This window comes from Nothobranchius furzeri, chromosome 2, assembly GCF_043380555.1.
Source record: "Nothobranchius furzeri strain GRZ-AD chromosome 2, NfurGRZ-RIMD1, whole genome shotgun sequence".
In the NCBI taxonomy this organism is placed as follows: Eukaryota; Metazoa; Chordata; class Actinopteri; order Cyprinodontiformes; family Nothobranchiidae; genus Nothobranchius; species Nothobranchius furzeri.
Window position 1 is genome coordinate 17,548,532 of NC_091742.1, and position 70,928 is coordinate 17,619,459.

The 70,928-nt window shown below is 42.1% G+C and overlaps 4 protein-coding genes across 15 annotated transcripts in view; 3 read left to right on the plus strand and 1 right to left on the minus strand.

Annotated features, from left to right (window-relative positions):
* Positions 1-10,017: 10,017 nt before the first annotated feature.
* On the minus strand, positions 10,018-22,498 carry LOC129165380 (uncharacterized). 11 transcript variants are annotated; one of them, XM_070544800.1, is made up of 8 exons: positions 22,112-22,464; positions 16,530-16,636; positions 13,765-13,836; positions 12,722-12,786; positions 11,656-12,647; positions 11,413-11,574; positions 11,239-11,334; positions 10,018-11,075 (listed from the first exon to the last, which is right to left on the minus strand). In XM_070544800.1, exons 5-8 carry the CDS (start codon positions 11,815-11,817, stop codon positions 10,767-10,769), a joined length of 729 nt encoding a protein of 242 aa, XP_070400901.1. In that variant the 5' UTR covers positions 11,818-12,647; positions 12,722-12,786; positions 13,765-13,836; positions 16,530-16,636; positions 22,112-22,464; the 3' UTR covers positions 10,018-10,766. The 11 variants fall into 11 exon arrangements, 10 of the variants coding, with proteins under 10 accessions (XP_070400901.1, XP_070400891.1, XP_070400907.1 ...); XM_070544790.1 differs by having other exon boundaries at positions 16,563-16,636; positions 22,112-22,463; XM_070544806.1 differs by lacking the exon at positions 16,530-16,636 and having other exon boundaries at positions 22,112-22,463.
* On the plus strand, positions 17,004-21,003 carry LOC129165379 (uncharacterized). 2 transcript variants are annotated; one of them, XM_070544817.1, is made up of 6 exons: positions 17,004-18,365; positions 19,066-19,468; positions 19,554-19,643; positions 19,729-20,226; positions 20,377-20,621; positions 20,698-21,003. In XM_070544817.1, the coding sequence occupies exons 2-6, from the start codon at positions 19,374-19,376 to the stop codon at positions 20,730-20,732; spliced, it is 963 nt and encodes a 320-aa protein (XP_070400918.1). In that variant the 5' UTR covers positions 17,004-18,365; positions 19,066-19,373; the 3' UTR covers positions 20,733-21,003. The 2 variants fall into 2 exon arrangements, with proteins under 2 accessions (XP_070400918.1, XP_054604459.2); XM_054748484.2 differs by having other exon boundaries at positions 17,004-19,468.
* A 15,007-nt stretch (positions 22,499-37,505) lies between the features above and the next one.
* On the plus strand, positions 37,506-41,308 carry LOC107378189 (bifunctional protein GlmU). The gene is made up of 3 exons (XM_015948262.3): positions 37,506-37,565; positions 39,737-39,922; positions 40,682-41,308. Exons 1-3 carry the CDS (start codon positions 37,563-37,565, stop codon positions 40,937-40,939), a joined length of 447 nt encoding a protein of 148 aa, XP_015803748.1. The 5' UTR covers positions 37,506-37,562; the 3' UTR covers positions 40,940-41,308.
* A 10,146-nt stretch (positions 41,309-51,454) lies between these two features.
* The window catches only part of xrn2 (5'-3' exoribonuclease 2), a 64,106-nt gene continuing 44,632 nt past the window's right edge, over positions 51,455-70,928 (plus strand). Inside the window, exons 1-12 of the mRNA XM_070548852.1 lie at positions 51,455-51,486; positions 51,576-51,664; positions 55,965-56,092; positions 61,705-61,816; positions 62,184-62,295; positions 62,753-62,811; positions 62,929-63,018; positions 63,101-63,173; positions 63,250-63,300; positions 63,369-63,526; positions 63,880-63,954; positions 66,958-67,091. Coding sequence (XP_070404953.1) covers positions 51,590-51,664; positions 55,965-56,092; positions 61,705-61,816; positions 62,184-62,295; positions 62,753-62,811; positions 62,929-63,018; positions 63,101-63,173; positions 63,250-63,300; positions 63,369-63,526; positions 63,880-63,954; positions 66,958-67,091 — 1,067 coding nt within the window. The 5' untranslated portion in view covers positions 51,455-51,486; positions 51,576-51,589. The remainder of the gene's footprint in view (positions 51,487-51,575; positions 51,665-55,964; positions 56,093-61,704; positions 61,817-62,183; positions 62,296-62,752; positions 62,812-62,928; positions 63,019-63,100; positions 63,174-63,249; positions 63,301-63,368; positions 63,527-63,879; positions 63,955-66,957; positions 67,092-70,928) is intronic.

Sequence of the window (70,928 nt, forward strand, 5' to 3'; positions counted from 1 at the left end):
TTTTGCCAAATGTGAGGGGACTAGAAACATGAGACATGAAAACATGAGAGAAGTTTTCACTGTTTTGGTAGAGATATGGCATTTTGCTGCTGTTCCATGGTGCTTCGCTAAACCATATGGAGGATTTTGCCAAATACACCTTGAATTTTGAGAATGTCATCTCAGTTTCGAGAAATGAGCCAAACTAATTGAAAAAAAAACTGTAAATCAACTTAAACTTGTTCAAAAGTTGGGGATAAGTTGGTTCAAAATGACTGAGTGTAAGCTGCTCCTGAGAGTGTCTGCCCATCCCCCAGCTGCATTTTTTGCAGGGCCATCCTGAGCAACAGCTACAGAAATTTGCATGCAGTCTTTAGTGCTGTGGAGGATAAATAGGTGACTGCTTCACCTATTTTGTTGACAAGAAACAAAATGCAAAGGAGGCTAACCACTCAACAGGCATTGGAACTGATCGTGAGCAAGGCCAACCCTTGTGACTCAGATGGAGAAGACAACCAGATTCGGACTCTGAGCTGTCTTCAGGTTAGATTTCTCAAACTACCTATTTTCATTTCTTGCCTATCTCTTTTTATTTAGAACCAAACAAAAAGTTAATTTAAAATTGTTTATCTTGCAGATGAGGAGACGACTCTATCAAAAAAGAGAGCTCGGTTTGGAGTGAGCTGACAGAGACCTCAAAATATGGCACAGTGTGGTGTAAAAAACAAGTGGGGACATGTCTCCATATTACTCCAATAGAACCTTACGCCACAGCAGGAGAGCCAATAGCTGAGGCCATTGTGGATGTGATGGACCAAATGGTGCGGGAGTACAGCGTGCGTGCAGGAACACAGAGATGGCCAGTCGCCGTGTTCTACAACATGATTGACATGGCAGCACTGAATGCACATGTGCTTTATCAGGCATGCATTGAGGTGCAGGAGAGACGGGTGAACTTCCTGGTTGAGCTTGCAAATGAGTTGGGTGACGGTCATGTGAGTGAGAAGAAGGCACGCAAGGAGAAACTGCTTCAGCTAAAACCTTCCACACCCAGCCCTGGCAAAAGGGCAAAGTGTCAGGTCAACCATCGTTGCACAAACAATTGTGCAACTTTGAGAAGTGTTGACTGCTACAAATATACATGTGGCAAATGTACCAGAGTCATACCCTGGCAGTGCCAGGTATGTTCCGACAGTGCAGACTGATGCACTCACTCACTCACTCAAACGCACGCACGCACGCGCGCGCGCACACACACATGCAGCACCCCACTGCAGCTTAGTGTAAATATGTGTGAAATTGATTTATTCCTTGTACTTTTTGGATCATTTTTATGACAAAAATAAAAAGCATGGAAACTAATAACAGTTGTTCTTTTGTATATTTCTCATGCTGAAATTTAAGTCCTCTTGACTTGGACACAAACGCTTCTGGTCTTTGCTCACAGCTGGACCTGGAAAACCTTATTTACAAAACAAAAGTGGCTGTTCACAACTCATTATACAGTGTTAGCTAAAATCCTTCGGGTCACTCCACCCATCTCTGGGTTCCAAAGGTAGAAATGTTAAATGACCCTTCTCTGGGACTTCTAGTGCTAAATCCCTCTGCCAAGCATGCCTTAAGCCATCATAATTTCCATATAATACTTTAGCTGCCATCTTATAAAACATAGATGCTGACTGATACTTTTCTGCCAATTTTAAATAAGAGCTGTACAACATTGTCCTCTTCAGGCAGCTCCTTAACCAAACTGTCCAAGCTACTTCTTATTTGAAAATATCTTCATAAATTACCTATATTATCCACGTTAAATTGTAGCCTCAAGTCCTGATAAGATTTCACTGTTCTATTGTCAATTAGATCCTCTAATTTTCTCATGCCCCCACGTATTCCACCCTTATTGCTGGGTTATTGTCACGTTCTGCCCCTGCCCTCCTGTGTTCCTCTCCTGCCTTGATTACCCTTATTGTTCTCACCTGTCCCTCGTTAACCTGCCCATGTTTCCCTAATTAGCCCTCTGTATTTATACCACCTGTTTTGCCCCCGTCCTTGGTCAGATCATTGTTGTTGTTTGTTGGTGTTGTTCCTGTTCATCCCATCCTGCCATTAAACCATTTTTACTTAATCCGAAGCCTGCATTTTTACCTCCTGCTCAGCTCATCCACACATGGTCCGCCGTCTCCACCTCATTCAACGTGACAGTTATACCAAATTGAATATAATTGTTTATACTGGGATATCTTTAACCATTTGTGGAGTTTGATCCAGATATTTGGATTATTCTCTTTATACTCAGCTTCCTTCTTTTGTGCGCTTTTTATTTGTGACAAAGCTTCCAAAAGGGGGAAGTAAATTCTTTTTCTATAGCTACCCATCCTAAATAAGTGTCCTCTTTACCACCATGTTTTGATAATTTAGCCACTTCAAAGGCAATATTATACAGCTCCACATTTGGCAAAGCAAGACCCCATCCCTTCTTGTTACATAGTTTTTGTTGATTTATCCTTCACTTATTGAAATTGGAATCATCATTGACAAATTAAATTGAGGCACAATCACCATTTTAATGGTATTAATTTTTCCCCATAATGTTAAATTGAGTGCTTTCCATTTCTCCAGGCTGTACTTTATCTTAAGGAGAGGAGCCATATTAATGTGCATTATATCTGTTATATTAGCGCACAATTTAACCCCTAAATACGTCATCCCAGTTGAGAGCCATTTAAAATTCCCTGCAGTCACCATGGTAGAATAACAAGCTCTAGAAATGGCCATAGCCTCTGACTTATGCCAATTAACTTTAAAACCCAAAATTTGAGAGAATAAATCAACTTTGTCAAGAAGAGCCTGTGTAGAAGATGTCGGTTCTGAAATCAAAGAATATCATCTGCATAAAGAAATTGTTTGTTCTCTCCCACCTGCTTCCACCTCTTTAATCGCTCCCTCCTTTCATATTGCAATTGCTAATGGCTCCATAAACAATATAAACAACAACGGGGGCAAAGGGTCTCCTTGTTTTGTATGTTTATGTTTATGTGCTTAGCAGACGCTTTTACCCAAAGCGACTTACATTTTTTTTAACCTTTAGGGCATGTTGTGATCTGTGGGGGAAACCGGAGTACCCGGAGAAAACCCACGCACGCATGGGGAGAACGCGCAACTCCACGCAGAAATGCCGCAGCCGAGTTTCGAAACTACGACCTTCGTGTTGCGAGGCAACAGTGCTAACCACTGCGCCACCATGCACCCCTATACTGTCTAAAAAAGGGGGAAATAAAACCATTTGTAACTACAGCTGCCCTAGGCTTTACATAAATTGCCTTAACCCATGTAAGGAAACCGCTCCCAAATCCAACATTTTCCTAAATATTCCATAAACACTCCCATTCTACCCGATCGAATGCCTTCTCACTCAGCATCAAGGGGGAGCCTGCCTCGTGACTCTGCGTAGTGTCCTTGCCGTTCCGGAACACCGGCTAGCTTGTTGCTACTAGCGGCTACCATACTAGCCGCCTGTTTAGCCGACCTCGTTTTCGGATTCACAGAAGACATTTTGTCGCACTTTTCTCCTACACGCTCCAGGATCCTATCGTCAATGTTAGATTACTTTAACCTCTTAGAAAGTAAGGTCCCATTCAAGAAAATCCAGGGGAAAGTGGCTGACCCGTCAGGAGGCCTTGCCTTAGGCGGCCATCATGGTCTGCGGTCGCACGTGACTCAAAATAAACATCTAATCCGCTTGATTGATCGCTGCAGTTCATCTCCGTCCTCAGGCTCCATCAAAGTTATTAAAACGAAAAAAACGAGTTGAGTTTACGTCCTTGTCTCTTAGTGCAGCCAACCACGCAGCAAGCTAAAACCATTTTACTGTCAAATCAACTAAATAAAAGCGATAAAAGGCTATATACGAACTGGCTTGTTTTGACTACCTTCACTGGAGTTTCTATGGGTGTAAACGGTCTTTTTGCCGGCCATCACGGCGAAGGCAGTCACATGAGTGGCGTGACGTCACGTGCAAAGGGTCAATACATATCTATGATTCTGCCAGCATCTGCAGAACCTGAACTGCTCTGTGCAGCACGTCCCTCAATTACGCCCCGCCCCTATTTTGCATATTCTTTGTGACGTCATAACTCTTTGTGACGTAATCGCTCAGGAAAAATGAAACTTTTTACTGACTGGCTTAATAGACCCTTTTACTACCTACGTCATCAAAAGTTGCGCGCGCAGCCTGGCAACGAGAGTGAAGGCTTCCTCATTCACACTCGATACTAAAACAGCGTTTTAAACCCTTTGTTTTGAAGTTCTGAGCACATAAAAATGTCGGGTTGTTGCGTGTATGGATGCCGTGTAGGATTATCGTTGTAGGAGACTATTTTCATGATCTTTTCACAGTCGCGTCAGTTATACAAGATACGACTCATCAGTGATCTCTGATTTATAAATGGTTAACTAAACGTTTCAATTGCAGGTCAGCATCTACAAGCATTTCACTGTAAGCCTCCCGATTCTCACCCATCTGAAACCACGTATCGTTGCTTAACGTTCTGCAACAACGTTTCACTAGTAAATGTTTTAAGATTCACTTGAAGCCTTAAACAGCTGCACTTATTCAATAATTTCACTTTCTAACGGTCGTGTAAACTAGGATAAAAGCTCTGGCTCTGTTTAGGGTCAAGCTTGGCCGTAGCTGCGTACGTAGCCACGATGAATTATATCTGTTTAGCTCTCATCTGTCTTATGACAAGACCTCTAACTTTGTGTTAACTAACAAAGCCATGCTTCCTCAGAAGATAAATTAGAATATAAGATCTAAGTTGACTATGTCTAATACTACCGAATGTAAAGGAAGTTTGAGCCGCTCCTATTGTAAATGTTACAGTGATCTGGGTTAGGATCTGGTCCCCTAAAGGGTTTCTTTATGTACACATTGTGTCTAATGGTTTTGTTTATGGGGGGGAGTTTAACATATTCACCTTTGTATCGGAAAGGTGCAACGTCTGTGGGTCTGACGTCAAACTGCTTAGAAAATGTGGGCGTACCGGGAGTATTTAATTCAGTTTGTACCTTCCTTTGCCACATTTTAAGATCTGTTGATGGACATTGCGCCTTATTGTCATATACTTTCTGAGGTACGTTTCGTATTTCCGTAAGATACTTCTCACGCAACAAATTGTTAGTCTCCTTTTCTACTTTCAATTCTGTCTTGGTGTCACCTAATTCCTTTTCCAAGCCATCTATTGTTCTTTGTTTGTGATGAAGATCTTTAAACATACCTATTTTAACTTCATTCATTTCTTCTATCTGCCGTTGTAGTTGTTTAAAATCTTTATGTGACTTTTCACGCTCGTCCTGGGCTATTTTTAAGTCTCGACTGGTTTTCCACAGCTCATCATTCATAGCCTCACATTTCTTGGTCAGGTTTTGTATGGCCACGACTTTCTCCCTGTTGGCTACGGTGTCCTGTTGTTGCAAATCTGCATTTAGCTTTTGAAGACTATGGATTTCTTTTTTTGCATCCAATAAATCATTCTCAAATGATTGGTTCGATAACTTACAGTTTTCCAAATCAACCTTGAGTTTCTGTATCATCTTTTCTTTAACACATATTTGCCCTTTGAGACTGATTCTCTTTTTTTTAAGTGCACGAACGGTTTTATTTAAAGTCGATTTTTTTGATGTGAGCGTTTTGTTATTTTCCTTGATGGTCTGAATTCTATCTTGTAGGGTCCTTTGATCAAGAGTCATTTTGTTCAGTATTTTATCACATATTTTAAGAGATTTATTCTCCTGTTTGAGTTCTTTAATAGATTCCTCCTGTTGCGAGATCTTCTTTTTCAAACCAGCTATCTCTGCATTTGCTTTTTGAATTTTAAAGTCATTATCTAAAGCTTTTTGTTTCATATCTTTTTCATACTTCTCATTCGATTGTAATTTTTCAGTAGCTTGTTTCTCTTTCAGTAACAGAATTACTCGTTCATAATCCGTGACTTTTCGAGATAATTCATTTCTTTCTCTCTCCAGTTCCTTGTTGCGTTTAAATAATTCCACGTAAGAGGCAGGCATAGTTGATTTCTGACAATCCGATTTGCTATGTTCAGAGACGCGACTCCTCCGCTGTCCAAAGATGGTTTGATCTCATGACGGCTTTGGTGCTAAATAACATACAGCGTACAGACGTGCGCGCGCACGTACATACGTGCATGCGCGCACGTACAGGCGCACGTTCGGACGCACGCGCACACACAGACGCGCACGGGCGCACACACAGACGCCCACTAGTCATCATCATATATCTTGTACCACATAATCGTTAATCTGAAGCTACATCATAGAAACGCTTCCTCTTTACCTTCACTTGTCAGAGAAGAGTTTACTCAAAGCTTCATACTCCATCATGTGACTCACTACCTCCGCTCCGGTCGGGTTTTTTATTTTTTTAACTCCATCTCGTTCCCTCTCACCCTCTCTATCTCTCTCAGACAAGCACACCTTAATCAACATTGTTTTGTTTAACTTTGTGTGGGAAAATGCCAAGAACGTTAAGAAAAAAATCAGTTTAATCAAATTAAAATGAAAAAAATATATACATAAATTTGTGTCTGGTTCTAGCATTTCATATTTCCTAGTTCCTACTGCATGAGTTCCACTTGTTCTGTAACAGTTCCTTTACTGTTGTGATCAAAAATATTTAATCTCAATTCTGAGGCTGCTCTGTAAATAGTTTTCAAATGAACAATACACATATCAACTTCTGATCATTCCATATCAATTTCAGACTTAAAATAATATGATGATGTAAACCACGCCCATTCCGAGTACAGACACGGATACAGATAATTTAAATGGTTGAACAGATACAGATACAGACAGTGGTGTACTCGCTCATCACTACTTGTTAGTATCAACATAAGCTGTTCAGATGGAAGTCTGCTCAATTTTTACTGGCAAGCAAAATTATATTTCTGTACATTAATTTGCTGCTTGAATAGGGCAATGCTGTGTATTACTATAATGCTGCAGGGTCAAAAGTTAGTTGAAATATTGCTGCGTTTACATCAAGGCTGACTTGGACCCACCCAGTATAAAGCAGCCGTCCTCAATAAATGGCCCGCAGGCCGGACCATTCTTTGTGGACATTCTTCGTGGATGCTTTGGCTGACCTCATCAGGTCAACTGGTTTAATTTTAATGTGGTTAAAATTAAACTACAAACCATTGTAGTTTGATTATCTGGTCAATTCAGTTCTGTTCAACTACAACGAAGGAGCAAGATAAGGACGTAACTCGTTCTTTATTTGATCCTGCCGCCTGAAACTCTTGGAGAAACTGTCTGATGTGGACTTTGTGGTGGAGTCAGATTATTCTGGGTTTTTTTTTTCAACTTTTTCTGAACTTTTCTCTGAATGTGAGAGGAGGTCAATGAGTCCTGCTACAGGATGGATTTCAAAAAGAGGGCATGTCTTGTTTCCAACTAATGCAGAGACTTTCTGGTGCTGGAAGTTTGATTTTTGGGCTCATGCATTATGCCATCACCAGAATTTACAACGTGCAATTTTCTTTTGATTGCCTCAGGCAGGCTCATGGATGCGTCGCCACATTGGAGACAGGAACAAGCGCTATTCAGCCAAAGTTTCATAATCAGGGAACATTCTGTAAGTGACAAGTCTCTGAGAGACAGGGTTTGGAAAACACTAGCATCAGTGAGAGGGATCTTCCCATATGCACTCTGGGTCTGCTGCTGCCTTTAACGGACTCACTCCAAGCCCCCCTCCACATCTTCGGCTCGCTGTCCGCCTTACATGCATCCTAGCTAGCAAGCTGTGCTAAGCAGTGTCTAGTATAATGCTCAGATGTTGATGGGAATCTTCTCTTTATTGATTTAGCTACCTCCTCGATGTGCGTAACGATTAAATTATCAGCGTATCTACGTGCGTCAGGGTGTCTTTCAAAACAACCAACAGCCTTGAGGTTTCTCCGACCCAAAAAGTAAATAAATAAATAAATAATAAACGATCAAATTACGGGAAATATCCGGTCAATGCGAACTCTGCTATTTTGCCTTCTTGTGAAGATTGTTGCAAAGGAAACAATTAAATTTGATTAACACCAGAGCCATGCACACTGAGCTGTTATTTCCGTCAATGTACATGAGTGAAAAATGAGAGTTCTTCTTTGGGTGTTTAGCATTTTTACAGTCATTGAACCACTTTCACTGCACTCACCACATACTCTCTTATCAGGTTCTCATGGTCTTCACTGAGGTACACACAAAGGCCTTTCACATCCAAGGTCAACGTCATCTTCCTATCGGATGTGGGACAGTTTTAATTTTAACTAGTACATTTTCTTAACGAGGATAGTTTGAATTGCATTTTCAAATCTCACATCTGTCATGTGGTCCATTATACTTTGCAGTCGTTTGCCATTCTGTCCACCTCTTTTTTTGTAGAGTGCAAGCAGTTTTGGAGAAAGAATGTGTCATGACTGAGGGAAGTTTCCTGACCCAAGACATGCAGAATTCACACTAGGAGACGTAGGTAGGAAAAAAATAAATGTTTTATTTTAAGGAGAACTAAAGGTGCACCGCCAGACGTGGCGGTGATGTTGAGCACAGCTCCGGGGCTGGGTCTGTTGAGACAAACACTGTCAGTGTTGGGCAGCGGGGAATAGAATTGCAGGACTCAGTTTGTAGTGGATCTTACTGTGGGGGCTGAAATCCAGAGCTTGGGAGGGTAGCCAGGACTGGGGTGAGCAACGTCAGCGTGAATCCAAAATCCAAGGGAGGTGAGCGGTGGGAGAGCGGGTCGGTCCGGGTGAGGAGGGAGATCAGGCTTGGAGATGAAAAACCAGGTTATTGCAGGAAAGGTTTGTGGTGAGAATTCCTGATGAAGGGAAGGCAGAGGTCATCAAAAACCAACAATGACGACGGACAAATATAAGGCTAGACTAAAGCTGTAGTTTTCTATAGCGGCAAGAGCTACCCAAGTTGAGTAATCTTCCGGCAAGGTGAAGTGATCTCCAGCTCCTTTTAACCACATGAAGTAGATGAGGGAAATCATCGCAGCTGGCCGCTCTCCGGAGCCGCCCACCTGCAATGACTTAAGGTGATTAGAGGAATGTGCAGACTCACCCCAGATCCTGACAGAATGTCGAGCTGCGAAAGGAACTGGGACTGAAGTGGCAGGGTAGTGATTCTCTTGAACTCAGCAATTATCTGGACAACCAAGACAAAATTTTCAGTCAACATTTATAAAACAACTTTAATTTACATAAACTATTTTATTTACCTCCAACATATTAAAGAGAGCCGGCCATCGTTCCTGAACATCTTGAACCATGGGTGTTTCGCGAACAACCTCCAATCTTCTATAAGAGAAGGTCTTGCCCATTTTCTGCCTCACTACTTCCTTATTGTTTCTCTTTTTTACATCTGATAGAAGCTGTACTCGAAGCTTTTCTAAGCTTTCCTCTGACTCTCCTATTGGATAAGGAGGGCAGTAGTTCACTTCAGATCGTCTTGGCTTTTTAGTGGCAAAGAGGGCCTTTTCCTTGTGGCTCAGTGCATTGACAGTTACTTCATGACAACCAAGTTTTCGTAACTGACTGCGATAGATTGCTAGCTTGTTTTTCAAACGATGTTTCCATCCACACTGTAAAACCTGATAAGTTAAGCTAACTCAAATGATTTGGGGAAACCAATTGCACAAATTGATTTAAGTTTTGTAACTCAAACTATTTGAGTTTATTTAATTATGCGAGTAGAGTCTAATTAATTCAATACAATTATGATACGTTAACTCAAATGGTTATGTTTATCAACTATTTTTATTTAGTATAGTCAACTTAAACCTTTAAATAAGTGGCACTAAAATGCCGTATATATTTTAACTTATTTAAAATAAATTCCTCTTTCATAATCCGACTGAGTTAAATTAACTTGAATGGTTCTTAGTTGAATAACTAAAGTTACTCAATTCAACTGGGGAAACCGATTGCACCAAACCGTATTAGTAGTATTAACACAACAACAAACTCGGACTTTCTCCATTCAGTTTTATTAACTTGAACTGCAGAAAAAACAGAATGATAACAACTGCACATTTTTTCAAATTTGCTAAATGCTTTTTTCCACTGTGCGTACATAAAATGTTCCGTGAGAATAATTCCAGTATTTTTAGTTGCCATTAACCATCATGACCTGAATTTTAATTAAGAATATCCAGATTTATTGACATGCACCTAACGAAAATGCAAACAAAGCTTAACTACAAGGATGTCATCAGCCATTATTAACACATACTGTAGGAATACAATATTAAATTTCAACGCTGTTATTGTACAACAGTTTGCTTAAAGATTAGTGTCCTCAACTGCTGTGGCCAAACCTCAATGGCAAAATGGAAAGATGTCATTTGACAATAAAACATAGTGATTACAAATGTCAATTTGGACTGATCATCAGTTATTTAACTTTGAAACTTGCTGACATGAACCTAAATACAAATATATCATAGAGGAACAATGACAAGTGTTTATGAATATTGTAAGAATGCAATAGATGAAGTCAATATAAACATATGTAAAAAAAATCTTCAAAGATACTTGTGGCCTCCCAGTTTACCTTAAAAGTGTATCACAAAAATGTCAAGTATTTGAAATGTTTCTTTATTAGCTTTCAGCATATTGCTGTTTTAGAAGGCTGAGAACATGGACATATAAAACTATTGACTTGAAGCCATTCAAAGATTAATGAACAAGCAAGAACATGTGAAAAACAAAGCCCATCTACACCAGCTCATTTTTCAGTGTCTGTAATTTTGGTCTGAGTTGCTTTCTCTCATCGTCTAGCTTCAGCAACACTACTTGAATGAACTCAAAAAAGCTACTACACTTCACAGGATAGCTGAGATGCAGAGCATATATTAGCCCAAACAAACACACCAAAGCATCAGTCCATCTGTAATGAGTCATTACAACCTGATCTTCAAGAACAACGAACACTTGGCGTGGTGAGAAAGGAACTCCAGCAGGCACATCCTCTTCACCCACATCAGCAACCAGCGCAAGTGCAGCTTCATGGAACTCCATTTCATCCTGTCACACATCAAAATTATTGATGAGAAATATTTATGTCATAGATATAAAAATCAACACAAATACAAATAGCCAGATACCTTACATTTTTTCAAATTGTATGTATTACCACTTTTTTGTCATTTCAATAGGAAAATTATTGCAATTCCCAAGTATAACATACCTTGCATGTTTTGAAAATGCCTGAAGAATCCTCCTTGAGGTAAATCGGCAGGCCAGCCAGGGCTGCTGTTCTTGTTGTGCAGATGTCATTCTTGTCCTTAAAGGACAAAAAATATATAAAACATGACAAATGGGACTACCATGCAAACAGTAGAGTGAAAGTATTTTTAAGTACCTGTTGCTCATATTCCAACAACAGCTGGTCCATGTTTTCACCAACCCGTCCAGTTTTCTTCTTTTTGTAAAGTCCAATCAGCCGAGGAGCATATTCATCCAGTGCAGCATAAAAAACATGTGGTAGATGAAGATTGGTAATCCGGTGAAATTCACAGTAGAGCTGAAGAGAATAAACCAAAAATGATATGAAAAAAAATGCTGTATACTTTATAAGCAGTAAATTTAATATAGTTGTACTTACCTGTGTCTCATTAAAGAGAGCTGGCCATCTGTCCTTAAGCTCTGATACAGGAAGAGAAGATGTAATGATCTCTTCACGTCTCAGGGAAAAAGTGCGCATCATGTGCTGATGAATGAGTGGAATGTCCCTTTCAGCAGAGGTCTTCCGGAACTCTTCTATCATCAACCCTCCTTTTCTCCAGAGACTCTCTTGTTTCTCCAGAAGGACAACTGGGAAGGAAGTTGACCTCACCTCTCTTAGGTCTTTTACTATTGGCTCTTGGTGCAGCTCCTTCTGGGTTTGTTCTGCTGCGTTTTCCAGAGTTTACAGCAACATCTCTGATGCCGGCTTTGGCCAACTTCTTTCTTTGGTTTCCTATTTTGTGTCTCAAACTATTCTTCCATCCTTCCCAACCAGTGTCAGAATTGTTCTCCTTCAGACAGGGATGCTTTTCAACTAAAGCTTTTGCAGCCTTTCCAATCTGTGTGCTACTAGGATATGCCTTCAGTTTAAAAATTTTCTTCCCCCATTACCTCGAGTATGTTGTGTTTTTGATCTCTAGGAAGTCTAATTAGTTTCCCATCTTTTTCAAATGCTGCATTACCTTCCTTTAGCACATGTTCCACCTCATAAGAAAATTTTGGAACAATAAAAACCTCTGGCCACCGACTAATACGCTCTGGTGAATCTATGGCATCAGTGCTATCGTTCAGAAGACTTGTCTCACTAGTGCTGGTTGAAATCAAGTCCAGCTCCACTAATCTGATTATTTTAACCGATGCTGTGCTTGGGAGGTGTTCCATTTCAACCAAATTACACAATGCATGATCAAAATCTGGATCTTCAAACTGAAGCCTAAAGTCAAAAGTCAACTTTAGCCTAGTTTTGATTTCATCTATGAGGGCCTGTACACTGCTTGGGCGAGATGGCAGAATAAGTCTTTCAGCATTATCATTATCAAGGATGACCCTTAGCTTCAGTCTCTCTGTTGCCTCCATCTGAAGTTGTAGGTCCTGTAACATACAGGATTCAAATAATATAGCGACATTTCAACACACTCAGAGTTCTCATGCCATGTATGCATTACCTGTACACTGGCAGAAGGGCTGGGGAGATCCGCTGATATTTCAGTTCTGTTTCTTTAGTCAGACACTGGAATGAAATGTTTTGTTGTTAGAATTAGTTCATTTGCAATCTTATAAGCAAAATGTGGCAGGTGGTCAGACAGCTGGCACACAGATTTGACACTATGACTCTCCGGTATATGCTCGACTAGTTCGTATGACCTCAAGTGCTCAACATACAAAGTGTCGTAGTCTTTTAAGAGAAAATGCATTTTGTCGCTGATGAGTAGGATGTTTCGAATCTCTTTGAACTCTGGCAAGGCTGCATAAGCACCAGTACATACAAACCTGCCAATTGCAAAGCTTGTGCCATCAATTGAGATATTTTTTGTTCCATAAACTGTGTCACTGTCAACAATACCTGAGATAAATGATTGTGTATCTGCAGGTAGTGATGAGATGTACATAGACTCCATTTTGGATGTCTGAACATGTGGTTTGAAAAACTTTGAGGATGACAAATAAAATGCCATCTGACTTTGATGTCGCTCTGCCAAAGTTTTTAACACATTTTTGTAGTTGTGAGTGTCATGAATAATTTTTTTGAAAACCTTATGCTTTCCCTCAAATCTCATTGTCCAAAGGTGGACCAAGGGACCAAAGCATTTTATCAAGTGTGGGTAATGCTCGATGTAATGATGCTTTGGCCTTAATCGAACATTAGGAAACACTTCTTGGAAGAGTTGCCGGTGGTCCAATATTTTACGAGCCAAGTACTGAATGGTCTCTTCATTAAAAATCTGAGACATGGCAAGCTGAACGACATCCTTTAACTCCATTAGCACTTCCCAAAACGTGTCTCTTTCTGGGACTTTTGAGCCAATGAGAAGAGGCAACATTATAAGCAGGGCATGATTTTCATGAGCATTCCCACCAATGGTCCCTCGACTGGCAAAATTAGTGGGTATTGGATGAGGGCGATCAACTTTGTCAGAATGTTGATATGGAAAGTGCAATATTGCTCGATTTAAGTCTTCTAATGTAAAATATTTACTGGAAATCAAACCTTTTAAGCAATGAGCTATCTCCACTGGAACAACGCCTTCAAACAGGTCGTGCAGGAGGTCAGGTGGGAAGCCTGTGACAGGATGGAAGAATGACAGATGGTCAGAAAGAACACAACTGTTTTTGACACCACAATTTCCCTCACTGCCATCGCTCTGAAGCTCTCGTAAAAGATTGTCATGAAGATCCTTTGTTCTCAGCACATAATCCCCTGTAACTGCATTTTTTGTCTGCATTTCTATTTGTGTGGCATGACAAAACCTGCAGAAATGTGTAGACCTGAAGCTCTCATTGAACCCAGCAAGCCCATGTGCGGCAAGGTTATCTGCCACAACACAGTAGACAGTGCCTTTAAGACATTCACCAAGGGTATCAATGTAGATGCCTACTTCTTCAAGAGTTTTCAGATCATTTAAGAGTGGTGACATCATTTTCTTAAACCCAAACAGGCGCACATCATTAGAGTTGCACAGGAGAGCAAGCTGAGTGCAGTGGAGAGCAGAACGGGATTTAACTGGAAAGTTTGCCAGTGTCCAATAAACTGCAAAAACTTTATGTATTTTCTTTGAAGTACCGAGTGGGTTTGCAATTTCAAAATCATCCACATCAAGCATTATCGAAAGTTTTGTTCCCTCTTGTGAGAGTAGAACATTTTCCTGGTAGTAGGATCCATCACAAAATGACATGAAATGTCCAGGTATCTGAGTGGGTGTTTGTTGAACTTTTTCAAGGACTTCGGTTTTTTTCAACAACATTTGCAAAGATGTAAGAATTGACACATACATGTATGTGTGCTTTGATGATTCAATTAAATACTCCACAGGCTTGACATACGGAAAGTTTGCTTCATAGTAAGATTTTCTCATCTTTGCTGTTGACAGTGGTCCACCAGATGTGATACATTTATGTAAAACATTACTATCAGAAACTGCCTGACAAATGTCATCGACCAGTTTGTCAGTATATAGACAGTTATGCTTCTTCAGTATATCAACTACTGATGTTTTAATGAGAGGTTCTGTTAACAAAAACAGGTGATCAATGTGCTCAATGATAGGGCTGTAGCGAAGCCTCGACGAAGTCGACGGCTCGATTCTAAAAATTTGTCGACGTCAGATCCGGAAGTCGACGCACCACGCCCACTTGTTGCATCCCCAGGAGTTTGTAAATAGAGGAGGAATCTGCCCGTTTTTCCTCTAGTTCGCCCTCTTCTCCGCCTTCACTAAAATCTCCGCCAAATACCGAAGACCCGGAACAACGTCCGTCCACTACTAGATTATTTTCCTGTTTTGCCCCTTCGTCTCCCGGCAACGGACAACAACTTCCGGGGTCAGATGCGCTGCTTCGTGTCTATAGCAGATGTAGAAAATCACCGGGAGCGCTTCTCCCTTCATTAAGGAGCTTCTTTCAGACATGAGGAGAGCTGTTTTGGTGGTAGCAGACTCTCCTCCGTGCTGGTCTGTTTGCTGCTGGGTGTTTTTGGTTTATTTAAACTTGGTAACTTGAACTTAACGTTGGTAAAGCTACTGTTAGCATCTTCGCTAACAGCTTCTTGCGTTGGGATAAGCTGTTACGTTTTGGTTTAGAGTTCATCTTTTTTGTGGTGTAGATCTCCCTTTTATTACATTTAGAGTGTTGTGGGTTTTCGGTTTAGTGTAAAATATCACCTGAGTTTGGTTTAACCCGTAAGACCACTCGCCTCACGCACATAAGTGACCAAAACAAAGCAGCATGGAGACACTCCATCTTCTACCACCTCTCAGGCAGCAGCCTGCACTCCCAAGTTCTACACGTCACCAGAACATAACCATCCGCAACACAATAAAAGCAGTGTTATACAAAATGGAAGGCCTGTAGTGTTTATTCTCTTACAGTAAGAATTTATCAATTTTTTTGAGGAATTTATTTGAGATTTTCTGGTTTTTGTTAATTGTGCAATAGAAAAATAATCATTAGATTAATTTTCTAAATAGTCATTAGAATAGTCGACTATTCGATAAAATAATCGTCAGAATAATCGTTTTAAAAATTATCGTTTACCCCCAGCCCTACTCAATGATCTCCTGTGTTGCTCTCTGGGACACATGGAGAATGCTCTGCATTTTCAAGAAAAAGCCAGCTAGATTGTGCTGCAACTGCTCTTCTAAACCGTCAGTTGTACTCATTTCACTAGTGGATGCCACTTCACTTTCATCTAATGGTTCTACTGAATCAAGCTGCATAACATCCTTTTGGCCTACATTTAGGACACTTTGCACAATGCCTTCATCATAATGTGCTGAACTTTGGTGTTCTCGGCATTTGTGCACATTGAATGTTGAGTATACATTGGTTTTAAAATTGCAGTCCTTAAAAGGACATGGAACAATTTCTTTCAGTTTTAAATGCCCCCTCAGATGGATAAACATTTGCCTTTCAATAAATGGCTGCTTAAAGTTACACACAGGGCAGCAAAATCCATAATTATTAAAAGCTGGATTTGAATGGTCTTCTTTGTGTAGCAGTATGTATTCTTGACATATGTACCTTTAATGAATTAAATGTACTAAATGTACACATGCAGGTGGTGTAGAGACAGGGTAAAGGTGAAATTGTGGAGTACTGGCCATGGTTAAGCCGGTAATGTTTCAGCAACATGACTTTTATCGCAGTAGAAAAACTACACAACTTGCAATTCCACATTTTGTCATAAATCAAAGGGTCCCCAATAAGATGTCAAGTGTTTTATATCACCTTCACTGGCCGTTTTTAGGTGTTTTATATCACCTTCACTGGCCGTTTTTAGGTGTTTTATATCACCTTCACTGGCCGTTTTTAGGTGATGAAAAGCAGTGGATGATCTCTCCTTGTGCGCAGCTTCTTCAGTCAAAACACTGCAATGTCACAGAAAACAAAAATGTTAATGTATTTTGGCAAGTGAACAGAAAGCCAGCAAGACAAGACTACAACAAAATATGCTGAAGTTGAATGGCAGGAGTTTCAAAAAACAGTTTATTGAGTAAATGATAAAATAGTCTTGCTTAATGTTATGTGATGGACAGAAGACGGAAGCTGCCGAGCTCCGAGGGTGTGGTGATTGGACACCAGCTGGTCCTCGTTATGGATAACGAGGCCAGGGAGGATAAAAGGGTGACAGACCTACTGAGAGGGGTGCGTGGTCGACCTGTCATTGTGGCATCGGACTTTGGGGGGTGGGGTCGTTCGCAGCCGGGTAGGGCTGCCGGCGATGAAGATAGCTGAACAGGTGTTTAGTGTTCCAGCGCCAGGAGGGAAGGCTGGTCGCCTTCTTTAGACAGTTAGGGCTGGGCATAGGTGATGCCAAGGCCGCGCCGACATCTGCCGCTACGGACTCTGGCAGTGGACTTATGTTGTGGATTTACCCGCCGTCCTCGCAAGCTACACCCCGGGGCGTTGGACGGCGTTGGAAGCTCAGACCCCGGGGACGGGGGTCACACCATCCGTGACAGCTAAGTACCGCTGCTTATGTGACTCATGCTGGACAGTTGGTTTTAGAAGAGAGGGCTTGGGCCATGGTGTTTTATCGTTGTGTTTTATTATTGATTGTGCAATAAAGTGTGTCTTTTATAAGTCGTTGCCTATTGGTGGTGTGTTCAGGTTCTGACCGGAGGGCAAGATATTCTGCCCGTGCTGCCCACGGCTACTTTTATTACAGTTAGAATGAAATTAATCTACCCTTTTCACACATGTGGTGTAAAAAATCCTTGAATGTTACAAAGTGCAGTCAGAAATTACTAACAATAATTTAAACGTTAAGTTTTATGTCATTAATTTTGGAAAAAGTTTCAGCACTTAGTTTTTACTAAAATGGCGCCCATGGTTATATTTAAATTTTTTACCAGCGGTCTTGTCGTATACTCTAAAATGAATCGTACATAAGGACTAGAAAAAGTTACGCTATAAATGTCTAAACTTACTTTACTGTGTGAAGCTTTAAAAAGATAGACTAGCAACAACCATCTAACTAAAATAAGCCACCAACCGTTATATTTTAAATCAATACAGGCGGGTATCTTAAAGGCCCAATGTGTGATATTTCATCTTATAAGTTATCAAATTTCTTGTATCACATTCTCAAATTTGTTTTTTTTTAATGATAATTCAAACAAGCATTTATTCTAAGCATTATTATTAGCTTTATATTTTAATATTTTAGACAAAAGAAGCAGACCGGTGCTCCATATGGCATGCGCCATCTTAAAATACAGTGACCTTTTAGGGACATACAACATATTAAGCTTCGCATTTGATGTTTGCGTTTTTAAATGATGTAACCTCAAAGAAACAGCAGGGGGCAGAAGTGCGCCTTGTAAGCATGCAGTCTGACAAAGTAACTAAGAAGAAGAAACTAGCCACACCGTACTTCTAGCGATGGAGGATCACACATATTCTACAAGCAAACTTGAGAAACGGGATAGTTTGTCTCATCCAAGTAAAAGAAAAAGGATTTTGAAAAGTGAACAAGACCGGTGTCATGAGAAAACCAGAGTAAATATAGGAGTTGACTTCCCAAGATGGGAGAGACCTCATGTTACAAAAGGGATTCAGTAGACACGCTGAGCTTGCTACCTTCCTTTTGGACAGGTAAGTTAAAAATGTGTGTTTAATTTCTTCATTGTAGTAGTTGTGTGCTTTGTGACACAAAGTTTGTGTGGAGTAAGCTAGAGTTTGGGAAACAGCTCATGCTAACTAGTGCCAAAAATGTAGCACACCATCTTAAAATTCAGAAGCATTTCTTTTTGTTTATCGTTTATGTGCCTTCGTATACATATTTAATGATTTAACGATCGCTACCACACCGCTCGTTTTTGGAGATTACCGCATGCTCCGTGACCGTGACGAGCAACCAGAACAGAAACACAACATTATCGGCTGCCCGCTCCAATTACACAACACACTTTGTGTAATCATTGTCACAGGTTCGTTACCGACGGTTACACACACAGAACTAAACACCACACTGGCATTTTCACACAAATTTTTGTCAGAGATGATCTGCAGCACAGCACCTTCCCCCCCACGCTCGATCGACTTGACGTATATGTGAAATTATGATGTTGAATCCTGTATTTGCTGAGGGACTAATTTCCCTTTCATGTGACATGTCAGAAAAATGAAGTTTCTATTCTATGTTATGTACAAACTCTGTAAAAGATTAACACAAGTATAATATCTGATCGTGCATGTTTTTGTTTAAGTGTGTGTGTGTGTGTGTGTGTGTGTTATATAATACAAGCACACACGTGTAATAAAATAAATTTGGAATTTTTCTACTGATTTACAGTTATGAGAGGACTCTAGCCACCACAACATCTACCCCCATGAAGGGGAAACATAGATCAATGGAAGATCCACCATTGTCCAGCATTTCAAGCGGAAATGAAAATCAAGTTTTTTCCAAAAAACCTCATAGCTAATTTCAAATTGTTATACTACAATTAATTTTTTTTTCATTTTATTTTATTCTTTCCTATAAATAAGAGATGAACACTTGAGTGGAGTCACAGGAACACCAGAAATTGAAAGCCTTCAGCAAAGAATCCATATGTTGTTTGTAGGATTATAGCCACAAAATCTATTTTCATTATAATAATGAGCATTTTCTGTTTTTCTCTAAGCGTGCATGACATGGTTATTTCTGAAGATGACCTGGATGAGGATGTCTTCAATGATCCCATGAACAGTGTGTCAGTTACACTAACTCCTTGTTTACCCTACTGCTTGTGTATTGTCAGACTTGATATACAGATATTTTACTAAAAACATTTACAGAATTGACTGGGAGGACAGGGAGAATATGAGTAGTGCGGAACAGAGGGATGACAGCTCAGATGATGAGTATCTTCCTCCAATATCTATACGGTGAGTTATAAATTGTGATTAATTTTCATTTTGTGTCATCCTTTGGAATTCTTTTCCTCCAAAACTTTGTGTTCTTCTCCCTTAGAATGGGTGGTGCACTAAAATCAGCTCCTTCCATAGATGGTCTTCCTATAATTGGCCTTGATGAGACAGTGCATGACCTACAAGGTTGTGGAGATGATCCTCAGGAGTGCTTGGCTGATGTTGATGTGCCAATTTTGCCAGGAACAGAGAAGGTCATTGTTGCGGAAGACATCGTTGGTGTCCGAGCAGCAGTGGTGTATGAGAACTGCTTGAAGCAGCTTGTTGAGTTTATAACCCTGCCATTGGACAGGTGCACCGCTTTAACCCACAAAGCTGAAGTATGTGGCAGTCGTGCTCCCTTTCACAAAAAAATCTCCTACAAGGGCACAGCTATCAGTGTACAATGGGTAAGCATCACTGAAAAAAATCATATCAAATGTATGCTGTTTCGTCAAGCCTTCTCCTACAAAGTGTATGAAGCCAGAGTTCTCCTTGCAGCACTAGATTATAACTTTCACCTTAATCGACCAGCAATCAGGAATGCTGAAGGCCAACTAATGTAGGTTTTACCTTTTTTTTTCAGTCAGAGTTGAGCCAAAATAATGCCTACCACTTACAATTAAAAAGCTGTATTAACGTTACTACACGTTATTTAAGTTTGTCCCATTGTCGTGACAGAAATTCATTATGCAATTGTCCTATTTTTTAGATTCAAACGGAAGTACAATAAGAATGCCAGAAGGTACAGTGTGTATTCACTAAAATCAGAAAAGGGCTACGAATACATTCCAGTACTCCAATCAAAAATAATCAACGAGAGGTTGGCGAGAGGAGTCTGGATGCCTCGTACCAGATCAATGAGGGATGATGACCCCAGACGGCTCGGTCTTGTGCCACCCATCGCTCCACCACCTATTTCGGAGCTAGTGCAGATCCAAGTCAGCCGAGGTCTTGGTATGTGTCATTTTAGCATCCTTTGACTACAGCTCAGTTCTTTGCCTACACTTGTCTTACAATACTTTTTTCACAGTATCAGAACTCAACACAGCTACAGGCCTCCAGTGACGATCTTGTCTACATTTACATGGAGTATTCTATACCTGCTGCGTGTTACTAATGTAATGTACATAAAAATGTAGATATTGCACTTTGATGTCTTTCCTACTGTGCTAACATGTTGTTCTTTTTACTTGAAGTTGCACATAAATTCTGCACAGTCTTTTACGTTAGATCTATTCTTTATTATCCTAAAGTGTGTAAAATCATGTTTCAAGATTAAAATGTGTTCCAAATTTGTCTGTTCAAACTCTGAATAAGGTTAATTCAATTAAAAGTGCATCTGTACTAATTTCTTTATTTCTTATGTCTTTCAGAAAATTACATATTTTTTGTTTCATGACTTGACCCTGTAAGAGTGTAAATTAATAGCTCACTAATGTAATGCAAAACTATGGAGTTGTAACCTTCCTCTCCCTCGTCCTCTGTCTGTCTCCACTGATGAACCATCGGATGATATCTGACTCTGTTTACGGAGAGAAAACAATTACAGACTACACTACCTTGTATATTTCCAAAATGGCAAATAGAAATATAACATTTCTCAAATAAAATGAACAAAATATTGTCATTTTTTGTAGTCAGAAGTCATCACTAACTAGCTGCCGTTTGCTATTAGCAAACATAACTGACATAAAAAAGTTTTTCTTATTCAAAACCTATTTAGATTAAATTAATAAAAAAAGTTAGATGAAAACAACTAACCTGTTCGCTGACTTGAAAGCTGGAATTAGATGATGACATGCTGCCGTTTACAGCAACACGATTTTGTATTGTATTTGTTATATTTGTTAATAAAGTTTTAAATAATGATAAAAAAAAACCCTTTTTGATCCTCGGGGGCTCCAATAGCTGCAATACCGACTCTAAACTGCGTGGTGCTAAAGAGTCGGATCTTTTTACTATGATTTCTGTGAATTTCACACACGGGGCCTTTAAATGAACCATGTAAAGAACACGAGAACTAGAACGTTAAGATAGAAATTAATACACTTTATTTTACAATTTAAAGTAATATGAAGTTAAGTTCAGTGAAAGGGTAGGTTAAACTAAACTAAAATATAACTCTAACCGTTACTTTTTAGATTTGTACAGGCGGGCATCTCAAAGGAACCATGTAGGCTGTGTTAAGAAAACACGAGGACTAGAAAGTTCAGATTGGAATTAAAAAAACGTTATTTTACTCTTAAAGATAATATAGTTAAGTTCTGTGCGATGTAGCTTTGAAAATGTAGGTAGTAACAACTACCAAAAACCGTCAAATTTAAGGCGGGCTTCAAACAATCAGTCTCGAGTTGAGCTAGCAAGCTCCGTTTTTCTACACATCAGCTAAGTAGTCTGATTAACCTGCAACGTCTGTTCAAGCATTTAAATAAAAACACAGTTACCTTGTAATTCTGGCAATGTGGTTAAAATTCTCCTCCGTGCCGAAAAATGCCTCTAATGGCCGCTGGCGCTGCTGTTGTCGGTGGCATAGCACCCAGAGCTGTGTTAGCATCTCCGTGTGCAAGGCTCAGTGATGACGTAGGAAAAGCAAAAGGGAGGGGTTATTTTTTTTGTTTGAAATGAGCGACCTCAACTTAAACAGTTTAAAAGCACATTACTCCAAAGAAAAGATAAACACAATTATACTAATTATGAATGAGTTTTAACATCACACTGTTAGTTTGGGGTTTTAACTAATTGTATAAAAGTAAGTATAACTATTTAGCTAAAGTGAGTGAAAATAACTGACATCATTTTAGTAAGAAGCACTATTGGGAATTACAGTGCAGCGTATCCAGTTATTGAACCTCGCTCTAGCAGACAAGGATGCTTCTTGATGAGGGCCTCTCCCACGCAGCTGAACTGGTTATCAGTTATGTATAGTCCATAACAAACAATTTCTTGAATAAGACAATCCAGAATGTTTGACAATAATTTACAGTCTGGGATAAGAAGTGTTTTTATCTCCCTGTATTCAGCATTAGCTTTTTCAAGTTTGAACTCAGAATCAAATGCAAACTTTGGCACACAAAACTTGGCTGGCCATTGCAACCTTGAAAGTGACTGCTCAGACTCGGCAGGAGGAAGGTGCTCTATGTCAGGACAGCTCACACCAGAAAAACTTGAAGCTGATCTTTTCTCTACAGCTTGTGGTGACATCCAGCGGTTAAGGAAGAAGACTGGGAAAACCCAACTTCGGAGAGATCAACTACCTTAATTGTGCCTCTGTTTTGTAGTTCAGATGTTGATGTCAGATTCATAAAGTCATTGTCAAAGAGTGAATCCATAATTGTAATTTGAGGTTGTATGTCAGTCCACACTGACGTTGCACTTCCTCCATCAGCTCTGGAACAGACTGAGGAAGTCCATTTGAAAGTATTAGCCTCTGGCTAGTGTTATCCACCAGGATAACTTTCAGTATGCAGGGTGAATTCATTGTTTTCAATCTGAAATGACAAAAAGCACATAATAAAAAATCTACAAATAGACAGTAACATGTGTCACAAAATGATATAAAATCTGATGTAAAAGCACACAGCACAATAAAAAAATTAATAATAGATGCCCTGCCAAAGGTCATACGTGACCGAAACACGTCGATTTTCTTGATCTAATAATAGGAGGGTTCCTCGGATCACCAATTTCCCCCCAGTCTACATCCCAAAATAAATAATAGTTTTCACGTTGATCTAATAGCTAGGGATGCTCTGATCAGGTTTTTTGCTGCCAATCACCAATACAGATCTCAGATACCTATCACTGATACCAATCACAAGGATGAGACATGTTCACAATGACTGAGAATCTACATGCAGCAAAGCATGAATGATTCAGTCAGAATAGAGCTGGGCAATTAGGCCTAAAATTGGTGCATAGCCCTGGATTACTCAACTAGTGGTTGCGAAGTGTCTTTGAGCCACTACAGTCGAGGCCACACCTCTTCCCAACAGCAGGGCGACGCCTCGGGCCGCTCGCAGGATGTAGTCTAACGTGACCTGTACCTCATTGATGAGGGGGGTCTGTGGGCTGTCGGGTGGGACCCTTGCTCCAAGGTCTGCCAGACAAAGTGTGGGCAGTGGAGGCCTGCACGCGGTGCAGATGAGAAGAGGCATAGTCTGTCCGCTTACTCTATTATTGCAGGTCGGGGCCAGGTAAGCCGCACGAGAGGGCTCCATTGGAGGGAGGTTAACCAATCCTGCCATTTTGGTGTCGTCGAGGCTCAAAAACTGACCGTAACCCGGGACTGAGGTGCAGGTGGATAGCGGCTTGGCCTAGGATGCAGTGAGCTCAGCCACAAAATCCAGGTACAGTGGTAGAAAGTTCTTTACTAGGGCAGAACGATCTATCGTTTTTGACCGAAATTGCGATTTCAAACAGCACGATCACGTGACCGTCAAAGCTGGGGTTTTGACTGATCCAGGATCAGTTGTGTAACTTTTTTTTCTTCTTTTTTTTACATCTGAAGTTTTCTCTCTATTACAGTATGGCGACGGCAAATGCCAGCGCAGGGGAGGGGAGTGGGATGTACCATCCAGAACCGAGCCCAACTCCACAGCTGACAGAGCTGCATGTTCAGCTTATTTTCCCTGTTTTATGTTTCCACACACAGCGCTGCTAGAGCCGATAACAACGGCACCGTAGGTGAGCCCGGGACAGAGCCAGATAGAAAACATAGTTGAGTAATGGAGAGAGAGACTCCTCCCACATCGGAGCAGGTTCAGGCTGATTTCTAAAGCTTGGTTTATGCTTAATCAGCGCGAGTGCAGAGTCGCGCATTCTAATTGACTTGAAAGCTCAACTTCTCTTTTAAAAATGGTTTGAATGTTAAGCTAAGGTGTCAGAATGCGTGCTTGAATGCGTATCAAACGGCTTTGAAAAACGTGCAGCCAGCCTGCCTTGGTAATGCAGGAAAAACTGTGTGCATTTGTTATTTAATACATTTAAAAGCTATTTCTACCTACAGATTTCCTCCATGCATTTTTGGCGTAGAACATGTTTCATAAAGCTCCTCTCTAGATAAAAAGCACAAACACAAGTTGCTTCACAAACACATTAAAAAATTAATGGGAGAAAATATTAATAGCTTTAACTGTTTTTATTGTATGATTAAATAGTAAATATAAATGTGAATGATTTGTTGTACTAGATTAGAATCTAGACCATATTTTCACTTAATCTGCAGGATTGCTTGGCAGGCTAATGTTGGACCTTTGTTTGCAGAAAATCGTGAATTGAACCGAAATCGCAATTTCTGCTAGAAAAATTGCAATTCAGTATTTGTTAAAATCATTCAGCCCTATTCTTTACCTCTGCTGGTTTTGAGGGGAGGTAAAACCCAGAAAAGTGGGACCTCTTTTGTGCAGGTGCAGGAGCGGGCCGGTCTACTTTGAGCCTCTCCGCTGCACGCCAGCAGAGCGGGAGAAAAGAAGTGTAATTTCGTAGCTCGGAGGCTGAGGTAGCGCCTGGAGCTGCACACACCACCGCTAAGAAGACCTCCTCGTCCTCGAGTAGGTCGTGACCATAAGAGCAAATGTCCAAAATGTCTCCTTCATCCTCTTCCAGAGGAGGAAACTGAGAAGCCTCTAGGTCTGGTCCGGTTAAATTGTCCGTCATCTCCATCTGATCTGCCCAGCTAATAGCGGGGACATTGATCGCTAGTCTGTCCACGTCAGAGCCGGGCGAAGCCGGGGCTGAACGGGAAAGCATGGGGTCCTACTGCAGCGTCTCCCGGGAGACATTTTAGAAACTTTACGTGCCATTCGAGCGTGGGACGGCAGAGTTGGCGACAGAACTCGCATGCCTCCGGGTCTACAAGAGCTCTCCTGATGTGGAGAATTCCCAGACAAACCGGGAATGCTTCGTGTAGGTCCTTCTTGTGAAGAGAGAATCCACAGTCCTGAAGACAGGGGTGCGAAGCGGCTTTCAGTGAAGCGATATCCAACGCGGTGCTCACTGCAAGACACACAGTGGAGTGGTACACCTGATGGAACAAAGGCAAACAAGCTGAAAAGCCATGAAAGATAGCACTCGGTGGGCGAGAACGCTAGCCAGAAGGCAGTAGAGTCCAGTCAGTGAGCGGTTAAGCTATCTTTCACTAGCGCAGCTGCTTCTTAGGTTTTTTCTCAGCGAGGTGAAGAGCGTAAGAACCGGGGAATGACAGTGACACGGTTGCAGAGTCATTAGCCTTACAGGCATGATTAGATGAGTATTCAGCCAGGCCACACGAGGGTGTGATGTCCCATAGTACCTTTGTTGTACCGAGTCAATCGATTAAAAGGGAACTGCTGCACACATTCACAACCGAACGGAGAGGAAGAGTGATGCTGCACACAAGGTCTCTGCCGGCTACAAAGTGGCGATGAGTGACAGGTGATTGGCTCTGAAAGGCATGGATTGGAATTTGTGACCATGTTTCACAAAAATTGACAGATTTTGATAATTGGTCGATTGATTGAAACATCCATAATGATGGCCCCTGAATATTAATTATGGTTTACTTGATAACTAGTTTAACTCATAGAAACTGATAGACATACTAATTAACAAACCTTTGAAAACAATGTGCCTTTTTAAGGCCACCATACGTCTTGAGCCAACAATATAATCCGCCAGTGGATAGATATCTGCCAGATCTTTAAGTTGCACAAGCTTTGTCTCTCTGGTTGGTGAAGGGGTTATTTCGAAGGCTCTGTAGTGGTCAGTGTACCATCCATGTAGCAATCTCACAATGAGGATCAACTCATTGGCAATGACACACATTTGAATGATCTCAGCAAACTCCGGCATACCACCAGCTGACCCATGTACAACTATCATGCCTGTGTTGTACTGTATACCTTTCATGGATGCAACCTTAGCTAAATGGATTTCAGTTGTTTCAGGGTACTTAGATTTGATAAGCAAAGCTATTGCTTGATTCAAAAGATCTACTGGAAATGAGGACACATTGGGTACATGAAGAGAAGCTTCACCACAGGAGGGTGGGTTTAGGTGAAATGCTATCATGAATTGGTGTCTTGAAGCCAGAGTCAGTGGTATGTTTTTATAACAACTAGTATGCTTCACAATTTGTTTAAAGTAGCTATGTTTAGCTTCAAACCTCAGTGCCCAGACAGTAACTAAAGGACCAAAACACCTTATTAAATAGGGGTAATGTTCCAAAAAGTGGTGCTTTGGTAGAAGTCTAGCTGTTTGAAACAGGTCCTGGTATCTTTGTCTGTGCTCAGTTATCTTGCTTTCAAGGTAGGAAATGGATTCATCAGTATGAGTCGGAGCAACAATAAGTTCCACGATATCTTTTAAATCCATTAACACCAACCATGCAGGTTCATATTCAGGCACCAAATGCCCAATCAAAAAAGGTAGAAGTCTCAACAAACTCCAATTTTCGTGGGCATTGCCCCCCACAGTTTTTCGAGCAGATACATTTTGTGGTAAGATGTGAGGTTTATTTGTCTTATCTGACCACTTATAAGGGAAGGCCAATATTGCTTTATTGAGATCATCAACAGTAAAATGCTTTTTTGAAATCAATGCTGACAAACAGCAAGCCAAATCCACCGGTACAACACCCTCAAACTCATCATGGGCTACATCAGGAGGGAAACCAGTCAGAACATGGAAATAAGTAAGGTACTTAGTGAAAATACACCCTTGTTTAACTCCAAAACAATGGTTATTTGTCTCAAGAGCTGTTTTTATATGCTCTTGATGCTGTTCTTTAGTTCGCAAACCAAAAGCACCAGGGGCAACTGTGTTAGACTCAACATCACATCGCTTAGCTGTGCAAAATCGACAGTAGAAATCGCCTGAAATGTTTTGAATAAAGCCTGCAATACTGTGGGCTCCTTAAGTTATCTGCTATAATACTCTGCACAGTTCCTTTAAGAGAAGAGCCTAACAAAGGCAGGGTTTCCCTTACATAGGCGTAGCTGTGGCGGCCCGCCACGGCTGAAATCCCACCGCCACGCCTACAAGATCCCAAGTTTTTTTGGGGTTTTTTTTGCGCTGTCGAGGTTAATATTTGATGGAGATGAAGAGAAGTATGAATTGTGGGAGACAAAGTTTCTCAGTCACTTCCGCCTCCAGGGATTAAAAGACGTGGTCCTGAAAACCGAGGATGAAGACGATGAAAATGAAGATGATGTATCAAAAAATGCAGAGGCTTATGCAGAGCTAATACAGTTTTTGGATGACAAAAGCCTGTTATTGGTGATGCGGGATGCAGCAGATGATGGGCGGAAAGCCCTGGCAATCCTGAGAGATCATTATGCAGGTAAAGGAAAACCTCGCATTATAAGCCTGTATACGGAGCTGACGTCGTTGCAGAAGTTGGACAGCAAGAGCATTACGGATGATGTTCTGAGGGCAGAATCAGCCATTTCCGCATTAAGAAATGCCGGTGAGACACAAAGTGATGGCCTGCTGATTGCCATGGTTTTGAAGGGATTACCTGCATCTTATAAACCCTTTTCCATACATGTAACCTAGAGTGATGGCACCATGAATTTTACAGACTTCAAAAACAGGTTAAGAAGCTACGAAGAGACCGAAAAGATACGAGCAACAGCACCAGATAAAGGTGATGTCATGAAGGTATGTGTGAAGCCAAAGGCTTGTTCTGCACAGGCATGGTCAGACTCAGGAAAAAGAAGCACTGATGGTACAGGAAGCACAGACCTAGTGTGCTACAGGTGTGGCAAAAAGGGATATAAAGCCAGAGAGTCTTATCGCACAAAATGGTGTGGCATCTGCAAGAACAACACACATAATGGAGACCAGTGCAGGAGGAGGAACCGGTGGGACGACGCACGGACAGCTGTGAGTGAGGACAATAAGGAGTACGCCTTCCGACTAAGAGATGCGGACAGAGAGGTCCGGACAGACAGAGCGAGGGGTATAATGGTGGATACTGGAGCGACATCTCATATTGTCACGGATCTGAGAAAGTTTCGGGTATTCGACGATGACTTTGAGTCCGAGAGGCACAGCGTGGAACTCGCTGACGGAACCAGGTGTAGAGGGGTCGCGGAAAGAAGGGCCATCATACATCAGTGACCTGATTGTTCCATACGTTCCTAACCGAGCACTTCACTCTCAGGCCGCAGGTTTACTGGTGGTTCCCAGAATATCTAAAAATAGGATGGGAGGCAGATCTTTTGTAGAACCAGCTCCCAGCTTTAGTCTGTGAGGCAGACACCTTGTCTACTTTTAAGACTAGGCTTAAAACATGTTTATTTGATAGGGCCTATGGTTAAAATCTGATGTTAACCCAGATCAGGACAAGTGGGGGAGTAAAGAGAGGTGGAGTGTACAGTCGGTAAAGACGACTCTCCCTTGTCCTTCCTCCAACATGCCTCCATCTAATGGGCCATTCCCATCTGTACCGGGTCGGCCAGGATCCTCTGAAGGTTTCTTCCTGTTAAAAGGGAGTCTTCCTCTCCACTGTTGCTGCATGCTTGCTTAGTATGAGGATTGCTGTAAAGTCACTGACACTAGTTAGTGACTGATGCAACCTGCTGGGTTCCTTATATACATTGGCGGTTTTAAACAGGGGCCCACAGGGGCCTGGGCCCCTATAGAACCGGCCCTGGCCCCTGTTATGGCCCCTGTGCTGAAGAGATCAGATCTCTGCAGCGTTTCAAACAGAGCCTTTAGAGCGCAGCACACTCTGTGGACAGAACTGTTTACCTGGTGGATTTTTGAATAAAAGATTAAAAATAGTTTAAATGGGACCCAAAGAAATTCTTGAGGACGACTAACGGAAAAGACGCTGAGAGACGAAGGAAAGCAATACAGTTTATTTTCCTGACATCAATGAATTTCCTTTTGGCAAAATTGTGCACAAGCACAAAATTAGTCATATGGCGACGACAAAAAAAATATTTTTATATTGCACTAATTTTTCCCTTTTTTTCTTGCGCCCTCATGAAAAAATACTGGCCCCACTGTGGCCCCTCTGGAAAATTTGGCCAAGAACCAAACTTTTCTGATTGGCTTAATGACCTGACCTGTATTGGAATGTTTATGTGAAGTGCCTTGAGACGACTGTTGTCGTGATTTGGCGCTATATAAATAAACTTAAATTGAAAATTGAATTGAATTGAACCTCCTGAGATATTTGGGACTGATGTGGTTTCTAACATAAAAGATTTAGTCCGACTCTTCATGTTGGGCCATTTGAATGACCTTTTACTTTGAAAAGACACTTCCACTTTCTGCTAATTGAAATCCTAAAACAGTCTCCAGTAGGTGGCGCCAGATACCAGGCTGTTATTGTACCTGTTCCCGATCAAACGTTTCTTCCTTACCTGATGAGTATCAGAGAAAATGCCTGGTGCAGGTGTGACCACAAGGGCCGCATTCCATTTCTGCAGCTAAGCAGCTCAGTCCACATCTCTCTGAACTCCGGCCCTGGAGCTGGAGGGCCACGATCCAGCATGTTCTCCTGCTCCGGCACACCTGACTGAATGGTTGAACCACCTGTTCGGCCTGTTGATCACCTGCTGATTAAAATCAGTTGTGTTGCAGGAAAACAACTAAAACATGCTAGTCAGTGGCCCTCGTGACCAAAGTTCCTGACCCCCAGTAGTGCGCTGTCTGTTCTTTATGCTAAGTAAGGCTTCTCTGTCCCACATAGGGGTGACCGTACTGAAATGCATGATGGGAAATGTAGGAGCGCTTTGGGTTTTAGCTGCACCTGAAGCAGAACTTCAGCAGTAGTATCATCTCTGCTCTGCTGCAGCGAGTCAGGCGCTCTGGAGTTTGATAAGAAGTTCCAGGTAAAGGGGACGTCAGCAACGGTGAGCTCCTCATTCCCCTATAAAAGGGCAAAAGTATGCAAATAGCAACAAGAGGAAGCAGATAAGGTGCAGAGTTAAAGCTGCACGTTCTGGCTTCTGCAGGACCATGCAGGTGTGACACGTGGATGTTCCTCAGGAGAAACGTACACCTGTAGGGAGGAGCTTCAGCAGCTCACCTGCTTCATTGCTTCCATAAACAAATCATATTTTAACTGAAAAAGAATAAAACTTGCTTTCTTTCTCATTCATTTGAATGTTTTCATGCTGAAAACTTCCATCATCTCTGCTCACATCCATTTAAGAGGTTTTCCTTTCCGGCTCACCTTTGTGCGATAATCTGATTCCCGGATCCGATCATTTCCATATGAGATGTTTCCTGTTTGGAATCAGAAGAACATCAGAGTTAAAGTTTGAACCCTTTAGGAGGCTCCCTGACCTCAGCGTGACCACACCGTCTCCTCACCCAGAATGCTCTGCTGTTGGTCTTGATTATCCCACAGATTTATCAGGCTGGAAATGGTCCAGCTGAGTGCTGCAGCTGCCTTTGATCTGCTGCCAGACATCTGATCAGAGAGCAGCGGCGATAGGAGTCACCTCACCCGGATGGAAAACCGCTCTGAATATCCAAGACCAAATTTCATCCAGATGGGATCAGATGAAGCAGATTTATTTACTAATAAAACATCTGAACACGTTCAGGTTCTGCTGCCTGTTGGCTCTGCATCTGGGAGAACTGGTTCACACACTGGAAACATCGGATGGGGTCAGACAGGGCCAAGCGCCTGCATCCTACCCCTCCAAACACAACATACCAGTGTACTTCAGACCCAGCAACACACTCAGACAGAAACTGGTTCACCCGAAAGACAAAACTCCTAAACACAAACTGAACAATGTGGTGTATGCTGTACAGAGGAATGCCGAGACCTCTACATCGGAGAAACCAAACAGCCACTTCGCAAGCGCATGGCACAACATAGGAGAGCCACCTCCACGGGACAAGACTCAGCAGTTCGTTTGCATCTAAAGGACAAAGGTCACTCTTTCGAGGATGCCAACGTTCACATTTTGGACAGAGAGGACAGATGGTTTGAAAGAGGAGTAAAGGAAGCCATTTATGTCCACTGTGAGCAACCATCTTTGAACAGAGGCGGTGGTTTACGACACCAACTGTCTGCCATCTATAATCCAGTTTTGAGATCCCTTCCCAGATGCCTCAACGCCCACGCATATCCTGGGCCATCTGACCTCAGGAATTCACATGATAGGATGGGGCCAGGCTTCACAATGAGCTCACCCGAAACTCTGGCTGAATAGGACCCACACCCACCCTCACACCTTGGCTCATAGAAGATCATCAGGGGGTCTTTTGTTCCCTCTTCGGGGGGAAACTCCCACTGGGTTTAAATCTGGGACTCTCCACCATTTGACCTTAGAACTGAAGAAGCCTCTCGGATGAGAGGTGAAACGTCTTCAAGCAACTCAAAGAAGTCCAGACGCTTTTCTTTAAGATCATTAGCCTCCCCCCCACCCCCCCGCACACACACACACACCAGGATTAGGTTAAATATGGGAGCTCCTCAGAACCTCTGGGATCTGGGTTCTAGTTCCAGGGTTCTGATGTGGAGACGCTCTGAAACAAACACACCTGAACCTGGTTCTGTCTCCTGGTAACAGACTGCAGGTCTAAACATCCAAACTTGATGTTTGTGTTGTTTCCTCGATCAGAACCAACTTGTTCTGGGCTGAAGTGATGCTGGATGCTTTCTGATGTTCTGGATTCAGATCCCGCTCCATGACCTCACTGAGGTCCAACACCTACTCATGACCCTACATGTCATCGCGGCCTTTTAACAGATCCTGAACCAGCTCATTTGGACCCGTCGGTCAGAAATGAGACAGAGCAGAACTGGTTCTGATCACCAGAACCAATTCTGCTCTCTAACTGTTTAGTAGTAAAATGTGACACGTGGGAATGTCCTGCAGTTCTTATTTGGTTTCATTTAAAAACAAACTCATTAAACCATGGTAGAAAATTAAATGGGTTGCCATGGCAACACAATCAGCTGCTGAACTAGTTTTGCGATGATCCGTGGACATTTAACACTAGAAGTCCCAAGAATTTCAACATCCCCCCTGAAGTCCTGAAGCAGGGTCAAAAGACCCTTAGTCCACACGGATGACTCTGATAGCTCCAATTAGCATCCCTTCATTTGTAAATGTGGCCCTTGCCAGAGGAATCAGCAGGGGGGAGGAGAGATGAATTCACACAAAAGTCACATGATGTTGTGCCGCATTATCCAGGCCATTTTGCCAAATGTGAGGGGACTAGAAACATGAGACATGAAAACATGAGAGAAGTTTTCACTGTTTTGGTAGAGATATGGCATTTTGCTGCTGTTCCATGGTGCTTCGCTAAACCATATGGAGGATTTTGCCAAATACACCTTGAATTTTGAGAATGTCATCTCAGTTTCGAGAAATGAGCCAAACTAATTGAAAAAAAAACCTGTAAATCAACTTAAACTTGTTCAAAAGTTGGGGATAAGTTGGTTCAAAATGACTGAGTGTAAGCTGCTCCTGAGAGTGTCTGCCCATCCCCCAGCTGCATTTTTTGCAGGGCCATCCTGAGCAACAGCTACAGAAATTTGCATGCAGTCTTTAGTGCTGTGGAGGATAAATAGGTGACTGCTTCACCTATTTTGTTGACAAGAAACAAAATGCAAAGGAGGCTAACCACTCAACAGGCATTGGAACTGATCGTGAGCAAGGCCAACCCTTGTGACTCAGATGGAGAAGACAACCAGATTCGGACTCTGAGCTGTCTTCAGGTTAGATTTCTCAAACTACCTATTTTCATTTCCTGCCTATCTCTTTTTATTTAGAACCAAACAAAAAGTTAATTTAAAATTGTTTATCTTGCAGATGAGGAGACGACTCTATCAAAAAAGAGAGCTCGGTTTGGAGTGAGCTGACAGAGACCTCAAAATATGGCACAGTGTGGTGTAAAAAACAAGTGGGGACATGTCTCCATATTACTCCAATAGAACCTTACGCCACAGCAGGAGAGCCAATAGCTGAGGCCATTGTGGATGTGATGGACCAAATGGTGCGGGAGTACAGCGTGCGTGCAGGAACACAGAGATGGCCAGTCGCCGTGTTCTACAACATGATTGACATGGCAGCACTGAATGCACATGTGCTTTATCAGGCATGCATTGAGGTGCAGGAGAGACGGGTGAACTTCCTGGTTGAGCTTGCAAATGAGTTGGGTGACGGTCATGTGAGTGAGAAGAAGGCACGCAAGGAGAAACTGCTTCAGCTAAAACCTTCCACACCCAGCCCTGGCAAAAGGGCAAAGTGTCAGGTCAACCATCGTTGCACAAACAATTGTGCAACTTTGAGAAGTGTTGACTGCTACAAATATACATGTGGCAAATGTACCAGAGTCATACCCTGGCAGTGCCAGGTATGTTCCGACAGTGCAGACTGATGCACTCACTCACCCACTCACTCAAACGCACGCACGCACGCGCGCGCGCGCACACACACACACACACGCAGCACCCCACTGCAGCTTAGTGTAAATATGTGTGAAATTGATTTATTCCTTGTACTTTTTGGATCATTTTTATGACAAAAATAAAAAGCATGGAAACTAATAACAGTTGTTCTTTTGTATATTTCTCATGCTGAAATTTAAGTCCTCTTGACTTGGACACAAACGCTTCTGGTCTTTGCTCACAGCTGGACCTGGAAAACCTTATTTACAAAACAAAAGTGGCTGTTCACAACTCATTATACAGTGTTAGCTAAAATCCTTCGGGTCACTCGACCCATCTCTGGGTTCCAAAGGTAGAAATGTTAAATGACCCTTCTCTGGGACTTCTAGTGTTAATTGCTTGCTGCCGTTTTAAAGCTAGTGCTGTTCTGTTTATCGCCAGCAGAGGGCGCATATTTCCCATTCTTTCAAGGAAACAAAATAGTGTTTGGAAGAAATTAGCTAAAGTCTTTTTACTAAGGAAGTCTTTAACCTTTATTAATCCAGATTCATCTTCTCCTTTAAATCTTCCTCTTTTTCCTCCACATTATTCATATTCCAAAAGGTTTAAAAGAAAGATAAAGATTTTTTTAAAGCTTCATTAAGATAAGGAGGTTAAAATATTTCCTTCTAAATGGCAAAAACAAACACAAGTGCAGTATCAGGACACAGCAATAGAAGAACAGCAATTTCCCATCTTACTTTTATGAACTGCTTTTGGAAAGCTAGTGCTGTTCTGTTTATCGCCAGCAGAGGGTGGATATTTCACAATATTTTCAGACAAAAAACTGTGTTCAGAAGAATTTAGATTAAAGTGTTTTTTCCCAGAATATATATTTTACCTTCCTTAATCCAGTTTAATCTTCTCCTCCTTTTCCTTCATGATATTATAATTCCTAACATGTTTACCAAATAGATTAAGATTTTTTAAAAGCTTCATTAAGACAAGGAGGCTAAAAAATTCTATTCTTAATGGCTAAAATGAAAACAACATGCAGTTACAACATACAGCCACAGGAGGGCAGCATATTCTTATCTTTCCCTTAATTGCTTGCTGCCGTTTTAAAGCTAGTGCTGTTCTGTTTTTTGCCAGCAGAGGGCGCATATTTCCCATTCTTTCAAGGAAACAAAATAGTGTTTGGAAGAAATTAGCTAAAATCTTTTTACTAAGGAAGTCTTTAACCTTTATTAATCCAGATTCATCTTCTCCTTTAAATCTTCCTCTTTTTCCTTCACATTATTCATATTCCAAAAGGTTTAAAAGAAAGATAAAGATTTTTTTAAAGCTTCATTAAGATAAGGAGGTTAAAACATTTCCTTCTAAATGGCAAAAACAAACACAAGTGCAGTATCAGGACACAGCAATAGAAGAACAGCAATTTCCCATCTTACTTTTATGAACTGCTTTTGGAAAGCTAGTGCTGTTTTGTTTATTGCCAGCAGAGGGTGGAAATTTCCCAATATTTTCAGACAAAAAACTGTGTTCAGAAGAATTTAGATTAAAGTGTTTCTCCCCAGAATATATATTTTACCTTCCTTAATCCAGTTTAATCTTCCCCTCCTTCTCCTTCATGATATTATAATTCCTAAAATGTTTACCAAATAGATTAAGATTTTTTAAAAGCTTCATTAAGACAAGGAGGCTAAAATATTCTATTCTTAATGGCTAAAATGAAAACAAAGTGCAGTGACAACATACAGCCACTGGAGGGCAGCATCTTCTTATCCTACCCTGTGTACCTGGGGTACATATGGCGTTAGACCCGTGCCACAACCCGTGCACGCGGATTGGGTCCACATCGCGCGTGTGAACGTGACTTGCCAGTGAAAACATACATGGCGAGAGGTCATTTGTGCACTGAGAGGGAGCAAACTGTGTCTTTGAGCGCACAAGGATGTGTACAAGTGACAAACCTGCGTGCGCGCGTTGCCAATGAGCACACGGCAGAGGAAAACGTGCGCGCGCGGCAGCTTCTCTGCGGGCTCGGTTTCTGACTCCGCTCGCTCGGCTGTTAAGGGGTTTTGGCACTCTGGAGGCGTGGCCTGTGGCAGATCTTCTCTGTCCTCTGATTGGATAGTTTTGCCCGCACTTTACCCTTTAACTCATTGGCCCATTGGCTTCCTGTCGGACCAAAAATGATGGGAGCTATATAAAAAAATCTGATATGTTGTCATAGCTCAGCTGGGAGAGAGGGTGACTCTCCCCCCAGAGGATCCAGGTTTGAGTCTGGGCAAGGAAAATAGAGTTGATGTTATGTTATTTTTTTCCTAATTCCTGTGATATTATTTTACAGTTGTGACCGTTCAACTGTCATTAAACGTCCGAATGTTTGCTGGGCAGTGTTTTAAAAAGTGCACATAAGCCAGATGGTTTTAACCATATAAAATTATATTTTTTGTGACACTGGAAAAATACATACTGAAATAAAACTACTGATTGAAAACTTTATGACTGTGGTTGTACAATATATGAGTCACTATTACACTGCAAAGGCCCTTAGAGTGGGGCTTCGAGAGAGAGAGAGAGAGAGAGAGAGAGAGAGAGAGAGAGAGAGAGAGAGAGAGAGAGAGAGAGAGAGAATTTGTATTCTGTCAAAGTAGTAATATTACTTCAGCCACTCTTGAGAGGAGACTCCAGGTAAAAATAGACTTGTGGGTGTAGGTATGTTCAAGTTAAAAAAGTTCTTGCCTCATTAATGTATTGTTTATTTTTTTGATGCATATAAATAATTTAAATGTTAATTTAATGAAATATTTCTATTTTTTCATTACCTCACCCTTGTTTTGACAAAAACGGGACCTTGCTGGATAATATCATGGAGAAACTATTTGTTCACAGTACTTGGCTCAGTGAGGATCTGTATACCAAAGGAGGAGATGCTCAGAAATCTGTCTGCAGATTGTTATAACCCAGACTGGAAGTGGTGGGCTGTAATAAGAAAGGAGACCAAACAGAGGAGTGGGGGGTTCAACAACTGATTTATTTAACCAAAGTAAGGATTTACTAAAGCAAGTTAGTGCTCCCTGCCAGTCAGCAGGGGGAGTTAGAAGATCACTAACAGACGGAAAGTGTCAGCTTCTTTGTCGATCCTTTCTAAATCAACTTCTTTTATGTTTCAAAATCATCTTGTTTTTTGTCCAGGTCTGCTTTATTATTATTTATAACTATTAACATTTTTTACATGTTATGTTATCAAAATGTGGGAATAAAATGTTTAATCTGAAAAAAGTTGATCAGTTTTCAATTTTCAGTTTAGAAGTTTAAACATTTCAAATTCAATCATTGATCAAACTGATTGAAATAATGTTAACGAAAAGTTCCTGGGTGACCAGATTCAACTTTAGTAAAAAAAAATAAATAAATAAACACTGAAATTTCCTGGGTTGTTTCATTCTTGTTGGTTACAAATAAAGTTTTTTGTTTTAAAAAAAAAGCTCAATCGTTTTTTTTCCCTTCTGGGCATGCTCAGTCCTGTCTGACTGAACTTTGACCCTACAGCCTCAACCACAATGGTAAGTTAATTGTTCTTAGACGTTATAGTGACCTGCTAAAGACATGAAACTCTCCAGTCTTTTCTACTAAACTCAGGTCTCATTTTTTCAGTCTTAGGTCTCTTGTCTCAGAGTTTAGGCTATAAAACTCATTAGGTGTAATGTTTTAGGTCTAAGGGCAAGTCAAAATGTGTGCAGCACTTTTAAATGGCAACACCCGTTGCCCCAAAGTGCTACACATAGGCAGTGAAAGTAAAAGCAATAGTAAATAATAAAAGACAATACAATCACAAGCGTGTGTTCTCCGTCGCATTGGACAGATTTTTAGAAAAGAGAGCTCGACTCCGTCCGTCCTTGCGAGCCTGCTGGAGAGCCCTCACAAGTGTTATGGTGTTGCGTGCATCCGTCCCGACGCAGACAGTGAAGGCTCAAGTCCGGTGCTGGTCACCGGAGGCAGTTGAGAAACTCCAGGGCTGCCTCACGTGCACAGATGGGAGGTCTCTGCGCGGCTGGGGACCTCAACAACACGACCGATGATGTGACGTCATACATTACTGCGTAGACTTATGCATTCCTCGTAGAAACGCAAGGAACTACCTTAAACTTTGTTTTCTATCGAGATTACGGCCAAATAAGCAGATTCGCTCCCTTTTTCTAGCTGATTGTGTTTCTGTACCACATGTTCTCCCTAAATGGAATTCACTTGTTCAATATGTGTCGTGGGAAAAAGTATGGACTCTTCCTAACAGATACTTGCTTACAAACAAAGTCAAAGAAGTCACATTCAAACTCCTTCATCGCTATTAACCTGTTAAAACATTCCTGAGGAGATTCATTAAAGACTTTGATGTATCCTGTACTTTCTGCAAGGAGCATCCAGAAACTATCTACCACTTGTTCTGGACTTGTGAACACACTCGGAAACTATGGCAAGGCATCTGTAGATTTATATTGGACCATATCCATGAGACCTTTGTATTACATTTTCATAATGTTCTGTTTGGATTTCTAGACTATCAGAGGGATTTGGAAAATTAACTGTTCATATCTAATCTTATCATATTGCTGACCAAGTTTTACATGCATAAATGTAAAGTGTTAAAGATAAGACCTTCCTTTTGTGTCTTGAAAAAAGAACTTAAGCTTTATTTGAAAACAATCTCCACCTCGAACAATAACAAAGCCATTAAGACACTAAGTCTCTGCTGGAAATTTCAAATCTTTCCATAATTCATACTCTGTTGCATGTCTCGTATTGTTTCCTGTTTCGATCATCATTCTCATGTTTCATAATTTGTATGCAGTAACCCCTGGCGTTGAATCTGTTGGTATGTTTTTGTTATGTTTATACTGTTTCCATGTACTTCATAGTGGATATTGAGTCATTTATGTATATTGACTGTATTGTTAACGAACCAATATCCTAAATAAAGAATAAAAAAAAAAAAAAAGCAAGGAACTACCTTTAACAACAAACCACGGCTCAACAAAGAAATGAGACCCAAGGAAAGGAAAAACACAGTGCACCTTGCTGGAAATGACAGTAATTACAAATCTGCAAAATACAAGTTATGATCCTCATTAAGAAGAGCAAAAAGCAATTTTGCCTTCAAATTAGAAGCACTAATGATTCACGATTCATCTGGAAGAAGAAAAAAATCAATGATATGACCAACTACAAAAAGACTCCTCCTCCCATACCCGAGGACATCGACCAACTACTGAACTCCTCAACCTCTTATTCAGAAGGTTTGAGCAAGCATCAGTTCCACCCTCCACCTCTACCACTTCCTGATCCCCCTTCTCCATCCAGGTGGAAGAAGTACGAAACACCTTTAGGGCGCTTAAAAGGAGTAAGGCGGCTGGTCCAGATAACATCACACCCTCTATTCTCCACTGTTGTGCTGTAGAACTGGCTGACGTCTTCACTACATTATTCAATCTCTCCCTCTCTCTATGTCAAGCACCTTTGTGTTTTAAGGAATCCATTATCATCCCTGTCCCTAAGACCAGAACGACCTCCTGCCTGAATGATTATAGACCTTTTAGGTCTAAGGGTTCTAGGTCTACATGGTTTAGGTCTTAAAGATTTTTAAGATGTGGTTTCTCCATTCTAATTAAATGTGTCTATAACTAAAAGGAGAATAGAACAGCGACAGTAGAAAATAATGATTTTTCCTTTGTACCCTCAGAGCTCATCGGGATCAACTCTTAAGGTCCATGCAGTTCGGTTCGGACCAGGTCAGGAGCTGCTGGGCTCTCTGCAGGCCTTTGTGGAGCAGCTGCACCTGGAGGCACCCTTTGTCATCACCTGCGTGGGAAGCGTCACAAAGGCGACTCTTCGTCTGGCAAACGCGTCGACAACAAACACAAACGAGGTGTGGGAAATTTTCAGACTACAGTAGTTAGTTGGGTCCAATTTACCCGAGTCATGGTTAAACACTCTCGTGACCTCACAAGGTCAAATGTCAAACTTTTTCAGAGTAAACAAATGGAGGTTTAATTTACTCCTTTTGGTCTCAGAACATTTGATAAGTTCATGTGACCTGGTGCAGGGAGAGCTCCGGCTCTCATAAGACCTGAAAGCATGATCCATGTGGATTCAGTTCCTGGGTCCTCATTTAGGGGCCTAGTAAGTAAGAAAGAAAGAAAAGATCTTTTCTAGAGTGGCTCTCAAGGTAAAACTCACGAGGCGCTTCACAAAAACAAAACATTTAAAATATAAAAAAGATTTTTAAAAAATCAAAAACATGTTTAAAATCAGCAAAAATAGACAATTGTGATTAAAACAAGCAAAGAAAGAGCGTGCTAGAGTGTCCGCCCTGGACTGGGAGAGCGGGGTTTGATTCCCGGTCGGGTCATACCAAAGACTTTAACAATGGGACCCAACACTCAGCTATGAGGGGTTGGATTGGTTAGACCTGAAAATAGTCCCGCTCCCCTCCATGGGGATGGGTCAAATACGGGGATTCCTTCCTGCGACCAAAATTTTAAATGTTCGTACGAACAGGAAGAAGACTGATTTATGAAACATGCGGTGGCCTCTTGAACACACATTTCTCCGCAGCCGTCTGATGATAAATCCCACCTGTGCATAAGTACGTTGGATAAATGAGGGTCCTGGTTTCTGGTTTCAGGTGCTTCATCTGAGTGGGCGGTATGAGATTGTCTCCCTGGTTGGAACCCTCAACCCAGACGCCCACCTCCACATCAGCCTGTCAGACTCAATGGGCCAGACCATCGGGGGTCATGTCCTAGGGGACCTGGAGGTGTTCACCACAGCAGAGGTTGTCATTGGAGAGGCGGTCAACCTGCGCTTCAGCAGAGAGATGGATGAGAGGACTGGATTCCCAGAACTAGTGGTCCAGTCTGATTCAGAAAGCAACAGAACCTGAAGTTCAGTTAGTTGGTTGTTAGTTAAACTGTCAGTTAGTTTGAGTCTCAATCATAGCTCAATAAAAATGATCGTCAACAGGTTAATTAAAAATGAAAACTAAAATTTGAGAGACTGGGGATAAAATGTCAGGTTTGGGGTTTGGTGGTTTACTTTAATGACGAAGAGAGAACAGGGTTAGGGTTGAGGTTGAAACTGACACTAGACAGGGTATCCGCGGGTCCTTAAAAAGTCTTAAAATGTCTTAAATTAGCTTTTCCAAAGTTAAGGCCTTAAAAATCCTTAAAAACTACAAATAATCCTTAAATACAGTTTCCATAGGTCTTAAATTTTCAAAGACCCAATAAACAAGATTCTTTTATTTCTTTAACATTTTCGTGAATTTCTATTTAATGTTCAGCATTTTTTGTGTATGATGTTGGTGTATGCGGAACCGTATACATTCAGTTGGTTGTGAAAGGGGGCCAATTTTAAATGAGCACATTAGCTGGTTAAACTAGTGGGAGCTTGCGCCATGGGGAAGTGCAAGTTTAATGGTAACTGGATGGCTAATCCCATGTTCGCGACGTGGTTAGCACCGGTTCCAGGCAATAGCTGGAAATTAAAACTTAAATTAAATTTAAAAAATAGCTTAAATTTGGTCCAAGTAGCCTTAAAAAAGGTCTTATAAAGTCTTAAATTTGGCTCCCTTAAACCTGCAGATACCCTGCTAGAACTGGTATAGCAGTGAATGATGGCGCTGTTGAGGGTTACAAATGGACCAAAGCAGTGTCCCTCAATAGGCGACATGCGACCTAGACCTGGCCTGCACACCTCCACTTTCTGGCCCTCAAACCAGGACCCTCATTTATGCACCGTACTTACACACAGATGTGTGCATAGGCAGGAGTTTAGGCATTGTGTGGTATTTACCTACTTGTACTTGTGTGTGAACATGTTCCTAAATATAAGAACAGCTGTGACCATGCACAGCATCTAGTGGTAGAACGGGGTAACAGCAGTACTGAAGGTCTCAGTCATCCACTAATGTCATTTACCCAGTATGTAGTTTTGTCGGTGGGAAAGCGGCTTTGCGCATTATTGGTGCTAAAACCAGTAAAAGACACATGTGACCGAAGGGTCGACATATATACTGGACAATGGCTTTCCATAGAACACGTTTTTGTACTAAAATGGGAGGTGGCCACCACCACCATTTTGACTGTGTCACAGGTTCCATCAAGCCCAGACAATTCCAAAAAAGTGAAGAGAGGTGGAGCTGAGGGTGGGGCTGTAAGGCTGGGATCAACTGACGACACCCGGTCGAACTAGCTACAAGCTAACCTGAAGCTAACCCAAAGCTAATGCGGAGGTGGGAGCTAAGCTAACGGAGGTAGCAACCTAGCTACAACCGGAGTTAACTGTGCACAACACCAGAGCTTCTGAAACCGAGATACGCCGGGCTGACCGCTGGGTAAAACCGGGTGGAACAAGCCGGCAGCCGCACAGCAGAAGAGCCACTGTGATCTGAGATGCGCAGAGCTGCCGCTGGGGAGAACCGGGTCGAAAGTTTTCCATCCCAGAGCTCCCCAAGCCGACAGCCCGCTCAGCAGACAGAAGCCGCGATCAGACAGAGATGCACCGGGCTGCGGGGAGGGGAGAACAGGTGGAAAACAGAGGTCTCCCGAGAGCTCCACAAGCCGATAGTCAGAACCCAGCTCCACCAACATGTTATATTTCAACCCATTTTCTAAAGTGCAGCATTATGCTAAATGCACTGGGTTCTACCCTATTACATTTAAATGTCATGGTTAAACAGTACATGTTAAAATCTAAGCTTAGCTTGGCAGTGACCTAAAATACATAAATATAATTTTACTTACCGAAAAAAATGAAGTGGAGACTCCTTGGACGCTCTATCAGTGCAACTAATGCCACAGCAAGTCATTTTGTCCAACAATTGCACTAAAAATATCCAAACAAGAATACACACACACAGAGACTCAAAATCCCGGAGCAGTTTCCAAGCCAGACCGAGGCTCTACTGAGGCCTTTCCCGGAGCTAGCTCTGTGGTCACGTGGGTCTGAGGCGGCGGTCACGTGGGTCGGATGCTCATTAATTATACAGAATTTTAGGCTTTTAATACACTTAAACAGAAGAGTGAGAAAAAAATTCACCCCCCTCAGAATTGTCATCAGTGTAAACTAGATAATTTAAACAAAAAACATGTTTTGGTACCAGGCTGTAAACATGTTTATTTCTGCTGTGAAACTGGTATTTTTAACATGGGAGTCAATGAGGATTTGCTTGCTTCTGACACCAGCCCCCAGCGGATGAGGGTGGAACTGCAATTTTTGGTACTTCCGGGTTGGGCCCAATTTTAGAGCAGCATTGTGGGGGCTTGATTTAGGTTCAAAAAGGGCCACTCCACTGAAACTGCTCTGTTAGCAGTGACAGAATCCTTAAAAGATGCTAGAGCAACGGCCAAATCCTCAGTGCTTATCCTGCTCGACTTATTGGCTGCATTTGACACTGTCAACCATGGCTTCCTTTTGTCCACACTCTACCATGGGCATCACAGAGAAAGCACACGCCTGGTTTGAATCGCACCTCACATGATGATCATACAGTGTATCTTGGCTTGGACAATCCTCTACCATGCACCATCTTGCCACAGGAGTCCCCCAGGGCTCTGTACCAGGACCTCTTCTCTTTGCCATATACACCACCTCACTGGGTGAGATCATTCGATCACATGGCTTCTCCTACCACTGCCATGCAGACGACACCCAGCTCTATTTGTCATTTCCAGCGGACGACCACACAGTCTCTGCACGAATGTCAAACTGTCACTCTAACATATGAAAATGGATGAAATCCCACCATCTCCAACTCAACCTCTCTAAAACTGAACTACTTGTCATGCCAGCAAAACCATCCATACAGCACAATATCTCAATCCAAAATGACTTCCTATCTCTGGCTCCTTCAAAGGCAGTTCGAAATCTGAGTGTTGTGATTGATGAACACCTGACCTTTACAGATCATGTTGCCTCTGTTGCTCGTTCATGCCGCTTTGCGCTGTATAACATACGAAAGATCAGACCATACCTAACACAGCATGCCTCCCAGCTCCTGGTGCAATCTACTGTCATCTCCCGCCTCGATTACTGCAATGCCCTTCTAACTGGCCTTCCAGCCTGTATTGTGAGACCTCTTCAAATGGTCCAGAACACAGTGGCGCGTCTGGTCTTCAATCAGCCAAAAAGAGCACACGTCACCCCTCTGTTCATTGAGCTCCACTGGCTACCGCTAGCAGTACGCATCAAATTCAAATTGCTAACACTAGCATACAAAGTCAGAGATGGTACGACTCCCATCTACCTGAATCCTCTTGCAAAGGCTTACGTCTCGGTCCGGCTGCTCCGGTCATCACAGGATCGTCGGCTAGCAGTGTCTACACCACGCTCAGGACAATCCAGACTCTTCTCATGCATCGTTCCACAAATGTGGAATGACCTTCCAAGCACTACCAGAACAGGGGCTTCCTTTTCAATTTTCCGGTGTTCATATCTAGAATGAACTTGCCGTTGATCTCAGAGGTCATGCTTGCTTACGTAGAGATATGCAGGATTGAGGCCATGACTACTCTTGAATGTAAAAACAATGATTTAGAATTGTAATCTGACATACTGGGAGCTAGTTCAGCTCGTAGAAGTGATGTAAAGCAGACTGATACAGAGGGCTCACACCAGTACTGCACCAGTTCAAGCTTCGGCTCCAGTTTTACCCTCAGATCCAGCCACAGCTACAGATCAAGGTGCAAATGTGGTTGTTTTAATTAGAAGATTGATCTTAAAATAAATTCCATTCATTCAGCCATTGGTCAGCCAGGACATTAGCCGGTTAGTTGGTTAACTTTACTGCATCACCCAGGGGATTGTGGGTCTTTATGCTTCTCAGCAGGTATTTTTGTAGCTTTTAGCGACATAAGGCAGCGCTGCAGCAGCACTGTGGCGCAGCTACAAAGCCTCCCCGCTGCAGCTTTGTGTTTGCGTTGTGTTCACACAGCATGGTAGCTGGAGGCGTTGGTGGTCTGCCCTATTGGGGGGGGGGGGGGGGGGGGGGGGGGGGTTTGCACTGAGATGCAGCCTGTGATCTAAAGTCCACTTCCAGTTCTGTGAATGGCATGTTTGTATGTTGGAAGGTGATTAAAAGTCCCGTGTTTACTGAGCGATCGCAGAAGTTGTGTTCGTTATGGGCTGCTGTTACTTCCTGCTGTGACACACCAATTACTCCACCTTTTTCCTGCACAGACACACGAACTCTACATGGCAGGTCTTTTTCTTACTGTCCTAACATGACCTTTAACCAGCTGACTGTAAATTTGGAATGAAGCTGGTGGAACATCCACTTGTGGACACTGAGAGCTGTCCATCTCTTCCCTTCTTTGTGGACAACGATGGACTGAAGATTACCTTTGACCCCTCCCTGTCTGATGAGCAACATGTTAACACACACCAACATGCTCCTGCTTATCTAGAGGAGCTGATGATAATGTCAGCAATAATTCTGATCCATATGAGGATGGATGGATTAAAAAAGCAATGAACCATGTAAAACACAAATAACCTTGCAGTCTTTTTGCTGTTTCTGTAATCCAGATTTAGACCAAATCAGATTCCTTCAGTGATTAATTAGATTTAGTCCTGCCTGTCATAGCGCCAGGTGGACCTGTGGTTTGGCACTCTGGCTTTGGTGGCTGCCTGTGAAGCTCCACATGTTAGTTGAAGGACCACTGACCACTGTTCACCTTTTTTTTTAGTGTAGATGTGCTTGTTTCTGTCTACAAATGATGTATTAACTGTTTCTGAACAAGCAGAAAAAAAGTGTTAAAAGGGTATTAAATTTAACTATTTAACTATTCATGGGCAGCAGTCAATCAGAAAGGTGGAGCAGGTTGTCCGTTAATCAGAAGGTAACAGGTTCGAACTCAGCTCCTGCCATAGAATGCTGCTGTTGGTCAAGACACTCAACTCTCCTTGCCTGCTGTTGGTGGTCGGAAGAACCGCTGACGCCAGTGTTCAGCTGTCAGTGCATCCAGGCCAGCTGTAGTTACATTGTAGCTCATCATTACCAGCATGAAAATGTGTGTATGAATGGTGGATGACTGATTGTGTTGTGAAGCACCTTAGGGGTTGTGAAACCATACCATACCATACCATACCATACCATACCATACCATACCATCATTTATTTATATAGCACCTTTAAAACGCAGCATGGGAGCTGCCCAAAGTGCTGCACAGGCTAAAACAAAACACGACCATTCTAAGGAACTAAAACAGGATAAAAATACCAGTCAAAGCAGATAAAACATGATGAATACTAAGAACACATTAAACCAATAACACAATAAAACACTAAAACAAGTCACTGTCTAAAAGCCAAATCGTAAAAGTGGGTCTTTAGACGAGATTTAAAAACCGCCAGTGATGGAGCCTGCCGAACTTCAATGGGCAACGAGTTCCACAGCTTTGGGGCAGCATGCACAAATGCTCGTTCACCCCGTGATTTGTATCACATCCGCGGCGTACACAGCAGCAAAAGGTCAGCCGACCTCAATGTGCGCGTGGGTGCATATGGAGTGAGCAGGTCAGAGAGATAGGGAGGTGCCAGGTCGTTGAGTGCTTTAAATACAAAAGTCAATAACTTAAACTGTACTCTGAAAATGACAGGGAGCCAGTGAAGATGTGTCAGGACAGGGGTAATATGGCTACGTCGGTGTGTATTTGTCAAGAACCTGGCAGCAGCATTCTGGACGACCTGCAGCCGATTCAGGGCAGAGACCGGAACACCAATGAGGAGGGCGTTTGAATAGTCAAGGCGAGAGGTAATGAAGGCATGGATGACTGACTCCAAATGCCTCCATTTCAGGATTTGTCTGAGGCGAGTCAGACGGCGAAGCTGATAAAAGCAAGACCTCACTACGGAGTTTATCTGTGGGGCCATTGTGAGTTCAGCATCCAGCTTTACACCGACACTTGACACACACTGTTTGGGGTTGAGGGTTAAAAGGTCACAAACAGGGTGAGAGCCATGGTGGTTGCAGGTGTAACGGAACGGAATGACTGTGTTTTCCCTCCTCTGCAAAAGTCTAGTCTGCATGAGATATGGTCTCAAGGTCTCATGCATTCCTTCTAACCTGCTTATTTTCAGCTCAACAAAAGAATGAAGAAAGGACTCTTTTCTTTGAATGAATCAAGGAACTCTATTTTAATAAAACTAATCCAACCAAGTGTTAGTCAATAAATAAGATGTGACCGATCTGTGAAATCAAAATATTAATTACCTTATTATGATCCTATAGAATATAAAGGTACTATGACTTTAAATGTTCCAACAGGACTCATTTCACTTAGCGTTAAAAAGACATAACACATTACTTTCACTGATCCATCCAATCAGAATCTTACAGATCTGACGGAGGCATGGTTTTGATGGTGTTTAGTAATTTTTCATGCGACAATAAACCATAACATCCGAAGCATAAAACTATGCCATGTCAGCTCTAACGCCAGTTCAAAGTGTTCCAGAGAAAGTGACGGAGTGGCCAATCCTGATCTACACTCTTCAACCGAAAGAACCAACGACAAGCTGAAAATTTCGTTTTATTCCAACTGCGGCAACAGCTCCTTTCAGAATAAAAGCTGAACCATCAAGACCCAGGCTTGGGTCTCACCAGACGCCAACAAACTGTCGTGTGCCCGGAAGTAACTCACAGACTGGACTGATCGGAAACGCTGCTTTTCCTACCGGCTCGGTTCCAGAGAAGGTCAAGCTGGACCTCGATATTCCTGATCTAAAGGGGACTTCCTGAAGGGTAGGTAGACCGGCAAATGGTGTCTCATGTGTTTATGAAGCTCCTAACCAAAGCTTAACGCGAAGACATCACCTTCTGTTCCCGTCAGAACTAATCGCATCTTCGGATTTGCTGGTTCTGATTAACATCACACGTCATCCATTCACCATCTCATCCACTTTAGTTACACCATACATTTAGTTTTAAAGTCAGTCTAGTTTAATTTGTTAGTAATAAAATTTTTAACTTTTAAACTTGACTCTCTCTCTTCTGATGTCTCTGAGTGAATACGAAGCTGTTATCTAATCCCTGCAATAAAAAGTTCCAATCATCTGGTTTAAACAACCTCACAGATCCTTAAGGTGGATTTCATATTTCCTATGGAATCCCACGCCTTATGGCTCATTAAATAACACGTGATCTAATTCATTACACGGGGGTCAAAAACAATAAACTCAGACTTCTTTTCATTTAACTTTAAGAAGTTGGATGCCAGCCAGCCCTTCACGTCATCTAAACATTCAGCCAATCGCGAGCCCGCATTCTTCTCATCCATTTCTACATATAGTTGACAGTTAACATGATAACTGATGACAACTGATTATGTGAATAATGAGCTGAAGGGACCAGAGACCCTGTTGATACTCCCTCTCTTCGCAGTCTCACACTGATCAGCTGCTTTCAGCTGCTCCCGCCTAATGACGCTGCTCTGGTAGAAGGTCACAGCATGAAGCGGATCACACAGATGAAAACATCAGAGCTGCTGATGGCGCCACTGAGTCGAGACAGAACTAGAACCTGTGGGTTTTCTACAAAGACCACTTTTATTATTTCACAGCTCAAAGAGCCTCAGAAAATTCATGTTTCAATAACAACACATCCCACAGAAAAGTTCTGATTCTGTGGAAAAAGGTCAAGTCAGATTAAATGCTAAACGAGTCAGATTAAATGCTAAACGAGTCAGATTAAATGTGTGTGTGTCTGCATGTACATGTGCTTATGTGTCATGGTGATGATGATAAGCACATCATAGCCACAGCTGCCCTGGGGCACACTGACAGAGGCGAGGCTGTCCAGGTGCTACGATCCCTCCGACCACCACCAGCAGGTAGGGCGGGTTTAATGTCTTGCCGAAGGACACAACAGCAGAATTCTCTGTCTGGAGCCGGGATTGAACCTGCAACCTTCTGATTACTGGACCACCCACTCCAACTGTTGAGTTACTGCTGTCCTGTATGTGTGTGTGCATGCGTGCACGTGTTTGTATGTGTGTGTGTGTGTGTGTGTGCGCGCGCGCGTGCGTGTGTGTGTGTGTGTGTGTGTGTGTGTGTTGAACTAGTCCAACTGCTAACCCATCAGACAGCCTCAGAGTGATTTTGTGCCTTTTGATCAGCAACAGAACCAGTTTTGTTTTGGATTCTGGGTCACAAACCTGCTGAATAGACATGAGGACATCAGGACTGGGGGACACGAGAACTAAGAAGAGTATAGATGACCAGAGGATTGGATGATAGACCGTACAGAGGTGATTTTGTGTCCTGCTTTATGTCTCACACGTGGTTCTAGTCTGTCTCTGAACAACTTCCAGAATAATTACAGTTTCCTGTGCTGGAGATTCAAAGAGCAGCAGAAACATTTGGTAAATTCAACATGAAGACAAACAAGCAACAAACGACCCAGTGGGTCTTTATTCCAGCTGCACAATGAGCAAAAAGTGACTGAAATAGGGTGAGGAAGAGTTTACTGCAGTCTGAGGGACGCTCATGGCTCCATTACATCACAGGACTTCCTGCTGAGCTTTCATGTGTTCACTGAAAACATCAGCTAATCAAAGGACTCCGGAGGAAGCAGCTCCCAAACACATAAGACGCTTTTATTTGCACAAAAGTAAAAAGACAGATTTTATGTTGTGTTTTGGTTTGGACTCTTAATAAACTTGTGTTTTCCATTCGTTGTTGAAATTCAGTCTCTCCTGATGATCCTCACACACCTGCACGGCTTGTTTCCTGGATCATGACAACATAAGAGGAAGGGAGGTGGCAGAGCTGACTGTAAAGCATCTCCCCCACGTCTCAGGCTGATCTGCTGCCTTTACAAAGGGTTTTTGCCAGGTGGGGGCACTCTCCCTCCATCTGTGGTCAGACAGATGAGGATGAATTCACTTTTGGTCTGCAAAGATATTTTATTTGTTCCTCAGGCTTAACCGTTGAGGAATTCAGTTTTATAAAATTATATTTCTGAGATCTCCGAACAACTTTTAACAAACTCATAGTTTCTACTATCCTTGTTTTTACTGTCATTCACCCTACTATGTTTCCTGCCCAGAAGACTTTATGGAATTGCACACTATTGTTGTCAGTCTGACTGTTTTATTTGAAAGTTCATCAAAATGCTAAAATTCCTGCATATTCATATGAAACATGTCTGTTGACGAGTTAAACGGGATAAACATAAAATAAAAATGTAAACGTAACAAAACAATATTGTTGAGGGGTCTGCTTATGAAATAAAACTAACATTTTGAAAAAGACAAACGATGTAAATGTAAAAAATCACATGGATGTCTACTGAACCAACAGGAAACTAACTTTTAAATTATGTTATCATCGCACCCTCCTTTCCCCATCATTAAATGTGCTGCAGCTTGTTGTAACAAAATTACATCCATACAAAAGTAATTAAAGATATATCTAAATGTGTCATTAATTATTTTTAAACCAGAGTCATCCATGCGTAGGACCTGGCAACCAGAAGGTGCTTTTTTTTATGGCTTATTTATTTTATAAGCAGATCAATACAACATCCCATAGACAATAAAAGTCTAAATTCAAAAACAGCCCAACAGATAAATATGATAAAACCATTTTATAGAACAATAAACAACAACAACAAAAAAAAAAAAAAAGGGGGGGGGGGGGGGGGGGCCTAAATACACACCACAGTCTTCAGTTTTACCAAGAACAAACATTTTAGCTGAGGAGCAGACCGAGGGGGCAAATGTGATATTATCATCATCATCGTACAGTCTTATAGGAAGGGTTGATTTTGACACTTGAAGAAATTATGTTTAAAATAATTGATGAGTCTTTGTTAAAGTTTTGGTTCAACCAGCCACTTTATATATTTAGACAGCTTTTTCCATGTAGGATTGATCACTATTAAAAGCTTGGAAATACCTTCCTGAACTATCATCTTTAAAATTTGATTTAAATTAGCATTAACATTGTTAATAAGTTTTCATCTAATAGATTATCTTCGATTCTTAGGGTTAGGCAGTTCTCAATGCACATGAATAGCCTTACAAACCTCTCGATGTTCCCTTTGGGTACAACCAAAGTTTTATTTCTTTATAAAAAACACAAAATCTAACAGATTTAATTTTGAGAACAATGAATCTGTCACAACCAGAATAACCAATTACTGTTAAATGTGGACTTTTTGTTACCTGTTATCACTCTATTGTGTCAGAAGGTGGGTGCTTTAGTACTGTTGAATGCTACAGCCATCCTTCAGAAACCTACTTTCATAGTTTTCTGTTCTTAGAGTAGCAAAAGTTTCGGTTAGAACCCCGTTTTGCAACAATGGAACTAAAAAAGAAACAGAAAGAACCTTTCGGTTTTTCCGACCACCAGGGGCGCTGTAGGCTGCTGCTGCTCCTTCAAACTCACCGGAAGTTCGGGACATAAACCGGAAAAACTACCTGGAGGTTTGTTTTCCGCAGCACGTAGCTGGTCTCTGTTACAAACAAGGGTTTTAATCCTTAACTGTTCGTTTCGTTTTTAATCTTATCGACAGATTCGTTAGCAGAAATGGGAGTCCCGGCGTTTTTCCGCTGGCTGAGCAGAAAGTACCCGTCCATCATCGTTCACTGTTTGGAGGAGAAGGTGAGCATTGTCCCGGGATCCCGCCGGTTCGGTATTTTTTCATCGGTCGGTTGGAATAACTCCGCTCCGTTATTAGCCGAAACTAATTCAATTTAGTACGGAGCCCGGCAGGGGTCAAAAAGCCTGCACCTGGATACTGTAACCACTTAACCCCAACTGTTATTTAATTAGGGGCAAAACTTTGTAAAGGAAAACTGCAAAATTGTGGGAAAATGTTCATGTTCGTAAATGTTGCGTGAAGGTTCATTGTGTCACAAGATGCCCTTCATAAGGCATTAGCATCCACGTGGGAATCGTGATAAACTCAAACAGGAAGTGTGTGTGGAAACGGAAACAAACCTGTGTTTTAGTGGTTTCTGTTCTAGAGCGTTGTGTTCTGAATCACAATCAGTGTGTGCGACAATCACAACATTAGGAAACTACGGCGGTACGTGGTGCACAAAAAAAAAAAAAACTATAAGCAAAACTAAAATGAAGTTGGTCGTTCTGACGGACTGGAATTAGAACCCCACACATGCAGGTGCGCAGACATCTTAAACGTTACACACAGAGGTCATCACGGAGGTAACAAAAAGATTCCTATCAGAACATCTGAGCTACATCATACCTGGACACCATGATCAGTGCAGCTGAGGAGCTGTGAGAGCTGGGTCACAGGCCAGAACCAGAAGGCAGCTGGTCAAATGTTCCTACCCTATAAAATCAATATGTTGCTGCTCAGCTTGTTTAGACTAAATATTCATGACAGTTAAATAGTGAATTTTTATTTATTATTATGTGAGAAATGAAAATGATGCGAGGAAACGATTATGACCATTTTTAAACCCTGGTGGTTAAAATGAAAAGAAAAAAAACATGTCTAGCTAACCTCTGGTTTAGGTATTGTTTCTATATCTGCTGGTAATATTGATAATAACTTGTCTAATTAAGGCTCATCCAGAAAATAAAACCTGGCGCAGCACCTGTTGGTGGAGTCATGTTTGTGGACGCCTACCATGGGGGTGGGGGGTTGCACACATTCCACTGCTGTTTCTCACCAGTATCAGCTGATGGAGGGCTCTAGTTTTGTTGCGCCGTTCATGCCAGCAGACACGGTAGGGTCGGGGAGGGGGTGGGGCATGACGCTTAGCCTGGTGGACCGCCAGGCTAATAAAGCGCTGGGGGGAAACCTGGTGTAGGTACAAGTCAGAGCGAGTCAGTTCAGGTGCAAACACAACACAGGGTCATGTGACTGGAACAAAGCAGCTAGAGTGGGCGGGTCTACGATTGTTGTTCATGAGTCCGACAGCAGATGGGAAGAAACTGTTGTTGTGGCGAGAGGTTCTGGTCCAAATGGATCAGAGCCTCCTGCCAGATGGGAACGTGCCGACGAGACTGTGTCTGGGGTGAGACGGGTCAGCTGTGATCCGACCTGCATGCCTCAATGACCTGGAGGTGTACAGGTCCTGTATGGAGGGGAGCTTGCAGCCAATGACCTTCTCAGCAGAGCGTACAACACGCTGCAGCTTCTTCTGGTCCCTGATGGTAGCTCCAGTGTACCAAGCATACCATTCTCAATCTAACTGGAGTAGCTGTGCAGGCTACTTTCTAATTTAATCTTGAAAAATGCTTCCTGTTAATGTAGATAAAAGGGAATCTTTTTATTCGACATCGAATGATTAATCTTCAGGGTGGCTTGATCCTGAGTGTCCCAGCGAGCTGCTGCCTAACCAGGCAAGAGGCTTGTCCACCAGGGACACGTGGAGACGGTCACACTCTCATTAACCATTAAATATACAGATCAACATATCAGATTAGTGTTTGTAACCACAGACATCCTCCTAGTACCTTCATGTGTTACCTTCCTGATCATTAGGAGAGAAACGGCTAAACTCCTGCGGGTATACCACGTAGAGAGCTCAGAACATCGGGTCTATCCTGATAAATCCCTGCTGGACTAAGTGTGCCTGTGCACTCAAGGTTTTGCCGGTATCACTAACAAAGCTCAGGTAGTTTCAGTCAGCAAAGCGAGAAATGGCAAGCAAGGCTCTCATGCACCTGCAGGCAGACCCTGTTAATCGATGCCAGATAAATGAGAATGAAAGGAAAGGACAGAGCCTCGTTCTTCATCCAGACGGAGCGATAATTATTCATCCACGCCTACGAGGACTACAGAGATATCTGAACTAAAACAGAGGGCATCAGCTGTTTGATTAAAGCTGTGTAGCTGGAGCTGTTTAGTCACGTCAGTTTACACGTTTCCACGGCAACGCCAGATGTCCGCTTCAGCTCCTGTTTCTCGTCTTATTTTATTTAACTTTTCATCATTGATGTGGTTTTCGTGTTCTGCTCCAGAGTCTGGATGTTTAGAGACTGGAGGACTTTGTTCCTGCTGAGCAGCTGTGAGTTTTAACGGTCACATGACCCTACCGTTAACGCTGTAAACCGTTTAGCTCTCATGTTACTCACCGTTACGTCACGTATGTCATTCAGAACAAACATCAGCGTGTTTGCCTCGTGTGACCAGAGTACATAACTAGCTTACATGTGTTGTTAGCAGCTGTAAGCTAGTTTAAAGCTATTTAACATAAAGAGGACAGCGTGTTAATGATACGGGTCCATCCCAGACTAAAGCTGATGTATAATTATAATTATTAATGATGCTGACACCAGGGGATCCGACGCTCCTGGCTGCAAATGAAGATTAAAGATTATCTGTAGCACGGATGGTCCACACGTCAGCAGTCAGGGACCATCGACAGCTCTGAGGGTCTGCTTTACCGTCAAGATAAAAGATATTAAAGTTAGTTTATTTACCAGATTAATAATTCTGTTATATCAAATAATGTTAGTTAAGATTTAACACAAAGAAAATGTTTTATGCTTTAAAAATATTAGTTTCTTGTTGCTTCAGTCAGCAGCCTTTTTTTAATCATAAATGCATTTTATTCTAATTATTTTATTTTTGTCCAGAGAGAAATGGACACACACACACACACACACACACACACACTAATTTAGAAAGCAAAACTCAACATTTAAAAGCAGCCAAATCCATCTTAATTCATACATTAACCCTAAAACACTGCTCACCTCTACACACTTTTATATAATAAATGTAAATACCCATAAATAAGCATATATAGATATGTGCACATACATGTACACATACATACAGCTATACTTAGCTAAAGTAAATGGTCTATTAGAAATCTGAAATCTTATGTTGTTATTTTCAAACAACACATATCCTTGTAGTGCGTTACATACCACCAGTGCTTGATTCCACACACAGGGAGCATACATCGTCCCTGTTTTGTCTTGTAAAATAACTGTAGATCTGCCCAAAAAAAAAAAAAAAATATATAATATATATATATATATATATATATATATATATATATATATATATATATATTATTAGTTACTTGTGGTATTTTTGTCATTATTATGTTTCTATTAAATGCTGTTAAAGAATATTCCAAACACTCTTTCTTTCAGCCAGATCAACTTTTCATGTGTAGTGTTTATACTGCTTCCATATGGACAACGCAAAGCAATGCGAGCTGCTTTGTTTTGGGCTGTCTGCAACCTATGAAGATTATTCTCATTTGTGTGGGTGACAGATCATCTGCTGCTGTGGCCCCCAGACTCTGGACCTCTCTCCCCCTGAGCCTGAGATCAGTGGACTCAGTGGTCTCCTTTAAACTCACCTGTTTAGGCTTTGGTGGGACCTTCATCACCACCCTGTCCTTGTTCTGCTCTTTCTACCAATTTCACCTTTCCCAGGATCCACTGATTACCACTTTCTTATTCGTTTTCTCTTTTCCTTTTCTTAAATTTTTTAATGAGTTTTATTTATTTATTCTACTTAGTGTGCCTCTATTCCAGTCTTGTGATTGGTCCAGCATCCAGCCACCTGAAAAGCTTAAATAAAAGAAACTGTTCTTATTTAAATTTTTAGCATCCATTTTGTTGCCACCACATCAGATGTCTATCAGTATGCTGGTGAAGGTTCTCAGTCATCCAGGTCATGGTAATCCAAATGCCAAAATGATCATGTCAGTTCTCATCCCACTCATGTAGTTTTCCTGTAAATAGACTTTCATGCTGATTTAACATCTCTGTACCTCACAGACAGACCACACCATGTTTATTCCCAGTAGCAGCATTCAGACGGTGTGTGGGGGTTTACAACAGGTGCTTTAGTGTTGTCCCTGCTGTCAAAAACACAAACCTCTGTATCTGTTCTTGGGAATATTTTAGTATTTTCCTGCTTAAAAAACAAATATGAACCGTATATTCTATTTTGTCCTCGCAGGGGAAAGAGTGTAATGGAGTTCGTATTCCTGTGGACACTACCAAGCCCAACCCCAATGAGGTGGAATTTGACAATCTATACTTGGACATGAATGGGATCATCCATCCGTGCACACATCCTGAAGACAAGTAGGAAACTATTCATTCGCTTGATTTATGTAGTTTTTTCCAGCAGCACTCCTCAGTTTGACTGAAATAAGTTTGGTCCGCTTTGACAGCCTTTAACAACAGCACAGTTTGGTATTTCGACCCAATTTTTCAGTACCTGCTTTGTGGTAGTTCCTATCATGCTGACTTGGTCTGGAAATGCAATGTCGACAACTGTCGATTATTGATTGATTACGGGGTCATTTCCTGTTTCAGAGTCTGTAAAAAAGCCAGAGAATGAGCCGAATGTTCAACATCACCACCATTGTTGTGCTGTGTTGTGTTTCTGTGTGACACACAGATTACCTCACACTGCTTGTTATGCACCCCTTGTTATGACTAAATAACTAAATTTTAGGGTTATCAGTGCACAGCACCTTATTCCAAAATGAAGCTGCCTTGTTCAAATGTGCTTTAGCATGCCTCAAGCTGCTCGGTTTGTTCTGTACCGGAACCTGCAACCTTGTTCCTGTTCAGTCTCTCCAGCTGCCTCTTCACCTGACTTCTAGAGACAGATAGGTGGGAGGGGGAGGTAAATGGGGCAGCAGCATCTCCTGACTTGGTTGAAGACAGATTTATAGAACCAGAAGAGTCCATGACTGCGTTGGAGGACAAAAGAGCTGGCGTGCGACAGGAAAATGTTGGATCAGAGGAGGATGGGGTATCTGATTGGCTGGGGACAGGCAAGGAGGATGCTGGGTTTGTTCCTGAACTGAACCTATTGAAGAACTTGTTCAGTTCATTGGCTGTGTCCAGGCTGCCATCTGTGCAATCCTTCCTCTGCTTGAAGCCTGTGATCTTCTCCATCCCTGACCAGACATCTGATATTGTTCCTCTGTAGTTTGTTCTCCAGCTTCTTCCTGTATGCCTCTTTGCTGTCTCTGATCTTGATCTTCAGTTGCTTCTGTATACTCCTCAATAATTCCCTGTCTCCCTCTTTGAAGGCTCCTTTTTTCTCATTTAGCAGATTCTTTACTAGTGATCCAGGGTTTATTAGCAAAGCATCTCACTGTTCTGGTGGGTATGATATTGTCCACACAGAAGTTTATATAGTCAGTGACACATACAGTCATGGTATTGATGTCCTGTTCATATCCTTGGCAGAGAGTCATCCAATCTGTGGTCTCAAAATTACCCTGCAGGGCTTCTTCAGCGTCCTGTGACCATTTTCTCACAGTTCTTCTTGTCACAGGTTGCCTCTGAACAAGTGGTTTGTATTCTGGGCAGAGAAAAACAAGATTGTGATTTGATTGTCCCAGAGGAGGTCTTGTTTTGGACATGTATGCATTCTTTACATTTGCATAACACAAATCCAATGTCTTGTTTTCTCTGGTGGAGCAGCTGACGAACTGTTGAAATGTTGAAAGTGCAGCAGAGAGCGAGGCATGATTAAAATCACCAGATATAGCCACAAATGCATTGGGGTGCTGGGTTTGTAGCTTAGCGACAACAGAACTGATGGCACTACATGCATTTTCAGCAATGGCTGAAGGTGGAATATAAACGGTTGCCAAGACAACACTGGTGAACTCTCTTGGCAAATAATATGGGCGACAACTTATTGCCAAGAGTTCAACATCTGGGCTTCAGAGATGACATTTCACTGAAACATGACCTGGATGGCACCATCTGTTGTTGACAAGCACTGCCACTCCACCTCCTTTTCTTTTCCCGCTCCTCTTCAGATCTCTGTCTGCTCGTACAGTCAGGAATCCTGGCAGAGAGACGCTGGAATCGGGGATATGGTCCTGCAGCCATGTCTCAGTGAAACACATAACACTACACTGCCGATACTCTGGCTGAGTCCTTGAAAGGGCTTGGAGTTCATCCATCTTGTTGGCCAGTGATCTCACATTGCCTATTATGATCGATGGAAGAGATGGTTTGAATTTCCTCTTTCTCTCTCTCCGTTTTGCTCCCGCTCTGCACCCACGCTTCTTGCGTTTTAGCTCATTTGGGATTTGTGGCTTCAGTTGAGGTATTATTTCAGCCTTCCCAATGTTAATCAGCTGCTCCCGACTGTTAACCAGTTTGTTGCCATGGTTACGCATATCATAACAAATGCTCAAAAGGTGAAAAGTGTGAAAAAATAGCAGTAAAAATCCTCCAAGCTTCACAGCACCAGAAACAGAAAAGTAAAATGTCCCAAAAATACAGTTTTTCTTGAGAAGCTAGAAGAACAAATGTCAAAGAAAAGGCTAAACTTACATACAGTCAACAGAGCTACTCCAGCATGCAGCCACCCAGAGCAGCGCAGTTCCGGAATATATGCTCCCGCTCCCAGTATAAAAGGACCAATATACTTATAGCTCATAGCTTATGACCCCATGGCTATAGACCTTGGTTTAACTCATTTAAGTCTAACCAGTACAGTCCCAAATACCTATATCTTGCAAATACTGACAGCAAGAATTATACAGTGGCATTTATAATAAATAACTGCAAATAAATTGATGTTCACAAAATGTTGCATAACATTTATTTAGTTGTGTCAATGTGCTGTAGGAGAGTGTACTAGCACCGTGTCCTCAGAGAGATTAGTTGTTATTTATCAGCGTGAGGAACTTGTTTCTATCTATTTCTACCATATTTATAAAATATTTATGTACAGGTCCATCAGTTAATGTAATAATTGTCCCAACCACAGCTGCACCCCCCCACCTGGTCTCACAATCAGTGTTGCTAACTTAGCGACTTTGTCGCCATTTCTAACAACTTTTCAGACCCCCTTAATGACTTTTTTTTTTCCAAAAAAGTGCCTAGCGACAAATCTGGCGACATTTCTGACCCCCTCAGCTACTTTGACTACAACTTTGTAGCCGACTTTACCTGCAGATTAGCGAGGCATCTGAAGCGACAGGACCGTCCTTTCTTTCAAAGGATCAGAAAGAAAATGATCTGCGCATGTGCATGCAGCACGATCACGCTACCCCTATTGACCAATCAAACCTTTTGTGGGTTTTCACAAGTCCATTATTTGAGATAGCCACCGGAGCTGCAGAAAGGGCGACCACTCCTTCCGCCATCCTGCCGCATTTCGGCAGCTTAGCTCGGCTGGCACTGGCAGGCAGCGTCGCACTCACACATGGCTTCTCGCACCACTTGTGGTGCATTCAAGGAACATTGGAACTCTATGATGAGTTCAATAACGTAGCACATTTAAAACTTTTATAAAAAAACAGAATAATACTGTAAGGCAAACACCTCAGGTCATTGGCAGTTTGCATGTTACGTTTCTGAATACTAAATACGGCCTGCTTCTTTTTACACAAAAGTGCTAAAACCAAACAAAAACAAAAAAAAATATATATATATTATCTTTTAGTTCAATAAATAGCACTGAATCACAACAGAAGAATACATCTCAAAGCACTTGAAAACTACAAGAGAAAATTCATTTTAATTCAATCATACACACATTCCTATCAATTTAATATTTTTGTGTTTGAGTTCCATTCTCTTCAGACAAAATAGAAATATTCCTTCCATTTTTTGTGCCATCTTTCCTTGATGTTTTAAAGGCTGCTGTTTTGTATTCTATGGGTTTTTATTTTAATAAAATATAAAAAAAAATAAATTAAATAATTTTTTTGAATAAAATCACGTGGGTTTTATTTGATTTACACTACAAGACCAGTGACGTCATGGCGCAAACGTGGCAAATCAGATGACGTCATTGCGTCGTATGCAAATTAGCACGTGACGTCATCTGGCGACATCTAGTGACTTTTGGGGGGAACTTCAGCTATTTTCAGTCAAAAACAGTTGGCAACACTGCTCACAGTAATCAGGGGCAAGCTGCACGTGTGTTTAGCGCACTGCACGCGCACATTTAGCCGTTTTTAGCAGCTCAGGAGCCCGCATGGTTAATCCAGCAGGGAGCTGGCTCTGAGAGCCGTTTCTTTAGCGACTGGCACATCACTACATCATTCCCTTTTCTAATGTCCTGAAGAACGGTCTGGAGTGCAGGCGGAGTGTTTAGCTAACCTGCAGGAAATGTCAACGACAGTTATCCAGATAGTAGCAAAGGGTTACCAGAGATGTTTCTGAGGTGTTCGCTAGGTACTTTTAAGATTTAAAAAGTCAAGAAGGGGGTCTGAAAAGCTGTTGGAAATAGCGTCAAAGTCGCCAAGTTGGCAATACTGTGGGTGGAGCGCTTCATTTGCAACTCAGGGCAGCGCAAGTAGGAGGAGCAAATAATCTGCTTGTTTTGTTTTTGTAATTGGGATAAAAATTCAATTAATTGAGCAGCCCTACTTGATCCTCAGTTCTTCAGTTTCCGTTTTCCTCAGGTTGTTGTTCCTTATAGCAGATTCTGTAGCAGTGATGAAGTCTACCGTGTGGATGTGTCGTGGAGAAATAGCAAAATTGAGTCCTTTGGCTAGAATGTCCTTCTCTGTTTGGATGATTTCTGTCTGACAAGTTCTTCACCCACTGGTCCTGGATGTCCATCTGGTTAGTGTCATCTGGTGGTGATACTTGTTCTGTGTAACACGAAGCGGTACAAGTGATAATGCTGCAGGATTTCATAATTTTATTCTTCTCCGCAGCAGCACTGCAGGTGCTCTCCATGTCCTTAATGTGCGTAAGCCAGGTCCTTAGTCAACTTAAAGTTGCACACTTTTTTCCACTAAGGCCTAGTCCACACGTAGCCGGGTTTTTTAAAAAACGAATATCCGCCCCTCCAAAAACTTGCATCCACACCACCTCGTTTAAAAAAAAACTCTGTCCACACGTACCCTGATAAATACGTTGTTAAGGACATGCCAGACCTGTAGGCGGCAGTACTTCCCCCATTCTTAACCTCGTCCTTCGTCTGTGGTCTTCCGCAAGGAGCAGTAATTCCGCTTGCAAAAACAAACAAGCAAAAAGCGCTCGGACAATTGATAAAGCGAGCGCAGCTCTGAGGGCATCCATGCTGTCGGCTAGTGTAAACACAGGTCGCACACGTGATGTCAGCATTTTTTGTCGCGGAAAGTGACGTTGCAGACCTTAAAACTCCGGTTTTGTCTGTCCACACGCAGACACCCAAAACGGAGAAAACGCAGATCTTCACTTTGGCCGGAGTTTTTAAAAAGATCCGTTTTCGTGTGAAAAAACTCCGTTTTCGTGTGGATGACAGGCCAAAACGTAGAAAAATATCTACGTTTTGGCAGATCCCCGGCTACGTGTGGACAGGGCCTAAGTTTTCTTTCATAAATCCCAAAGTTTGTGTGGAAAGTTGCTTACGCAGTTTTCCGACCCCGTTTTGTGCATAAGCAAGCTTGATAAATGAGGCCCCAGGTTGTCTTAATTTGAACTCTAACCCTGACCTGGATGACTGAGAACCTTCACCAGCAAAAGGCTGTCCAACCATTTGCATCCCACTGTACATGTCATAGTCATTTTGTTTATTATTGTTGAACTTTCTTTACTGTAAAATGTTTTCTGTGATGGTCGTTTTCTTCTTTGTTGTAAAAAAAGCTGGATTGTATAAATGATGCAAATTTAAACAAGACTGAATCAGATTGATGATTTTGGATTAACGGGTTTGATGTGAGGAAATGAGAGGATTTTAAAAAACACAATTTTTCCTGTTTTTTCTCTTTTTTTAGACCTGCTCCCAAAAACGAGGATGAAATGATGGTTGCCATCTTTGAATACATCGATCGGCTGTTCAACATCGTTCGTCCCAGGAGGGTTCTGTACATGGCCATAGATGGAGTGGTGAGGTTTCATTTGGGTTGATATGTGTGGAAAAGCTCAGCAAGTTTAAATATTTTAAGTTTTCTTCATGAATCAGATGAATGCATAAAGAGGACTAGAAGTCGACGAACGTGTGACACCTGCCGTGTTGGTGGCTGAAACTTGTGGATGTATCTGGTTCAACAGCTTTTTAGATCGGTGTTGCTTTTGATTCCCTCCCATATTTGCATTGTTGGGTCTGACAGCCTGCTGGTAGATGGGTACATCTTTAAATTGGGATCAGGAACAATTTTGGAGTTTTAGTTTTGATGGGACCAAATGTTTCTGCTGGTTCCACAATAGCAGAACCTGTTCTGGATCTGATTGACACCTGTTTAACTTTGCTCAGGCTCCACGAGCCAAAATGAACCAGCAGCGCTCTCGGCGGTTTCGTGCCTCAAAAGAAGGAGTGGAGCTGATGGAGGAGAAGAGTCGTGTGAGGGAGGAGATCATCCAGAGAGGTGTGTAGAACGTGGTTCTCTCCATACTTCTGCTAGATACAAACAGACGTTTATTTTATTTATTTGATAGAATTCAGATCACCTTCAAAGTCAGCCCCACACCCAGAGCCGTTTCAAGGCATTTTCTATTCAGTTTATTTAAAAAGTGGAAAAGGCACAGATTACCCAGATGTGAACACAATTAACCTACCAGGGCTGGGCCAGGCCCACCCAGATGTTGTAACGTGAAGGAAGAAGTTACATTTACTGAAGGATCAATCAGATTGATATTCCATATGAATATGAAATATCAATCTGATTGATCTTTGAATGTTTGATTTAAAATGAACTTAGATTCTTTGGACTAGCAGGGAAACACACACTTCATATTAATTCTGATTTAAATCAAACCAGTGTGAAACCATGTGAAAGCTCCAATTTTTTCCCGTACTTCAGCTGAATGTTGTTTTCTCTGCAGGAGGTTTTCTTCCACCTGAGGACATCAAAGAGCGGTTTGACAGCAACTGCATCACTCCAGTAAGTCGTCTGTTCCAGGAAGAGTTCTGGTTCCTGAGCTGGACAGGTAGTGAGTGAGTGAGTGTGTGTGTGTGTGTGCGTGCGTGTGCGTGTGCGTGTGTGCGTGTGAAAATGCAGGGAACAGAGTTCATGGACAACCTGGCTCGGTGTTTACGATACTACGTGGCTGACAGACTCAGCAACGACCCAGGATGGAAGAACATCGTTGTGAGTCCGATTTTAAATCCGAGCGGTGGTTCTGGTGGGCCTGCTATTATCTGGACTTAGGTTCTGGTTTGATTTAACTCAGGTGTTCCTGTCAGACGCCAGTGTTCCAGGGGAAGGTGAACACAAGATCATGGATTTTATCCGGAGGCAGAGAGGTAAATTGCTACCATGTACAAACAAGAGTCCAGTAAGGACCAGGACATTTGACCCATCAACTCTTTATTTCCACAGCTCAGCCCAACCACGACCCCAACACACACCACTGCCTGTGTGGAGCCGACGGTAACTGTCCTTAAGGATTCAACCCGGACATCTTTCATTAGAATAACTGTGTTTTTTCTTCATGCCAGCTGACCTTATCATGCTGGGCCTGGCCACTCACGAACCCAACTTCACCATCATCAGGGAGGAGTTCAAGCCCAACAAACCTCGACCCTGTGCTCTCTGTGGACAGATGGGTCACGAGCTTAAGGAATGTGCAGGTGTGGCCAGAGAGAAGCAGGGAAAGGTGAGTCTGACTGTACTCTCCCTCCCCTATCTGTCTCTGTGTCCAGCTCTGTTTCCCTGGAAATTGACCTGATTTTTAAAGAACAAGATCTGAAGTATTTTTGCTTAGGTTCTGGATACTGATGATGTTCTTTACAGCTGTAGAGGACAAATCTTTCACATGTGAAGTTGGACAATTCTGGATCTACTTATCCTTCTGTTTCATTTCTCTTCATTGGAGGAATTTCTAAGTGAAGTTGTATTTTAGAAACCGTGATTTCTTTGACACCGTATAGTTTATACGACGTGCCCTTAGTGTCTCACCATGTTCAACATGGATGATTTTAAATATCTTATTTCCTTCTTGCCTTTCAGAACGATGAGTTTGCAGACTCAATGCCAGCAGCTGAGCAGGAGTTCATCTTTATCCGACTGTGTGTCCTGAGGGAGGTCAGTCACACAGATGTTCTCCAGCTCAGTCCAGAAGTTCTGGGGTTTTCAGTAGGGATGCACTGATAGGGGTATCAGAGCTATGTGCAGGTTCATCTAACATGCAATATTAGTTTGACCTCTGACCCCGTAAGTGGTGCTAATTAAACATAAAATTAATGTCAATCAATCAAAGCTTTATTCATAAAGCGCCTTCCGCGACGCTGTCGGGAAGCCCAAGGTGTTGAACATGGTACATGAGAAATGTGAAACATGATGAATAAATCGAAAATAAAAGCAATTCAAATAGTGCAAAAAAGGTAAAACATTAAAGTAGAAGACAAATGGGTTAAACAAGGGAGAAAGAGACCAATGAAAACAGGGAAATAAAATCAACATAAAAGAGGGCCAAATTCAAACACGTTCAGGGAACGCCAAGCGGAGGAGGTGGGTTTTTAGGCGACTCATAAAGGTTGGCAGAGATGGGGACAGCCTAACTGAGGGTGGCAACTGGTACCAGAGTGACGGTGCTAGGACTGAGAAAGCCCGGTCCCTGCGAGTACGACACTTAGAACGAGGGACAGCGAGCAGCCCTTGGTCAGAGGAGCGCAGAGTGCGTGATGGGGAATGTCTGTTCAGGAGTGTGTCTAGATGGGGGAGCACCACCCTGGAAGAAATTGTACACAAAGACGAGGAGTTTAAAGTGTGAACGATAACAGACCGGAAGCCAGTGCAGGGAGGCCAGAACCGGACTGATGTGGTCCCGTTTCTTGTGGTGATTACCTATAAATCAGAGAAAGTAAATCTTAAGGGACAACTTGGATGGTTTTCTCCTTATTTTAATGGTTTCCTGAAATTTGTTCTTTTTTTTTTCCGTAAATGACAATTAAACCAGTGAGCCAACTTTCTGTGCTTAATAACCTTTTTTAAAGGGGCAACATCATCTAATGCCACACATAAAGAAGAAGCAACATTATGAACTAAATCATCAATTTGTGAGGGGCTAGAAATGAAAATATTGCCCTCTGCTACGTTCCTCTGAGATGCTGAGGACAGTAAAGATGGAACAGTTGATTTAAAAGATGCAACAGCATTGTCAGTTAGAGACAGACTATAGTGAAATTTACTTTCTTGTCTCGAGAACTCGGTTATAAAAAAACTCAAAGGTTATCAAAAAGTGGTCCGAGAGGACTGGATTATGTGGAAATATCGTTATTTCCTCACACTCTATGCCATAAAGCCTGATTCATGCTTCTGCGTCTGTGTCAGTGCGGAGACACGCAACGCCATTATCCGTCCTTGCGGGCCTGCTGGAGAGCTCCACAAGGACGGACGGAGTTGAGCTCTCTCTTCTAAACATCTGTCCGTCAGAGAACGCAAGCTTGTGATTGGTCAGGGCACCGCTGTTGTCTCCACCGCCGCTATTGCGCCCTCAAAATCATAAAGAGAGCCGAGGATAACTAGCGGCAGACACGGAGAAGCTTGAAGAATACCTCGTGAAAAAACTGAAAATTTGAACGTTTTAATTCCCCGTGACTGGAGGAGCAAGCGTTTTATTTGTGGACAGAAATAACAGGAAACGTGGGTTTAGAGGTGGCGAGCGCATGAAAAGGTGGAGGACAATGAGACAAATTTGTCAGTGTTAAAAAGTCTCTTATATACAAAAAACACAATATAAACACTATCTTGGACTGATGCATGACAGGATACCACAAAACAGCGCTACGCCCTCTGCTGTCCTGCCGGGGAATTGCTTTGCAACACTCTCCAGGAAACGAAGTATGAGAGCAAAACGCTTCCGTCAATCCGTGCATGTCTGTCCCTTGCGGAGCTGACGGAGAAGCATGAATCAGGCTTCTGTTTTAATGTTTTATCTGTGTTTTTATTGATTCATTTAGGTTTTATGGTTTTTAATTTTCTCTATTTGCCTGTGAAGCACTTTGGTCAGCGCTCATTGCTGGATTTCAAATGTGTTCTATAAATGATGATGATATTAAGTTTTTATATGAAGGGTCTTAAAAAGGCTTGAGTTTGATTTGAAGAAACCTGAAAGAACACGGTTAATATTATTTAAAAATGGAAATGTAATGGTATTATTGTTTTGTTCATTACTTTTTTTAATGAAAGTGACTGGGAAAATGGATCACGTGACCCCTGGCCTCAGAGCGTCTAAATGCAGCTGCGATTTATTCCATTTCCTTCTCAAACTCAGTAGAAAGAAAGTTAGTAGCCTTTGTTCAGATAAACACACACAAGAAAAGATTTTATTTAAACAAAATGCCACAATGGTAAAAGATGAGGCATCTTTTTAACCCTAGCTGTGTTTAATACGGGCCGTTTATATGTTGCTTTACCAAAAATCAAATAGGGAAGAAAAATCTAAATTTCTCTTAAATTCAGCACATGTGCTGAGCTTCCATAAAAAAATCCATGTTTGGACTTCTGTGTTTGCAAATCAGTCGATGTGGGATTTTAAAAAGTCAGATGTACAAATATATCGTCCATTGTCATTTATTTGACAGATTATTGGAGGCTGGAAAGATGATCTGAGTTAGAAGACACTTTACACTACAATGAATCATTCATCCATTCCCAATCTGGTGGCGATGAGCTACAGTGTAGCCACAGCTCCTCTGGGGCACACTGACAGGGGCGAGGCTGCCGTACACAGGCTCCACTGGTCTCTCCACCCACCACAAGCAGGTGGTTAGGGTGAAGGGTCTCTAATCTAGATGAATCTAAGATTCATTTAAATAAGTGAGACTTGTGAACAGGAACTGTAAGAACAGAGATCCACACCATCAGCTTGACTCGATGTTGGTTCTAACAAGGATCCAGCAGATTCAGAACCAGCTGAATAATCAGTTTTATGAACACAATCACAAAAACAGATCTAGAGATCAGAATGCATTAGGGGTAAAAGGAAGCCTCCACCTGTAGACTCAACAAGTAAAAGGAAGATGATTAAATGTGTGTGTGTGTGTGTGTGTGTGTGTGTGTGTGTGGTTTTGTGTGTGTTTCCAGTACCTGTCCAGAGAGCTGACCATGGCCAGCCTCCCGTTTCCTTTTGACTTTGAGCGCAGTGTAGACGACTGGGTCTTCATGTGCTTCTTTGTAGGCAACGACTTCCTGCCTCACCTTCCGTCTCTGGAGATCAGGTGAGCTTTCTGCCCCTCAATCTGAAGGTTGAGGGTTTAGGAGCACTTTTGAAACAGGCCTGCAGCCTTCCGATTATTGGACAACCTGCTCTACCTTCTGAGCTACTGCTGATTTTCACCGAAAATCACTGTCTTTGAAGCCGAATCTGGCATTCACATGAATTAGGTCGGGTCTGGATTCAGTCACTTGTTATAAAGTCAATTTTCAGAGAAAGGAGGGGTGTTCATCTTGGTCACAAACTGTCTTGTTATAGCATGCTATGCATCATCATTTGATTCATCAGACACGGAGACAGCATTTTAAAAACTGTCTAGACACTGGGGAAGTGCCGCTCACATCATGTATGACTACTGTTGCTTCAACATCTCGCAGTGTTACTGCGCGTAAGGTTTGGGAAGTCGGAACAACATTTCCACTCCCATCTTAAAGAGGACCTAGAATCTAAACCAACATTTTCCTTGTTGAGCAAAGACAGCTTGGGTGGTCAAAAGTAGTGTGTCAAAAAGTCAAAGTCGTGTTTGACCCACTTTTATGTAAATTAGAAGAGTAAAAAAGGGGAGAGAAAAACTCCTTTTCTGAGGAAGCCTTCCTTGACACGTCACAAGAAGAAGAAGAAGAAAATATCATTTCTATAGCGCCTCTCAAGATAAAAATCACGAGGCGCTTCACAAAAACAAAAAATATAAAAAATTGTTAAAAAATAAAAAAGCATTTAGAAAATGTTTAAAAATATATTTAAAATGAGCAAGAATAAGCAATTGCGATTTAAAAGAAAAACTGTTAAGAAAGAGAGAGTGAATAGGAAAGAGGGAAATCAGTGGATCCTGAGGAAGGTGGAATAGATGGGGAGAGCAGAATAAAGAGAGGGGTGAAGAAGGTCATACAAAAGCCAGCTTGAACAAGTGAGTCTTCAGCTGCTTTTTAAAGGAGACCACTGAGTCCACTGATCTCAGGCTCAGGGGGAAAGAGGTCCAGAGTCTGGGGGCCACAGCAGCAGATGATCTGTCACCTTTGACCTTTAGCCTGGTGCATTGCACAACCAGTAGGCTTTGATCACTGGACCTCAGGGACCTGCTGGGGGTGTAGGGACTAAGAAGATCACCAATGTAAGATGGTGCTTGTCCATGTAAGGCCCTATAGACCAGAACCAGGATCTTGAAATGAACCCTGAAGTTGACTGGCAGCCAGTGAAGCTGGAGGAGAAGCGGGGTGATGTGGGTGTGTTTGGAGGACTTGGTCAGAAGCCGAGCACAGGCCTTCTGAACCACCTGTAGACGGTTCAGGGAGGTTCTGCTCAGACACGTGAAAAGAGAGTTGCAGTAGTCTAAGCGTGAGGAGATGAAGGTGTGGATAACTGTCTCAAGTTCAGAGCGGGACAGAATGGGACTCAGCTTAGCAATGTTCCTGAGATGGAAGAAGGAAGAGCAAATAAGAGAACTGACATGAGAATCCAGAGTGGGAGCTTGGTCAAAGGTCACACCAAGATTCCTGACGGAAGATTTGGTGTGAGAAGCAAGCTGACCAAGAGAGTCTCTGACTGTGGGAACCAGCTTGTCTGGGGCACAGATGAGGATCTCAGTCTTATCTTCATTCAGCTGAAGAAAGCTCCCAGCCATCCAGGTTTTGATAGTCTAAGCAGGTATGTAACAGCTGAAGCTTAGACAGAGAGAGGCAGCAATAAGGCTGAAGGAGAGATGCTAGATCTAACCTTATTGACTTCGTCCACAAAGAAAGAAAGTTTTCACAGTCTGCAACAGAGTGGATGGAAGCTGTAGGAGAGGCAGGAAAGAGGATAACGCTGATGGTGTTAAACAGCACCTTGGGGTTCCCTTTGCTCTGGGACACCAGGTTGGAGAAATAGGAAACCCTCGCGTCTCTGACTGCAGAGTTAAAGGATGTCAGAAGATCCTTTGGGTGCAGCAGATGGACGTGGAGATGGGTTTTCTTCCACAAACGCTCAATTTTTCTGCATTGGCGCTTCAGGCTGCGAAGGCTGTCATTAAACCAGGGAGTAGGGTTCACTGCGGGAACTGATCTGGTTCTGACAGGACAGATGTTGTCCAGAATGGAGAGGCAGTGCTCATTAAACTGAGAAGTTAAGGAATCTGGGTCGTTATCAGAAGAACAGGGTGGATCAAAAGCAGCAGAAAAATTGCTAGCTGTGCTCTCATTAAGAAAACGAGAACTAACCATACGGCGAGCAGGAGGTGGGGACGCAGAAACTGACAAGTTAAAGAAAATGCAATGGTGATCAGAAATATAAACGTCCTCAGGACAAACACTGTCAGCATTTAGACTCAGGGTAAAAACAAGGTCCAGAGTGTGCCCCCTGGTGTGTGTGGGGCCAGAAACATGCTGGGTAAAGCTGAAGGAGTCCATAAGGCTGGAGAAATTCATGGCAAAGTGATCTGAGGGATCATCAACGTGGATGTTAAAGTCACCAACAATCACCAGTCTGGACAGCTTCACAGTGGAGGATAGAAAGTCACAAAACTCCTGAAGGAAAGAACTGTTTGGACCAGGTGGACGATAGACCACAGCACAGTAGAAAGAGTCCTTACACTCGACTTCTAATCAGCTGCAGTTCAAAGGAAGCAAAGCGACCAGAGGTTTTAGAGCTACATAGAAGATGGTCTCTGAAAACAACAGTTAGGTCTCCACCATGACCAGAACCCCAGGGCTGACTAAGAAACCAGCGTGTGAAACTGTGTTTTAATGGGTGAATGACTGATTGTCTTGTAAAGTGCCTTGGGGGTTCCAGAACTCTAGAAGGCGCTACAGTATATCAAATACAGGCCATTTACCATATACAAGCGCATGTACACACACAGGTGCTCACATGGTGCTCTCATAAGTATGTACTTGAGCATTTTCAACACATGCCTTAAGGCAGTGGTTGGCACTAAATGCACTGTGATTTATCATGTGATTGTTCAGTAAAGCAATGTTGATTTTATATTCATCAGGTTGACGAGTGATGGTTTGCTCCTGTTGTATTGTTGTGTGTTGTTTTCTCTTTCTGCAGGTCTAGAAGCAGACTGTTGTTCATCATTGGTTGTTAATTTTATTGGAACCCTCCCCTTCCTTTTATCTCTTCCTTTCTCTTTCACCTCTGTCTCCGTGTCTGGTCGAAATTATAAAGCATCCAAATACACTGATACAGTTTTAAGTATCAGGCGTGACATTAAAGCAGCAGCTTTGATGCCCCACCTGAGAGTAAATCTGTAAGGCTTGTCTCCAGCATTCAGACATCAGTTCTGTTTGCTTCACAGCCAGACAGGACACGGGAGAAAGAAAAAGAAAAGAAAAGCACGTGCACAAAATGAATTAAGTATATCTCATAAACTACAAGTTTTATTTGAGCTGTTTTTACTATCAAATAAAGATATTACTCTAAAATTCTAAAAAGCAACACTTATGTCTCTGATTGAGAGTAACACAGCTGGAACACAGCAGAAATGAGAAAAAAATCTGTTCCGCCTAAAAAAACATCCCCTTTATGATGTTAAAATTCCTTCTAAATGAGCCGCTCCAGGCTACACTGGAAACATTTGAGACTGTTACATTATCAGACTTGGAAAAACTGGTCGCTCAGCTCAAACCTTCTGGCTCTCCTTGTGATGTGCTGCCCCCTAGAATTTATAAAGAACTCTTTCCAGTGATAGGCCCTTTGCTGTTGGCAATCATAAATGGCAGTCTTACTTCTGGTATGGTTCCGTCCTCGTTTAAGAAGGCTGTTATTCATCCCATGTTAAAAAAAACGGGGCTGGATGTGACAACCTTAGCTAATTACAGGCCCATCTCAAAACTCCCTTTTCTTTCCAAACTGCTGGAGA

Coding starts and splice junctions, on each gene's coding strand:
- LOC129165379 (XM_054748484.2), top strand. CDS start 19,374: ATGAGCATTTTCTGTTTTTCTCTAAGCGTGCATGACATGGTTATTTCT. Junction 19,469..19,553: donor AATGATCCCATGAACAGTGT/GTCAGTTACACT, acceptor AAACATTTACAG/AATTGACTGGGAGGACAGGG. Junction 20,227..20,376: donor AATGCTGAAGGCCAACTAAT/GTAGGTTTTACC, acceptor CCTATTTTTTAG/ATTCAAACGGAAGTACAATA.
- LOC129165380 (XM_070544777.1), bottom strand. CDS start 22,221: ATGCTAACACAGCTCTGGGTGCTATGCCACCGACAACAGCAGCGCCAG. Junction 16,637..22,111: donor CACATTGCCAGAATTACAAG/GTAACTGTGTTT, acceptor GTGACATTGCAG/TGTTTTGACTGAAGAAGCTG. Junction 13,837..16,496: donor CCTAAAAACGGCCAGTGAAG/GTGATATAAAAC, acceptor ATCCTGTCACAG/GCTTCCCACCTGACCTCCTG.
- LOC107378189 (XM_015948262.3), top strand. Junction 39,923..40,681: donor CGACAACAAACACAAACGAG/GTGTGGGAAATT, acceptor TTCTGGTTTCAG/GTGCTTCATCTGAGTGGGCG.